Raw genomic sequence first — 72,089 nt, 5'->3', positions numbered from 1 at the left:
GTATCTTAAAGGTTTCAAAGGGGCCACTTATTGTGATGAAGGCATAGTGGAGAATTGAGCATTTCAAGTTGATTTGGAATATCAAAATAGGTAGAGTTGTAGCGTCTATAACAAAGTTCACATCAATACATTTGTGACATGTGTGTCTAGGACACATGAGCAAGTGTTGTATAAAGGTACTTTCATATCATCACTTAATTCCTTCTTTTAAAAGTGTTGATTTTAATATATGCGAGCATTGTATATATGGTAAATAATTACAGCTGTCTTTTAAATATATAAAATATATAAGGGTGTTATGCATTATGTGCATTCGGATGTATGGGGGTCGTCTCTTTTTGTTTCTGGATTGGGGTCGTTAAAAGTTTAAATTTACTTTATGAAGTATAAATCTAATTTTTTTCACCACCTTCAAGTGTAGAAGGTGATAGTAAAAAAGTAGACTTGACGAAAGTTGAAATTATTAAGGACAGACAATGGTGGAGAATTCACTACGAATGAATTTAATTAATTTTGTAAAGATGAGTGAATCGTATGGCATAACAAAGTTAGGCACACACCAGAGAAAAATGGTATGATAGAACAAATGAATCAGACTCTCTTGGAGAGAGACTGAAGTATGTTGAGCAACGTTGGGTTAGGCAAAGAGGTATGGACTGAGGCCGTTAATACAACTTGTTACCTAGTGAATCGGTCTTCATCTATACTAATTAACTGTAAAATTCTAAAAAAAGTGTAAAGTGGTCATAATGTAGATTATTCAAGACTACGAGTATTTAGTTATGATGCTTACTATCATGTATCATTAATAGAGAGAGAGAGAGATAAGTTAGACCAAATGGCGAAAAAGTTCAACTTTGTTGGTTATAGTGATGGTGTAATGTGATATAGGTTGTATAATTGGGTCACACTGAATATCACAATTAGCTGTGACATCAGATTTGATGAGGATTTCTTATTCCGCAATGATGAATATAAAGAAACGAAAAAATCAGTAGCAATTGACGTTGAAATTTTAAAAAAATGAGACATAAAAAGAAGTTGGACTACAAAAAGAGGTAGAGCAGGTGGAGTAGCCACATGTGAGGAGAAATCTACTAAGATATCACATATTACCGATGAGATATAGAGATTACTTAAACATTGCACTCGCTCTCATTACGGATTAAGGAAATCCGTTTACATTTCAGGAAGTACTAGATGACTCAGATACTAAGAAGTGGATGACGACGATACAAGATGAGATGGACTCTTTGTATAAGAATGAGACGTGGGAGCTAATAAAACTTTCAATTGGACGTCAAGCAATCATATGCTAGTGGATTTATAGGAAGAAGCATGACAAGTACAAGGTAAGATTGGTAGTGAAAGAGGTATGCGAAAAAAGAAGGTGCCAACTTCAGTGAGATCTTCGTGCCGATTGTCAAGCATGTATTTATTATATTTATGTTGGCATTGGTTGCCCAATACAATTTAGAACTTAAACAAATGAATGTTAAAACTACCTTTTTACATAAAAATTGGAAGAACGAATTTACATAAAGTAACATGAGAGGTTCGAAATATAGGAGTCAGAGAATATATAAGGTTTACAAATTGAGGAGGTTGTTGTACATCCTGAAACAGTCGTTTAGAAAATGATATAAGAATTTTAATACTCTCATGGTGAGTGAATGGTTTGCTAGAAGTGAATATGATCATTGTGTCTATTTTAATGCACTAAGTGATGGAGAATTCATAATAGTGGTATTATATGTTGATAACATATGTATTGCTAGTCATAGCATGTAACGTCCTGGATTTTTACTGTTTTGGATTTCCAATAAAAAAAATTCTTAAATTTTTTTATATAATTAACTTATATTATCACTTACTGACCATTAACACTCAATGTTAGTTCATACACGGGTGTTACCAGTAAAGAACCGCACAAATCCGATTAATCAACCGTAAGAAGCCAACGAGTCCTACCGATCACTTAAACACCGAGTTTAGCTATATGATTTGTTTACATGGGGCTCAAATCTAGCTGACCTATCATTGACTAATCAAGACAACCAAAACTAAATGAAGACCCACCTAAAGTCAAGATAACTAAGGGTCGAATCTTAATTAACAAACCAAACTAAGCCAGTATCCTTTTAGCCTAAGAACTGATAGTTTAGAGTTATTATAATCGAATTGTCATTTTCACTGGTTGCGAATAGGCCACACTATGAACTTAGCTAATCCAAACCCTAATAATTATGCACAAGAAATCTTGATACCTAATTTATTCCAGAAATGTCCCGATTTTCAGAACAAGCTTTATGCCCCTCGTTAGTGGGCCACTAGTTCTGAAACTATATAATAATGTCTGTTTCGTTAGGCTTGACGTAAATCGCGGGTGGAGAATCAAGATAGTACCCAAAACTACGCAACTTCGGCCAGAGGGCGAGTGCTTGAAATGCGCAAATACCCTAGGCTAAAACCTGAAACTTAAGTAAAATAAGTTCATTTGTAGCTTTTAGACAGTCAATTCATGGCTAAAGTCGAGGTACTAACTAAAAATATTTCTCCAAACATATCCGCATAGGTGCGGCCCCGATCTCCTATCGATGACCGTTGAACAAACTTCTAATCATATATGTTGATCGGTGCATCAAAATGGCAGGCCGATCATATCCATACATAGATCATCATTAGGGTTAACTATCCTACGGTGTATATCAATATATACACCCAATAGTGGGCCCTAAAGGTTAGAAAAACCCTCCCATAGGGCTAGTATAGTAAAAATCCAACCCTTGGGGCCCTTTACATCAAATCTGGCACTATATAAAGGCTTCATTTGGGTACCTCATCTCTTCATACGAATTTGCATTTTTCTAAAGGAGAGAAAGAGAAAGAAAAAGAAAAAGAAAAAGAGTGAGAGTAGGAGTTAGAGGTTTTAGTGCTTTCTTTCATCGGTCTCCTCCAACTAAGGCCCTAGCCTCAATCATTTTCCTCCACTGAATCCACCCTACTTGCAATTGGGAGGTTAAAAAAAAAATCTTACTTCCTAACCTAGGTTTTCTAAAATGAATTGCATGAATCTTATACAATTCTTGGTGTTTATATATGAATTTGTGATTTTTCCCAAATTCCTAACCCTAGGAGCTTAAAATCGAATATTCCTTCTTAAGGTGTGGACTATTATTTCTAAGTTTCCATTTATCGACCCTTGAGGGTCTCATTTAATGATGTCTTGTGTTGAGCGGATTGTAATAGCTAACATGTTCATATTTCATGTTTGATTATATTATATGTTATTGGTTGGATATGGATGCTCACATGTTCGATTAAATGTATAAGTGGTAGAATGTCTTAATTTGTTAATGTTTACATGCTTGATTTATTGCCTAAGTGATTGTATTACTTTATATATGCCCACATGTTTGATTTAATGCTTTAGTGAATGTAATACCTTATGGATGCTCATGTGTTCGATGAAATGCCTAAGTGGTTGCATAATGAAATTTATGCTATAATTGTTGATATAAAGTTTAGTCCATAGAAACACTTAAGATTACTAAGATGTTGGGTTAGTCAGTAAATCACCCAAATCAAGGGGTGACTCAAGTTAAGGTGGCCACCCTAGGCTTGTTCTATCGACCCGGGTTAAACACATATGACCGACAGTAGTTGGACTATACAAGCTACTTGCACCCAATGCCGGTTGTGCCGTGGTTCTTCTATGTTAATCAAATTAGTCTACTAGCCAATTGATCATGTATCTTCACAATGTATGCACAACTAAATGGAATCTAGGATACCCCGTTCCCAATGAATGTGTCCATTCATAACCGTTAGTGCGATACGATCCCCCTTAGACTCATGAGCCGGATATGGTGATATGGGACACCGTGTCTGAGCTGTCGGCCTACACTGGGGTGACGAGCCTCCCCGTAGTGATTAGTGAGCAACTAAGACTCATGAGCTGGGCACGGTGGTATGGGACACCGTGTTCAACCTGTCGGCATATGCTGGGGTGACGAGTCTTCCCATAGTGACCAATGAACACTGATGGAGGTGATAGACCATTATTCGAACGACACCTGTCAAATTACCCGGTCGATGGTTGCGTGCTAGAGTACCATTCGAATGATACGGTTGTGAATGGAATTGGGTGACGAGCTCTTTCCTTGTGATAATTTAGTTTTATGTGATAAGCCTACACCTCTGTAACACCCCAGCCACTGTTCATCCGAGCTGTGGTCCGAACATAGGTTGGGGTGAGCTGTCTGATCCACACCCCCGTAAAAAATAGTGCTTCAGTCGATTGGGGCAGTGTGTTGTAGGTTGTTACAACCTTAGAACTGAGTGATCATATTCGGTTTGAGTGACGACTCATACCGGGTTGATCCTGATACATTTAAGTATCGTACCGTACCCTTGAAATTGTCAATGTGAGATAAATGGGTGACACCTAAATTTGGATCAAGGGACACTGGTAAGGAGTCACTACGTGCAGCAACGAGCCACGTGATCCGGATAAGGACTCGTGATATAACATCGATATCCTAATTTCGCTAATATGCTGGATGAATTGAACTTAATAATTACTTAGCTAATATGATCATTCATCGCATCACATTAGTTTAGAATGTGTTGAAACATGCGTTGAAGTCGTATGTTGAGGAAGTGTTATCATTTGCGAGCCAGGTGGTTGGAGTCACGTGTGAGGGAGTGTTGTTTGGAAAGAGCATGCATCATGTCATATCTTCATATGCACATTCAATAAGAATATTTAGGAATTGTTTAATTTCTTCTTTATTATTAACTGCACTGATTGTGTCGATAATATGTGTAACTTAGAACTAATAGCACTCCCACCTAGGACGGTGTTTTAAGACACGAACCAGGAGTATCATTGATATAGGTACTAGTGAGACCTCAGACTGGTAGGCTTATATCGGGTTGTTCCAATGCCATTATGTTTTGGAGAATTGGGCGCAAACTAAAAGCTTTATACTTTAATCATCTTAGGTATATATATTGTGGCTTGTATAATCCCATTTTAGGCGATCATACTACTGGAATTGTATTTTTGACTCTTATCCCGATATTTCTGAATCTTTCGTTATCTCTAACTCACTTTGGATCCGCTATGTAAATTACGTTACTTTGATTATCCGTGTGCGGAATAAATGTGAATCTAAATGAGGTCACATGTGCATTCTCATTTGGTTAACACCCGGGAACTCGGAATCGGGATCTTTGTACTCGGGTGCCGATTTTTAGGGCATTACAAAGCATGTCTGAGATTAATATATTGAAGAGTCAGTTATTAGGAACATTCGAAATAAAAGACCCGGTGCTATAAAGAGGATTTTCAGCATTAATATACACAGAGATAGGGGGAGGAGCATGTTAAAGTTATTTTGGGCAGAATACATTAAGGAGTTAGTCAAGTTTGAGATAAACAAGGCTAAACCAGTTAGCACACTTCATGTGCTCACTTTTAGTTTTCTTCAGAGCAATGTCTCATTATAGATGAAAAAAAGCAGTTTATGTCTCGTATGTCTAATTTGAGCACAATTAACAGTTTGATGTGTCTCTATGAGATTAGATATTTCACATGGAGTCGGTGTTGTGAGCAGAGATATGTCATACCCCAATAAGAAACATTGGAAGGCAATGAAATGGCTACTTCGATATCTATAAGGTATAACGAACTGTCTTAAAATTTAAAAAATTATAGAAAAAATTGGTAGGCTACGCATGAAATGTAGACAACAGAATGTCAACTTCCGGTTACTCATTTATACTAGCAGGTAGAGTGATCAGTTAAATATCGAAGCTTTAATTTGTGGTTGCTCTTTTTACAACTGAATATAAGTATATAGTAGTGACGAAGGCTTTCAAGGAAGGTGTTTGGTTGCGTTTAATGATGAATGAGTTGAGACTTTAAAAGGAGGCTGTGCTGGTTAATTGTGATAGCGAAACTGCAATCATCTTAGAAAAGAACTTGATTTACCATTTTAGAACTGAAAACATTAATGTTTGTCATCATTTTATTCGAAGGTGCTTGAGGAAGAAATTACTTTTGAGAAGATCCACATGAGCGTGAACCCGATGGATATGCTTACAAAGGTGGTTCCTATAGAGAGTTTTAAATTTTGTTCAACTTCTCTAGGTCCGACAAAGTTTTGATGAAGACGGAGTGTATACGAGAAACAACGATAATGGTAAAGCTATGATGGAAACGATTAGAGATGACACTTGGAGTTATGGTTCATGTTGGTTAAAGCCATAGTGGAGATTGTTGTTTAGATGTCTTCAATGAATTGTACAAAAACAAGGGAGTTCGATCAATTGAAAAGCCTGCTCAATCGATTGAGTGAACCTCAAATTATATACAAAATGGTCTCTGAATAGTTTTGGACAAGTTCAGGCAATTGACCTGAGAGGTTGGAGTGATCGATTATTTTCGAATAATACTTGTAAACTGATGTAGAGTGGGTCGCAGACAGTTTCATGGATAAGATGGATTAGAAAAGGCCCGGTCGACGACAGAAGTGATCCGAACCATCAGACCTTAGATCGGGCGTATCTCGCAATCCGGAATGAGTTATCTGACGTAAAATATATGATTTTGGGGTAGAAGGGGTAGAACGAGCTACTTTAGCCAACCAACCCTGCTATGCCGGGTTGCGTAGCCAGAATTGCGAAAAACCCCTTGATCGACGGTCGTTTCCTTGTTTTAATTTCATTTTTACTATAAATAATAAGTTTTAGTTTGATTATAACTCTTCATCCGTCGGGCTTTAAGAGTTGCACCCAACATGAAAAGAGCTTAAAATAATTAGGAGAACGGTTTGGTGAAGCCAAATAGGACACTTACTATTTTTGGCTGAAAACCTTGCACACGACCGGCTATAAATAGTAAGTTTACTATTTATAGTAAGTTGCGGATTCTAGGAGTTTGAGTTATAGTTTGATTTTGATTTCTTTCCCATTGCTTGGTACCTTTATTTAAAGGGTTGTGAACTCGTTTTTAATTATTCATCAATCAATTTTGAATTTATTAGAATTTATTTCTATTTTCTGCTTTCTTTCCTCGTGGATTCGAGAAGTCTCTGTGAGGAGTCCAGAGAAGTTCCGTGGATTCGGAATAGTTATCCTCTTGAGGAAGACAGTGCTCGACCTCACGTCCTCCCCTGCGTCATAAACTCTATGGACCATTTTAAGTATTCGAGCGTTTGATCGGGTGGTTGTTGAACGATTGATGCTTAGATTAACAATGCATGCAATTATGCATAATTGCACGAAATGTTTTCAATTTTGGTTGTTATACTATAAATATGAGTGTAATACAGGATTATAATATGATTAAGAGAGCTTAAATGTTTCTAAGACGGTTTTAAAGGGAGGCAAAGGTTTTCTGAAGGGTTTTATTTTGTAAGTAATTCTATCTTTTGCAATTCATTTTTCATAATGGATTTTGATGTCTCTTTTTGCCGTGGTTTTTTCCCGCAAGGATTTTCTATATAAAAATCATATGTTCCTGTGTATGTTTTGTTTCATTTATCTTTCGCGTGTTTGATTTGAATTCGGAATTTACTTCTGTAGTCCCTCAACAAAAGGGAAGGTCTTTTTAAGTCAACATTATATAAATGAATACGTGGCATAGTGGGCGAGATCAGTTCATTTATAAGGTAGGACATATAGTGGATGGTTTGTGGCTTCAAAATAAATTAATCAGGCGGTCATAGCACATTAGCTAGGAGATATTTATCTATTGAATTTGGACCATTGATTGTTGTTCTTCTACATAGGATTGGGCACTCAGTTTGATGTTTCTAGCTATTAACCCTCAATAGTAAGGTATAGTGCATGAACAACTTCATTTGCATCCTACCATTTAATCTTATGGGTAGAGCTAGACACCTAATCGAACCAAATCAAGCTTACCACAACTTGGCTCGGCTCGACCAACAAACTACCTGAGCTCGAATTCGGCTTGGCTTGGTCCTAGTGCGACACGGTTTGGTCATAGATATAGCAAGCTCAAGCCAAGTTTGAGCCTAGTTCGAGTTTAAGCTTTCGAGCCTGCTTTGAGATCAATTCACTAATCAATTCATAATTTCATAAATATACTAATCAATTTACTAAGATGATCGGACAATGGAAGACCAGATGGATACTGTGTTTTGCTCGGAAAAGGTGATCAAATAGTGGCATACCCGATAATGGCGGCTGAGTCTGTGTAGAGGAGGACAGTCAAGTAGGGGGCCAGAGGCGTGTTGGGATATGGAGTTTGAAAAACTATTTAAATAAAATAAATTTAAATTGAGAAAAAGAGAAAACTTATTGGTTTATATAAGTCGAGGCGTGATGTGAGTCACTCGGCTTGAAATCATATTTACTCTCCTTAGACAGCGTCCCAAGTGCAACAGGTTTCCAGAGTAATTGACCTTCAGGATACAACAACTATAACCCAGTCCCAGCAGTGCACTCATTGTACACGGGCTCGAACCACTTGTAGTCTTAACCCGAACTAGAAAATACTTGAACACATTTTTAAGAGGAAATCTAATTTTTTTTAATCTATCTTAAAACTATAAAGTAGAAGTCTATTTATAGACTTTGAAAAGACACCCTTAAAGGTGTAGAGACACCCTTTTAAAAAGGGTTGTGACTATTGGGTTTAAACTCAATTGGTGCGACCCTTAGACTTAAAAAGACACAACTTTTCAAAACAAAATATGAAAGGATGTAACCTTTCAAACTTAAGTGAAAAGACACATCCATAGGGCACCTATGGTCACAGCCATAGCCTATCCCAATGGATATTCTGAAACACCAAATTATTTTAAAATAATTTAAAATACAACAAAGCGAACATGCAAGATGGGTAGGAGGCCAAAGACGGGAGAATAAGAGAGAGAGAGAGAGAGAGAGAGAGAGAGAGAGAGAGAGATGAGTGCAGGGCCAGAGGTGATAGGCGAGGCGGACAGGTGAGTAGGCTAGATGGTGGGAGAGGGAGAAGGAGAGGGACAGGGAGAGAGTCAATCGGAGATAAGGCAGATGGGTGAGGTAACTTGTCTGGTGACACCCAGATCCATAGCTCAACTGGCAGACTGAATGGAGATACCTCGTTTCAACACTTGAGGTCTTGGTATCTATCCCTGGTGGGGGTGGCTAACATGGAGTGTGTGTACTGACATGGGGTATACTAAGAAGCTAACCCAAAAAAAAAAAAAAAAGGTAATTCGTCTGGTCAAGGGGAGCTGGTCGTTGAGGGTCAGTGAGTGGGAATAGGGAAAAAATTCATATCAAAATATACAAAATTTTAAAGTTAGGTTGAATGAAAAATGCACTCCTGTGCATTAAAGCTTTTATATATATATATATATATATATATATATATATATATATATATATATAGTTATTATATTATATTATATTATACTGAGCCGAATCAAATTCAAACCGAGTTGAATGGATCCGAACTCCGAACCAAGCCGAATCCAACCAGGGTCCGCTAAAACTCAGCTCAAAAAGATATCGAGCTTAAAATAATGGCTTAGTTCATTTTGAACCCAACGTTCAATCCAACCCGGGTACATCGAGCTGAGCCGGGTCCAACAAATCCAAAGATCTAGCTTGACTCCCGTCCAGCCCTTGCTGCGGGCCTCGTAATGGATGGGCCAAGCAACGGACAACAATCGCAAAGAACGAAAGAGTAGCACTTTGCAAAGTTCTGCAAGGCCACACGCCTGTACAAGCGATACCATCTATACACCACCACACGCCCCACCGTGTCAAACAGGTGCAATATCCATACCGTCCACCATCTGCATTCAAACTTAGAGATATTCCACACTCAACGTCAGTTTGGCCCACCAATCAATAGGGCCACAGAATTAGAAACATTTGGACAGCTTAGAAAACTTTAGTCCAGTTCTCCAGCCCTACATTTGTTTCTTAAACTTTGGCCCACCTGATTAATGTTCCTACCTGATTCTTGGATCAGCGCATCCACAAAGCAGGAACGTCCTGATGGATGGATAGAAAATTGTAGTTTATGCCACGCTGGCACATACAATGGCTTGTGCATGAACTTCCTTGTACAGTCGTGTGGGCGGAGCAAAGCTCGGCCTACGTAACGATCAGGTAAGGACTGACTGCGCAAGGAAAATGAAAGGTTATTTTTTTCCACTATCAAATTAGGGGACGCGACTTGCCTTTGCTCCCTGACCACAGGAAGTTCCTGTGGTCCGAAGATATGTGGGGTCCACGGAGATGCCCGTGATAAATCGACTCAGTCCATCAGTTTCAGAAGACCAAAATAGGACTGGAATCCCAAAATCAGGTAGATCTAAAAGTCAGGTGGGACATACCACAAGAAACGGCGGGATGGAATGCTTATCATTGGAAACTTCTTGGGGCCACAAATTTTTTGCATCAAGATGATATTTGTACCTGCAGTTTATCTGAGTGGTAGAAATCCCACAAACGGTTTGGATGGCATATAAACATCATGGTTGGCTCCAGGATGGTTTCAACGGTAGCGTGTCCTTTCTAACTGTTTCATGTGGTGTGGTCCACATAAGTTTTGAATCTGCCTGATTTTTGGCTTCCTCTTCTATTGTGGTCTTCAAAAACTGATGGACGGAGTGGATTTATCACGGGTATCTCCCCAGGTACCACATAGCCTCAGGCCACAGAAGTCGTGTTCCAAATTAGGTGTTCCGTGGATCTCTGATTGGCGTGGTGGCGTGGACCGGACGGTGAAAATAATCGGACTAACTCGTGTTTTATGTGGGTCCCATCGTTTTCACGGATGGGACGACCCGCCAATACAGCAGGTCTGAGGGGAATTCGCGTGAAGGGAGATCCAAGACGTGATTTGTAGCATGCTTGACAGTTTGTCACACGTATCTGATCCGGGCCATTCACCAAGCCAAAGCTAGCATCGAGATGCCCTGGCCCAAAACTTGAGGTCCACTCATCAGGCGAGCCACACGGGTAGCAGAGAAATGAATGTTCGGATAAATGTTTACCACCCAAATGCCATGGTCCCCACCTAATGAGCGCCTTTGATCTTACGTACGTGTAACAAACTGGCACGTGTGCTGCGACTCTCCTCAGCAATCTCTCTTCATGCAAATCGCGTCAGGATATCGTGGCAGAATGGGGCCTTTATTTCGGAGGAAACACAGACTACTTCAGTACTTTGCAGGAGTACTTTAATAGATACATTGCAAGTTCTCATTGGTGGAAACAGTGGGACCTACTTTTAATTTGGGCCCACACGACAGTACGACTTGCAGAGCATGGTTACTCACTTTACACTCCGGTAAATTACCTTCCTCGCGTATATAGTCCACCTTTCCATGATCATAAGTTGCCGGTACCATGCATGCGGCACATTTGTACAGTATGGTCTTTCAGTTTGTTCAAGTGAGATTGTGACCGTCGATTTGATCAGATCCACTTTTGATGGCCAATTCACTGAAAATCTGTGATATGGAAAATCCTAACCTTTCAATATGTGTCTGGAAAATCAATGGATGAGAAAGAAAATACAGCAACGATCCACCACAAGAAGACCAAGAAATTGACGGATAACACATTCTTCGATATTTTAGGTACATGGACTACCACGGTAGGCCTGTTGGACCGTCGAACCATGGGCCTTATATGTACGAATTGAGAACTAAAGCCAGAGTATAAACTCTGGGCAGAGCATTTTTTTTGTACCATGAGGTAGGATCCCCCACAGGAGGCTTGACCGGTGTTGATGCAAAAATCTGGTGCACCCTCCTTGTACCTATACCTGCACGGGATGAAGACAATGGAGACCCCGACCAGAGCCGGGACCCTCTAATGCCAAAGTCAGGGCTAGAATCATATTAAAGGGTTTTAGAGAATTTTTTTTTTACGTACCTTTCACCCTTGGAGTCTCTCCTATTTATAGGAGAGGAAGGATCCCAACGTGCCAGGATTTTTTCTCGATATTTTAATGATTCAATGCCGATCCAATTTAGGATTCTAGCCAATCCTGAGATCCTCGGCATCAAATCTTCTTCCTGAATTTTCGGAAAGGTGTTTCACTTTACACTGTTTCTCCCTTTCTTAGCAGATTTTGCTGATTGAATCGGGCCTGACCGACTCTATTGATAAGCGAGTCTTAGCTGGCTATAAAAAGTTAAGCTACTTACCCTCTGTCGGATGAAACGAGACCGATCCATAATCAGTGCGCCTTCCTAACCCGATAGCCGACTCTGTAACTGACCCAAGCATAGGTAGGTTTTATGGCCGGTCGTGTGGCTTCTGATAATTGGGCCTTAGGCGGCTTATTTGGATGCTGCTGCCTCGTTTGTCGAGCCAACTTCGTGCATCTCAAAGATTCTTTGTCTTGCGGTTCGGGACTTTGTAAGCCTCGATTTGGATTGGTTCCTTGTAATCCGAGCTAAGTCTCTCCTTTAGGCTTTGGGTATGCATGCCTTGGTCAGGCTTGTTGCCTCAGGAGCCCAGCCAGTGTCAGTAGAGTTGGTCCATTCCATAGCCGAGTCTCTAGACTTGTACTATTTTTCCCCAATGGTAAGCCCCTTACTCCTCGCATCAACTTTGTTGTCGTGAAGGAGTAAAGAGTTGTTGAGTCGGCTTGAGTTAGGACCGACTTTATGATGGAACATTTATTGTTTGCCTGGCGGCTAGCATATATGTCGAGGCGTCCTATATCGTCCAAAACATGCGTCGGTTTGTCAATCGAGGCTACACGAGCGGAAAGCCGCAAACACGTCCTTTTGTCTTATGAGAGCCAAACACGTGGCGAAAAAAGTACTCGCGTCGCCCAAAACGTGCCACGTGTCGGACGGGGGATTCGAAGCAGGCGTCGACTCGACTCCTCCTTAAATGCACTTGTTACGTGGCAAGGCTATAAAAGGGAGAGCGGGACGCTGGGCTCCCATTTTCGTGCATATATTTTCCACTGTTTTCCGCCATTTTCGCCCTTCTGTTTTCGACTCCTACTCCCACTTTCCGTCTTTTCTTCAGCCACTCCTGCTGCCTCCAGTGAGTTTTTAACTCTCTCCTTCCCTTTTACTTTCAATTGTAGTGATAATGCAAGGACCCTTAAGCCCCCGGGAGGAAGCTTCCGGTGAAGAAGGTGAAGCGAGACATTTTTGGAATGTTTCAGAATCACATTTGCTGTTGGTGGAGATGGTTATAGATGCCAACGTTGCTTTCCAGCACTCCGAAAGGATGGCAGGATCTTCATCGGAGCGCCCAGTGCTAACAGGTTCATCTCACAGAGGGGCATCATTAGTGACTGCCCCTGGTAGGCCCAATCCTCTTGAGGAGGAAGCAGAGGAAGAAGAGGGTGAGACAACCGAAGGAGTTAGTGAGTCGGTCGCTGCCCGGAGAGTGGTAAGTGCTGCTGAATCAACAGCCGAGGGCGAGGAGGCTAAGGATGAACAGAAGGGTCCCGTTCCCTCGGTTCTGATCGAGGCAGAATTGGACAAGATCAGGGCCACGTACAATGTTCCGAACTCGATCATTCTCCACCTCCCTCTCCCAAGTGAACTACTCAACCGTCCTCCTGTCGGGATGGTCGCGATTTTTCAGGTCACTTTGCGGTGCGGCTTGCTTCTTCCTCTTCAGGGGATAGCTCAGGATCTGCTTTCCCAACTTCAAATAGCGCCTGGGAAGATAGTTCTAAATGGGTGGAGGGACTTGTTCGGATGTGCAATTTATGGGCTGAGATGGAGCAGCCCTCACTGACCGTCGATGAGTTTCTCTATCTGTACCAAGTACGGCTGAACCCGCAGCAGCCCGGCTGGTATTTTTTGTATGCTTGCTGGAATAAGGGCAGATCTTTGATAACCGACCCTCCTACTTCCAATAAGCATTAGAGAGATAGGTGGTTCTGGGCGTGTGGTCGTTCGAAGACTGCCGAGCCTGAGCCCATCGACTCTCGCATTCCTCGAATTTTCTCCCAAGCAGGTGACTCGGCGTGCGTGCTTTTCTCCACCTCCCCATAATTTGAAGTCTTTGAGTTTGTCTATGTATGTTTCGCAGATATTCCAGGGTGAAGGCCCAGTCTTGGAGTCAGCGCTCTAGCTCAAATCAAATATCTGAAGGCACTGAGTCCGGAACAAAGGTCTTGGAAGATGCTTCTCCAACCGGAGCGTCTTTTTGAATCAGGTTTGGACTCGACCTTAACAGGTACTTTCTGGCCGTTTTTCTTTATTCCATTTTATTCTTGTTTGACTCATCTTGTGGTTGATTTATAGATGGCTGAGGCTTGTCCCTTCCTTCGTCCGCCTTTCAAAATGAAGGTCCCTCCAAGGTCAGAGCCTCGACCTTTGAAGAGGCCGAAGACGATTTCAAAGACTAAGGGGCAGACTGCCCCGATGATCCCGATCGTGATTGTTCCAGACTCGGGGGAAGTGGCAGGAACGACGGACTTGGTGACTTCCGAGTCCTGAGGGGCTACTGAGCCAGGACTTGTTGCCGAGCCAGTTCCGGAACAGAGGGAGGAGTAGAGAAGGGAAGAGCCCTCAGGAGGGGAGACAACTCAACAGGATACGTCGGTCTTCCAACGGGCCATTAAGGACATGCTTCCCTGGGCGATCTCCCAGGAGAGCGAAAAGGACTTCACTACCCTCTTCGAATCTCCTTCAAGGTCGACTCTCTCCCATATAGCGAAGACGCTTCTCGAGGTAAGAACTGAACTTTGTCCTTGCTTTGTTGATTTTCTCAGGCATGGCCGACCTTTTGTTCTCAGTTTTCCCCTTGTGTGGTTAGGGCTTGCTTGGATCTGGCCGACGCCCAAAAACAGGCTGAGGAGGCGTAAGCACAACTCGATGCTGCTACAACTCGGCTCAACATAATGACTGACGACTTAAGGTTTGCCAGGCAGGCCCTCGAGAGGGTCGCCGCTGAGAGTGCTCGTTTGGCCTCACAATTGAAAGAAGCCCAAGAGGAGAGCCGGCAGAATCGTCAAGCCTATGTCTCTTCTGAAGAGAAGTTGGTTCGGCTTAGGACCGAAACTAAGGCTGCCCTTGCCCATGCCAAGGTCCAGGCCGTAGAGGCCTATCTTGAATCCCGTGAGTATTTGAACGAGCGGGACCGCTTATATCAGGATGACTATGTCAAGTGCATGGACCTGATGAAGCTGTCCTTCCCTGAACTTGATCTCTCGGGATTCGATGAGAGTGGCTCTAGATCTGACGGTCCGGATGTCGGGGCAGCTAGGTCTTCCGGTACGGCGACGGCTGATCTTGAGATTACTTCCGAGGCTACTCCTGAGGCGGCGCCAGTGGTTGCTCTGAGTGGTGGGAGTAGCTGAATCCGAGCCACCTCTTGAGTTAGCTCCTAGTGAATCTTGAAGCTAATTTTGGATTGCAAAGCTTCAAGCACTTCAAGCACATCAAGCTTCCAGCCAGGCTCGAGAGCATCTGCAACCGAGGGGGGACGTCACTTATCTTGGTCGACTCTTTTCTACATTTTTCTTGTCACTTTGTCAATGTAATTCCAAAGTGGAAACTAATGTAATTCGATGTAAAACTCATACTGATGAATGAATATATTTGATTTTTACATTCATTTGACTCAATCTACATGCTTTCCATTCTTTGCTCATCTAATAACAAAATTTAATCAATCGCTCATCGGCCAACCTAGGGATAGTAGATTTTTAGATACTCGGTATTCCATGGATGGGGGAGTAATTACCCACTTAGATCTTCCAACCGATACGTTCCAAGTCGGATGGTGCTCGAGACAACATAGGGTCCTTCCCAATTGGGTCCCAGTGTGCCCGCACCAACTTCCTTTGTGTTCAGGAATGTTTTTCGGAGGACCATGTCCCCAACTTGGAATCGTCTAACCTTGACTCGAGCATTGTAAACCGAGATACCTGTTGTTGTCGAACTGTCATTCGTAGTCGAGCCCTTTCCCTTTGTTCTTCCAAGAGGTCGAGTTCGAGAGACAGCAGTTCTTCGTTGTCTCGTTCGTTAAACGAACTAACTCGAGCAGAAGGCATTCCAATCTCGACCGGAGTGATGCCTTCGGATCCATATGCGAGGGAGAATGGAGTCTCTCCCATAGCCATTCAAGTGGTAGGTCGATAAGTCCATAGTATTTTAGAAAGTTCTTCAGCCCATCCTCCCTTAGCTCGGTCAAGTTTGGTTCGGAGATGCTGTTTGATGATCTTGTTGACTGCCTCGACCTGTCCATTCGTCTGAGGATGATGGGGAGACGAGGAGACATTCTTTATTCCAAGATTGTCGCACATCCCTCGGTATTGCTTGTTGTCGAACTGCTTCCCATTGTCAGTAACAATGGTCTGAGATTTCCCGAATCGGCAGATGATATTTTTCCAGACAAAATCTGTGATCTTTTGTTCGGTTATCTTGGCCAATGGTTCAGCTTCGGCCCACTTAGTGAAGTAATCCACCGCGACAACGGCAAACTTGGTCTGGCCTTTCCCCAAAGGGAACGGTCCGATGATGTTTATCCCTCACTGCGCGAAGGGCCAAGGACCGACCATAGGGGTCAGTTCCTCGGGTGGCTATATAGGAATGACCGTGAATCATTGGCATTTGTTGCAACTTTGGACGAGTTTGCGATCATCGTGCTGAATGGTCGGCCAGTAATACCCTTGCCGTAAGACCTTGTGTGCAAGCGATCGTCCTCCCGAGTGATTTCTAAAAGTCCCTTCGTGAATCTCCCGCAATACATAGTTAGCCTCGTCGTGTCTTAGGCAGCATAGCAGATGAGCGAAAAATCCTTTCTTATATAGTACATCATTGAATATGGTATAACGGGAAGCTCAGATTTTCAACCGTCGGGCCTCGGCGCGATCCTTAGACAACTTTCCATTATTAAAATATTAGACAATCGGGTTAGGCCAAGTAGGTTCCAAATCGTTTGGGTGTACGGTCGAGCTAGGCAGGTCGTTAATGTTTGGCTTAGTGACGTACTCAATTGGAACGGACCTAGGTATATCGTCTTCATCGGCAGAGGCAAATTTTGCCAATAAGTCAGCTTTAGCGTTTTGTATTCGGGGGATTCGAATGACAGTACATCATTAAAAACCATCGATCAACTCTTTAGCTTTCTTCATATAGGCTTTCAACTACTCTTTACATGTTTGATACACGTTAGTAACCTGATTGACGACCAACTACGAGTCACTGAATACGTTGAGATGAGTAACACCCAGGCTGTCTGCTAGTCGTAGGCCGAGCAATAGGGCTTCGTATTCTGCTGTATTATTCGAGGCTTGAAATCCAAGTCTTAAGGCATATTGCATGTAAGTTTGATTAGGAGTTTCCAAGATGACTCCTGCCTCTCTTGCCTTAAAGTTGGATGAGCCATCTACGTAAAGCTGCCAGTGGGGTGGGTCGGGCAACGTCTTGGGAGCTACAATTATCGGCTGATTGGCTGGCTCATTTACAAGCTTGGTTGGAGGATCAGTTTGTGGGGTAACTTCAGCTATGAAGTCGGCCATAGCCTGGCCTTTAATTGCTACCCTCGGCCTGTATTGAATATCGAATTCACTGAGCTTAATTACCCTCTTCGTTAGGCGGCCGGAAGCTTTCGGTTTCTGGAGAATCTGACGCAGTTGGAGCTCAGTTACGACAATGATGGAATGCGCTTGAAAGTATGGTCATAGCTGTCGTGAAGACTCAACTAATACTAGGGACACTTTCTTCAGAGGTGGATATCGGGTTTCTGCTGGGAGCAGTACTTTGCTGACATAATATACCGATAATTGCTTCCCTTCACGCTCATGTATCAAGGTCGAGCTTACGTTGCATCGGAGATCACCAGATACAACAACAAAACTTCCCCAAGCTTGGGCTTTGATAGGAGAGGTAGAGATATGAGATATGACTTCAAATGTTGGAATGTTGTTTCACACTCTTCCGTCCAATCTACCATTTGTCGTCCCTTCAATTGTTTGAAGAATGGAAGGCATTTATCGGTAGCTCGGGAAATGAAGCGGTTGAGTGCGGTTACCCGTCCAGTCAGTCTCTGTATATCTTTAATCGTTTTCGGAGATTCCATGTCAGGCAACGCCTTGATCTTCTCCGGATTTACCTCAATTCCTCGATGGCTGACTAGGAATGCGAGAAATTTACCCGAGTTCACTCCAAATGCACATTTGCTCGGGTTTAACTTCATCTGATATTTGTAAAGGATAAGGAACATTTCTTCTAAGTCGGAAATATGATCAACCGCTCGTATACTTTTGACAAGCATATCATCGATGTATACTTCCATGGTTCGACCGATTTGCCGAGCAAACATTTTGTTCACTAACCGCTGGTATGTTGCTCCTGCATTTTTTAGGCCAAATGGCATCACACGATAATAGTAAAGACCTTTGTTAGTGACAAAGGTAGTCGTAGATTTATCTGATCGATGCATTACAATTTGATTGTACCCAAAATAAGCATCTATAAAACTAAGAAGTTCATTTCGTGCCATGCTGTCCACCAACTGATCGATCCTCAGAAGATGAAAGTTGTCCTTTGGGCAGGCTTTGTTTAAGTCGATATAATCGAAACAAACTCGCCACTTCCCATTAGCTTTTTTAACGAGTACGACATTAGCTACCTATTCCAGATAGTATATCTCCTTGATAAATTTAGCCTTGAGGAGCTTGTTAACCTCTTCTTCGATGATGGCGTACCTTTTAGGGCCGAGTGCTCGTCGCTTTTGTCAGATCGATCGATAGGTCGGGTCGATATTGAGGCGATGAGTCATTACCGAGGGATTGATCTCGGGGATGTCTTTATGACTCCATGCAAATACGTCGGTGTACCGTCGGAGTAGAGATACTAGCTTATCTTTTAGGGGCGACTGCAAAGATGAGTCAATCCGAATAGTTTTAGATTCTTCTGTCTTGACTAAAGGTATTGGAATGAGGTCCTCTACCGGTTGAGCTCGCTCGTGAGTCTCAACTCGAGGGTCCAGTGATTCGATCATGGTTACCTCAACTGGAGCTTTTACGGCCATTGCATAGCAATGCCTTGCATCCTATTGGTCATCTTTGACGACTCCTACTCTCGACTCGGTCAGGAATTTCATGGAGAGATGGTACGTTAATATAATAGCTCAGAGAAGGCACAGGGAGGGTCGGCCAAGGATGGCGTTATAGATTGATGACTGGCCAACCACAAGAAAGTCAGCCATAACCATTGATTAGTTGGAGGAATCCCCAGCAGTGAGTGGGAGTGAGACAACTCCTTCAGGAATGGTTTGTCCACTTGAGAATCCAATTAATGGGGTTCGAACTGGCCGTAATGCCGACCGTTCAATGCCCATTTTGTCGAATGCTTGAGGGAATAACCGAGGATGATCTTGTATCAATGAGAATACGGAATACTTTACAATTTTCTATAGTAAGGGTGACGACTAAGGCGTAATCATGCGGATGATGAATACCCCGAGCGTCTTCATCGGTAAACATTATGCAGTACTTCTCCTTTTTCCTTTCTTTTGAAGGCTGAGCTAAAATCAGGATCTCTAACTCAGGTCGACTGATGCTCCTTGCGTGATTTTTCTGAGTGTTGTTCTTGTCACCTCCGCCTCGGGGACCACCGACAACAGTTCAGATTTCTTTCGTAGGTCGGTTGTCACCTGAGCGTTCTTCAGTTGTCCCAGTTCTTTGGTCGACATGTTCTCCGAGATGGCCTTCTCGGATGAGCCTGTCAATTTCTTATTTCAAATGATAACAATCACTCGTATTGTGCCAATGATAATGATGATAATGGCAGTACTTGTCTTTGTTCCGACGGTTGGGGTTACCGCGGAGCTTGTCGGGCTAATTCATGAACCTTTCGTTCTTTATTTCCATCAGGACTTGCTCACGCAATTTATTGAGCGGAGTGTAAGTCGAGAACCTATTATCGGGCCACTTGCTTGTCTTGCGATCGTCCCGGGGGCGCTCATCTTTCCGCTTCTTACCACTGGCTGAGTCAGTATCCTTTTTGGCCGACTATTTCACCGAGTTTTTGGCATTTTGAGCGGCTTCTCGCAGGATTCGGGTTTCTTTGGCATTAGCATACTTCTTCGACATAACCATAAATTTGGCAAGGGTAGATGGAGGATTTTTATCGAGAGATAAAAAAATGGTTTGTCTCTTACTCCCTGCTTGATGGAATTGAGGATCGTTTCATCAGAATGTTTCCAAACCTGTAGTGCTTCAAGATTGAACCGCTTAATATAGTCTTTGAGGAGCTCTCCCTCCTTTTGGACTATGTTGTTCATATGTGTTGATGCCTTGAGTCTTTTCTTTCCTCCGATGAAATTGGCAATGAAGGTGTCGCTAAGCTCGGTGAAGGACCTAATAGGCCTTGGTTTCAGTTGTTTGAACCAAAGCCAAGCAACATCCGCCAGTGTAAGGGAGCGGTACATAACAACATCCAAAGCATAGTGTAGCTCCATGTAAGTCCGTAAGGACTCAATCTACTCAGTTGTGTCAGCCTTTTCAGTATATGGCGTGATTTGAGGAAGACAGAATCGTTCGGGCAATCACGCCTGCATTATCGAATGTATGAATGGAGATTCCTTTTCCTCAGATCCCGCCTGGCCGGCTAGGCGACTCTGCTTAAAATTCGAGAATTGCTTCCGCAAATCTTGAATCTCAGCTTTTCAAGGTTCTTAACTGTCGGCTATTCCAGCGACCGGAGGTTTGTCCCGCCTTCTATGATCTATTTTGCGTCGTAGATCTGAGGCTGGTAGCTGGACCGCTACTGAGACATGAGATGGAGCGGGTTGAGCTGGCGCCTCATGCTGAGTCGGCTGAGGAGCAACCGGTGGAACGGTTGATTGAGGGTTGATCGGTTGTCGGGTAACATGCTGCCGTGCATTTTCTTAATCAAGGGCTTAAGCCGGATGGGGTCGCAACTGTTCTAGCATTTGCTTCGTATAGTTCATATCATTCCGAATCTCTTGAACCTCACTTTCCAGTCTTTCGTTCCCTCAACTCCTCTGGGAGCGCCTGGACGAGCCAGAGGTCGCTTGGTGGGCTATAGAGCCCTGGCGATTCTCCTGTTGTTCTGGTCGTCTTTGGGCTCCATTAGTCGCTTGGGGTCCCGTAACTGGAACTTCATTAGGTTCCTCTTGAGTGGTTCTTCGTGTTCTTGCCATGGCAGTTTATTTAAAGCTTTTTAATAGAGCTGGGAAAACGACTTTTCGTATCACTTCCCACAGATGGTGTCAAATTGTTGATGCAAAAATCTGATGCGCCTTCCTTAGACCCTATACCTGCACAGGAAGAAGACAATGGAGACCCTGTCTAGAACCGGGGACCTTCCAATGCTAAAGTCAAGACTAGGATCGTATTGAAGGGTTTCAAAGAGTTTTTTGCATACCTTTCACCCTTGGAGTCTCTCCTATTTATAGGAGAGGGATGATCCCATCGTGCCAGAATTCTTTCCTGATATTTTGGCGATTCAATGCTAATCTAATTTAGGACTCTAGCCGATCTTAAGATCCTCGGGATCGGATCTTCTTCCTGAATTTTCGGGAAGGTATTTCACTTTATACCGTTTCTCCCTTTCTTAGCAGATTTTACCGATTGAATCGGGTCTGGCTGACTCTATTGATAAGCGAGTCTCGGCTGGCTATAGAAGGTTGAGTTACTTGCCCTCTGTCGAATGAGACGAGACCGATCATAATCAGTGCGCCTTCCTAATCCGATAGCCGAATCTGTAACCAACCCAAGGATAGGTCGATTTTATGGCTGGTCGTGTGGCTTCTGAGCATTGGGCTTTAGGCGGCCTATTTGGATGCTACTGCCTTGTTTGTTAAGCCAATTTCGTGCATTTCAAAGATTTTTTACCCTACTGATCGGGACTTTATAAGCCTTGGTCTGGATTGGATCCTTTTAATCTGGCCTAAGTCTCTCCTTTAGGCTTTGGATATGCGTGCCTTGGTCAGGCTTGTTGCCTCGAGAGCCCGGATAGTGTCGGTAGAGTTGGTCCATTCCATAGCCAAGTCTCTAAACCTGTACTATTTTTCCCCAACAACCGGCATACTCAGTTTTTATTTCTGACAGCTTGGGCCTTAGGTTTGGTAATCCAGACCGTTGGTGTGTTCCAACCCAAGGTGTACGTAACATGTACCAAAAATCTCTCAGATATGAAGATCAGGCCACTAATTTGGATTATTTTATTTTATTTTATTTATTTATTTATTTATTTTTAAGGTTGACTGCCCGCTGTATCTCTCCTAAACCGTCTGAGTCGTGGGTCACTAATCAAGGATCAATGGATCAGGGGCACTTAGGAGGTGTGGTCTATCACAGTATTACAAGGCTCTCGAGGCATGGCGTTTTAGTGTCTCAAGATGTTTACCTTACACGTGGCATATGTGTACGAGGATCTGGCATCCTGTGTTGTCCACCGCCTGTGAGGAAAAAATTACTTCGGATGTGCCATCTTAATCATCAAACTGTTGGAACTTCTTCTCATTGAATGGGGACCGTAGCTGACTTTTGTCTTTTAGTGTATACTATTTGTACGCCAACAATTAAAGGGTTGGGATGTCCTCCTAACATTGAGATTTGAGAAATTTGCGACTGTGGACCCCACCTTTTATCCAGCAGTTTTCATGAAGCAATACAAACTTAACTGTGGAACATAGACCTGCTCGTACGGACAGCGAATTTGAGGACGAAAATACCCCTCCTTTCACGGTAACGGATTGGGTACATGGTCGGTGGTCTGTGGACCCCACCATGATGTATGTTTTTCATCCCTGCCGTCCATATATTTTTCCACATCATTTTATGATATGAGACCAAAAATGAGGTATATCCAAATCTCAAGTGTACCACATTATAGGAAACAGTGTTGAATGAGCGTCGACCATTAAAAACTTTTTGGGGGCCCACCGTGATATTTGTAAGAAATCCTCCCCGTCTGTGTTCATTCACAGGGTCACAAAGACCTGGATGAAGCGGAAAAAGAAATTTCATAATGATCCAAAACTTTTTTAACCCCTAAAAGGATTTCCATGGATGAAGAGTAAAAACAAACTTTAGAATGATCTAAAACTTCTATAACCCCTAAAAGGGTTTCAATGGTAGACGTTCAATTCCCCAGTGTGGTCTACTTGATAGTTAGATCTATCTTATTTTTCATCTCAAGACTTAATATGAGCTCGCCAAATAGATGGACGGTTTGGATATAACACAGACCTCATGATGGGACCCACAAAAGAAATGTAATTTCTGAAAGCTGGGGTTCCCTACTGCTACGGATTATAACCGTAGCCATAACCATAGCCTCTGCTTTTTCGATATGTCCTTTGATATATATCAAAGGTATTTTGATATGTACTTCGATATGTATCAAAGGTCTTTCGAAATTATCAAAAAAGGTCCAAAACTGTCTAGCGAGTTTGCCTCAAAAATCCTGCAATTTTCGATACATCGCCGCGGTTCTGACGCCGCATCTCGCTCGCTGAGGCGATACCCATGCCAGGATAGGTGGGCCTGCGTTCAGTTCGAGGAAAACGCCGCGCGTTGCAATCCCGAGAATCCATCACATCAATCCCATCAATCAATCAATGTACAAATCAAGTACATTCCATCACAAGTCATCACTCACCCATACCTCTTTCTTCACCAAGTCAACAATACCCATGCCTAACCATCCCCTTTTACCAAAAGTCAAAGAAACCATACCTTCCATCCCATCTCCCTCACATCTCCTCTCTCTTTCTCATTTTCTCATTTCAAGCAAATCTCATGAGAGAACCCACGTTCAAGCTCCATGGGAGTGAGCTAGTGTGGCCCACCTTCCTACCACCCAATCCCACCACCCTAAGCCCATCTCAACCGTTGAAGTCCATCCTTTATAGCTCTAGCATGCTTTGGCGGATGAAGGAGGAGAAAATCATAGGTGGGTGCTTCTCTCTCCCTCTTCCTCTCTTTTTTTTTTTTTCATTTGTTTAGTGTGTGAATATGTGAATGTGTGGCCCATATAATGGGTTGTGTGATGTCCAAACCGTTCATCAAATGGACCTCGCCTTGATGTCTGTATTACCCACATCATCCAACCATTTGGGTGGCCCACCTGGACAGCATGTCTGTGGGTGAGGCCCACCTTAATGTATGTTTTGAACACTGTCCAGCTTCTAGGGAGACAGACGTTGTAACTGTGAAGTGTTCACTGACAGTGGATGTGGTGTATTAATGTCCATAAAAAAAAAAAAGAAAAAAGAAAAAGAAAAAAGGGGATTTTTGGGTGTGCCACTCATGCAGGCCCCATCTCGATATATGTTTCTAATCCAAGCCATCCATTATGTTCCCCAGCTCCTTTTAGGCGTTGGGCCGAAAAATGGAGCCAATTTCACTTTCTGGCGGGCCATAGCATGGAAAATGGTAGTTTTCACAGTTAAAATACACTATAAGGTTTTTCTACCCCAAAATATACCGAATACTGGGCTTGTTTGACTTGTCTTGAGCCGCAGCGACCAATGGTTGGGTCGGATTCCCCTGATGCGGGCCCCACATATGAAAAACCTCAGAAAAACCATATTTTCAATAAAATGAAATAAACAAAAGGTAAGGTGCAGCCTCTGCTGCTGGCAGGCCTCAGGACGCGCAGGCGCGGGCGTCCTGGCGTCCTACGCTAGACGTGAACAGGCAGGGTCGTGGGTCCCTGCTGTGGGCCCTACCATGATGTGTGTCGTATCATCAATACCGTGCATTTGGGTGGTCCCCTTAGGGAAGTGGGCCACCCCGAACATCAGCTTAATACATGGCTCAGGCGGCCCACATCATTGGAAATAGTGGGATTGAACGTCAGCCATTGAAACCCTGTTTGGGTATTACGGAAGTTTTGGATTAATATGGAATTTGTCTCTCCTCTTCATCCAGGCCCGTCCGATCTTATTAATGGGTTGGATTGCAAATAGACACTATAGTGGGCCCCACGTGAAACTCACCCTGAAATATGTATTTTGTAGCCACGGTGCTAGTGATACCACCGTGATGTATGTCCTGTACGTACCCACCGTCCAAAGGCAGGGACGGGGGACCTGCTGTGCCACGTGTGGCTACCCACACCGTCCTTCTGTGTGGAGCCCACCTTTGATGTAAATATTCTATATCCATATCCCGTCTGTACAGTGGTGGGACCAACCCCACGTGTGGGGCCATGCCCTGATGCATGAGTCATCCGGGTTGTCCTAGGCCTGGACGCTGTTTTAAGGGCCCTGATGTGCGTGGGACCCGCCTTGGGAAAGCAGACTGACTAGTGTACTTATCACAGCTATTTTCAGCTGTTGAAGTACGTCACCAATATCTGTAGACCCCACCGTGCAGCTGATTTGAATCCAGGTCGTTCATCTGATGGGCCAACGTGATGTATGGGTCTTATCCACACCGTCCAGCACCCTGGACGGTGGAACTCACCTCTGATGCACCTGTTGTATTTTAACCGTCCATCCACATGTGGCCCATCCTCACCATCTACTGTTTGGACGGTGGGAATCCCACATGGATTGTATATGTTTTATATCCCTGCTGTTCGTGCAGGAGACGTGGGGCTACCTTGATGTGGCTGGTGGGCCACGCGTATGTGGACCCCACTCATCCACGCTATCCTTTTCATCTGGACCATCCGTCCATCAACTACATAGCTAATGTACTGACGTCAACAACCCTGTTGGGTCCCTCATGATGTATGTGTTGTATCCGCGCCGTCCATCCATTTTGAAAGCTCATTTCATGGCGTGAGCTAAATAATGAGTTAGATCCATAGCTCATGTAGACCCTGCCCTTGATGCATGTGTTGCATCCAAACCGTCCAACCATTTGGCAAGCTTGTCTTCACAGGCTTGAGATTAAAAATAAGTCAGATCTAAAGTTCAAGTGGACCCCACCATTTAAGGTAGTGGACATTGACGTCCATCGTTCAAAATTTCTAAGGGCCATGAGAGTTTCCTATTAAGCTGATAATTGTTCCACTTCATCTATCATTACGTTAAATTTATGAACTTAATGGATAGGAAACATATGTTATGCTGGACCTTAGGAACTTAAATGGTGGAAAATCATTATCACTACTTTTATTGGGATGTGGCCCATTGATATACATAGGGCCCATTGGTGTGGCCCATTTGATGTACGTCTGACCATGTGAGAAGGCCCATCTTGATGTATTGTGGCCCGTTCAGTGGGGCCCACCTTAATGTATAGGAGGCCCATGTTATGAGGCCCACTTTGATGTATTTTGTGGCCCATTTGTTGGGCCCACTTTGATGTATTTTGCGGTCCATTCGAGGTGCCCAACCTGATGCATGCACTCCATATTCACATCGTCCAGCAGCTGCTGGACGGTGGGGCCTTCCTTACTATATGTTGTTATATGTGTTGAATAAGCATTCTGTCCATATGCAGTGTGGGCCAGCATGATGTATTTATTTATCCTCACCGCCCAATTTCTGGTCGTGGGATGTGGAACCCATGTGACATATGTATTTCGTTCCATGCAATCCACCTGTGTGAGGCCCACCTTGATGCATCCGTTGTACATATGGATCCCACGTGATATATATGTTTTTATATCCATACTGTCCAACTATTTGGATGGGATGCACCGTAATGTATTTTTATCCAGGGCAGGTACCCCATTATGACGTATATCAGGGCCCATGAGTTGAGGCCCATTGAGATGTATTCAAAGCCCATTGATATGGTCCATTGTAATGTATTTGGAACCCGTGAGCAGAGCCCACCTCATCTGTTCCACCCTAACCGTCCAGGTCATATAGGGCCAGACTTGATGTATGTTTTATTCACGCCGTCCGTGGGATGTGTGACTCACTAAATGTATGTATTCTATATCCACACTAACCATCTGGTGGGGCCCATCTGCCGCTTGTGCAGGGCCTATCTATTGTGCATTTGTGCGGCTCATTGATGCAAGGCCCGTTATGATATGTTCGAGGCCCACGGTTGAGGCCCATTAGGATGTGTTTATGGCCCATTTGGTAAGGCCCACAAAGATGTATTTTTGGCCCATGGGTCGAGGCCCATTGCGACGTATTTCTGGCCCGTATGTCGTGTCCCATCATGACACGTTTCCAGCCCAGTTATCGAGGCCCAACTTGATGTGTGTAAGGCCCATTAGTGCAGCTCATTGATGCGGCCTAATGATGCGACCACCGTGATATGCATATTAGGCTAATGGTGCGGCCCAATATATCGACCCACTGTGATGTGTAAGCCACGTGTTGCATGTGTAACGCTCACCTGTGATGACTATTTGAGGCCACCTGTTGGATATTTAGGCCCACCTTATGTTTGACTCTATGTGGACCACTGCTTGGGAGTAGTGTTGGTTGAATGTCCACATTTTTGGGTAATGATGGTTAAACGCCCGCATGGTGACCTTCCCTTAGGCCTTGTTAGGCCCATTCTCTTCGTACGTTAATCCAAATAAGTGGGCCCCCATTCGCCATAGACAGAGGGCTCCGTGCTATCAGATTGATATGACAACGGCCGAGAGTCGATCTTTACATTATTGATGATTAGTTGTCCATTTATGGACCCCGCCTTCTTTATACATGTTGATTATCGGTACCGATTATCGAGGCCGATTGTTGAGGCCCAATGCAATGTATATGCGGCCCGTATTTGAGGACCGTTGTGATGTGCATCCAGGCCTTGTTTAAGGTCTAATATGATGTATATGAGGCCTATGCGATGAGGTCGATTGTCGATACCGGTTGTTGATACTGATTATGAGTATGTGACAGCATAGCATCATGATACATGCCCATGCGCATCATCTGCATGTTTGTTATGAGATGTGGTTGATCATTGCATATGTCATTGAGCATGTTGTTATGAGACTCCCTGATAGGCGGAGGTTATCTCACATGAGCACGCGGTGTGCGCAGGATTGATGCATGACTGAATTGTATGACTCATGCATCTCGCATTATGATTACTATACGCCCTAGTGACATCAGGGTCGTAGCCTCCACAGGCATATCGTGGATGGCCAAATGGGACACCGGAAATGTTTGGTTATAGTATACGGGCGCCATAGATGTCCCTGGGTGAAAATCCCTAAACCTCCGTGGCCAGGAGACGCCCCAACGTCGAGACCGAGTGGATACATGAGCGCCCGAGTGCCGAATACCAGGAGGCCGCGTCTCCCACTGTGTCGTGGTCGGTTGGGAGGGGGTGTGGCCTTACCCGCCCGAGGGTAGGGGGCAATACTAGGCTGAGTTTGACCAGCTCGTAAATGGGTCCGCTATCGACGTGCCGGATAGGTATTGGCAGACTATTGGTCAGGCGGATAGTGAGGTTTCTTACGCTCACTTGGACTGTGTGGCTAGGAGAGCGACAGTGCCATTTGGAGTGTACTAAACCCCGGTGATGATCCCAGAGATGAACTGTACTGATATGTGGATTTAGTGAGTAGGAGTTGCATACTCATTCATGCATTCATTCATTCACTATCCACTCGGGTTGGTAGTGCGCAACTATTTGTTACGTGTGCCTTCGCAATGGCCAGGATTTCGGTTGGGGCGCGCGACTAACCTGAGATCAGGAGTTTACCACATTGAGTCTGACTATCCAAATTTAGGTATGGGACTGGTTTGGATAGAAGTCCCTTGTGATGGACCCCATAGCTTGCGACACTACGTACTATCATCCCGACCTCACACTCCGGCATGGTCATCTCATTCACACCGCATATGACATTTATATGGTCTAGATACGGCTGACGTTATTCATGAACTCTTCAGGAATTGTATATTGCATCGCATTCTTGGCATCTGACATTTGACTTTTTATGACTCCTTATTTGCATAGCTATTCTATATTGCTTACTCTGTTATCTTATGATTTATGATCTCGTCAGTATTTCTGCTTACTTTGATAATTCATGATCTTGTCAATCTTTCTGCTTATTCTGGTAATGAATGATTTATGGATTACCACTATTTTCGGCATTGTATTGAATACTTGACACTTATCTTGTGCACACACTTACACCACCCTCTAAGCTTTCTATAAGCTTATGCACGATAGATGCGTGCAGGAGATGTTAGGTTGCAGCATTGTTGAGCTTGGAGTGTGCAGCGGTCTTCTGGAGCTTGATTTTCGATTTATGTATTTCCTTATAGCATTGTACTCAACTGATTATATTAGTGGATATGTGATGTTGATATTGCTTTTGTGAATTGGGTAATCTTGTGGTTGTGCTTATTTCGAGTTAAATGTACAAAAAAATATTTCTCCTTGTAGGATCCCAAGATTGGAATCTGACGTATCGACGCTGGGAGCCAAGAATGGGGTACTACGGAGGCTGTCGGCACCGGATTCGGCAATCGGAAATTTTGTGAATCCGATTTCTGGGTTTGGGGCGTGACAGAAGTTGGTATCAGAGCATAACTTGGGAATACCTGAAGATAACATCACATGTCTACTAATAGGTACCATTCACTCTATGATTGTTGAGAACTTAGAATGATTAGATCCCGAGTTTGAATAACTTAGAGACTTTTGATATAGTTCCCTACCATCGAGATTATCAAGCTACATAGTATTCCCATTTCGATCGTATCTGATCTGGGATCCGTAGATCTGTGGGGTCACCATTCTATTGATGAGCTACCTTGGGAGTGCATGGTTGAAATTCGTGGGCGTTACCCCCCACATCTCTTAGGTGTTTGATTATTTTCATATGTTGTGTTTTGATTATATCTATAGTGATAGGGTTTCTCGCCCTTTGTGTGCTCTGTATTGGTTGTAGTGTATTTTAAATTTCGAGGATGAAATTTTTATTTGGTGGGGAGAGCTGTAAGACCCGTATCCTAGCCTGTACTATTCCGTAGGCTTCCGCAGTCATCCCGGTCGAATTCCGGCGACCTGCGATCGGTTATCGGCGTTTGCGCGCGACCCTGAGATGTGTCCTGTATGTCTGAGTCGGATCGACCCGAGACTTATACCAGTGCGACCGCGCCGTCGCCGCGGTTCTGACGCCGCATCTCGCTCGCTGAGGCGATACCTATGCCAGGATAGGTGGGCCTGCGTTCAGTTCGAGGAAAACGCCGCGCGTTGCAATCCCGAGAATCCATCACATCAATCCCATCAATCAATCAATGTACAAATCAAGTACATTCCATCACAAGTCATCACTCACCCATACCTCTTTCTTCACCAAGTCAACAATACCCATGCCTAACCATCCCCTTTTACCAAAAGTCAAAGAAACCATACCTTCCATCCCATCTCCCTCACATCTCCTCTCTCTTTCTCATTTTCTCATTTCAAGCAAATCTCATGAGAGAACCCACGTTCAAGCTCCATGGGAGTGAGCTAGTGTGGCCCACCTTCCTACCACCCAATCCCACCACCCTAAGCCCATCTCAACCGTTGAAGTCCATCCTTTATAGCTCTAGCATGCTTTGGCGGATGAAGGAGGAGAAAATCATAGGTGGGTGCTTCTCTCTCCCTCTTCCTCTCCTTTTTTTTTTTTCATTTGTTTAGTGTGTGAATATGTGAATGTGTGGCCCATATAATGGGTTGTGTGATGTCCAAACCGTTCATCAAATGGACCTCGCCTTGATGTCTGTATTACCCACATCATCCAACCATTTGGGTGGCCCACCTGGACAGCATGTCTGTGGGTGAGGCCCACCTTAATGTATGTTTTGAACACTGTCCAGCTTCTAGGGAGACAGACGTTGTAACTGTGAAGTGTTCACTGACAGTGGATGTGGTGTATTAATGTCCATAAAAAAAAAAAGAAAAAAAGAAAAAGAAAAAAAGGGATTTTTGGGTGTGCCACTCATGCAGGCCCCACCTTGATATATGCTTCTAATCCAAGCCGTCCATTCTGTTCCCCGCTCATTTTAGGCGTTGAGCCGAAAAATGGAGCCAATTTCACTTTCTGGCGGGCCATAGTATGGAAAACGGTGGTTTTCGCCGTTAAAATACACTCTAAGGTTTTTGTACCCCAAAATATATCGAATACTGGGCTTGTTTGGCTTGTCTTGAGCCGTAGCGACCAATGGTTGGGTCGGATTCCCCCACACATGAAAAACCTTAAAAAAACACATTTTCAATAAAATAAAATAAACAAAAATGCAAGGGGTAGCTCTACTGCTGGCAGACCTTAGGACGTGCACACACTTGTACCATTCAGTATACTCATACAGTCCTCCCGGTCGAATTCCGGCAACTTGCGATCTGTTATCGGCGTTGGCGCACGATCCTGAGACGTGTTCTGTATATAAGAGTCGGCTTGACCCGAGACTTGTACCAGTGTGACCGCACCGTCGCCGCGGTTCCGACACCGCATCTCGTGCAGTGAGGCGATGCCCAGGCCAGGAGATGTGGGCCCGCGTTCGGTTCGAGGAAAACGCCGCGCGTTGCAAAATCCAAGAGAATCTCTATAAAACGTCACATCAATCCATCAATCAATCAAGGTACAACCCATCACTCCATTCCATCCCCAAGTACAACTACCCTCCCCAAAAGTCAACAAGCACCTTACCTCTCATGTCACTCCACCATCCCTCTCTCCCATCACCTCATTTTCTCTCTCCCTCATTTTTTCTTCATTTTTCAAGCAACCATGAGATCCCAACGTCCATGGCTCTCCATGGGAGGAGTTTTGTGTGGCCCACTTCTATCTCCCATCTCCACCATCGAAGTTTGATCTCAACCGTCGAAATTGTCCCTTTGGAGCTTTATCATGCATTGACGGAAGAATAAGAGATCAAAGGTGAGTGTTCGTAACTCTAAATTATGATCTTGATGTAGGTCCCACCTATGATGGGACCCACTTTGATATATATGATGTGATCTAAGAGGGGCCCATAGTGGCGGGGTCCCTCATCTGCTCTCTCTCTCTCTCTCTCTCCCTCTCTCTCTCTTTTTGTGATGGAGTGTGGACCACCTAATCCAGACCATCCACGTGTTGGGCCCACCTGATCAGATGGACAGGCTGGATGAAAAAAAAAAATGTAAATATCAGTTGATCCAGTGCCGTGGTGGGCCACCATGTGGACACACCTTGATGTATTATCAACACCGTCCATCTGGTGAGACCCACCTCGTGCATATGATGTATCTGGGCTGGACGGCCAGCAACACCTTGCTGATGAATTAACGTCAATAGGTTCTGTGAATTTCCCATGAGGCATGTGTTTCATCCATGTGTCATCCATCAGGGTCTGGGCGTGGCATCATGTTGATGATGTGTTGAATATCCACACAGTCCACACCTGGACGTGGGACCCACCCTGATGGCGTGAAGTATAACCACGTCGTCCAGGCTATAAAGCAGATTCAAATTTCTAGTGGACAGTTGTCCATACGTGGGCCCACCATGATTTATATTTATATCCACAGTGTCCAGATATCTGGACGGTGGAAATCCCACCTATATAGTTGTTGGGTTGGATGTTAGCTCGGTACGTGGACCTCCACCATGAGGTATTGTTATATCCAAACCGTCCATCAATGACGGTGGGGTCCACGATGTATCCTACTCCACCTCATCGTCCATCTGGACAGTTGTGTGAGAGGCCACCATGATGTTTTGTTACTTCAGCCGTCCATCTGGACGATCCATGTGATGTCTGAGATGTATATATAATATAATATTAATATTATAATAAATATAATGGTGGAGCCCACCTTGTTATGCAACCATCCACACTGTCCAGTCTCCTGGACGGTGTGACCCACCCATTTTATATATACATAATATCATGTATTAATATAATATATATTATACATGTGGACCCCACGTGGGATCCACCATGATGAATGCCTTTATCCTCACCGACCATTATCAGGGACGGTGGGCAGCTGGTGACGTCAGCAGGTGAAATGAGTCCGGTGATCCAGACCGTCCATCTAAAAGGCGAGCAATCTAGGGCTCCTGTATTGGCGCCAGTCTTGTGGGTATTATCCACACCGTACATTTGCAAGGTCCCACATGATGCGTGTACTTCGTTCACGCCATCCATTTAGATGGGGCCCATCACAATATATGTACTTTTGATCCCCACCGTTCGTCTGATGGACGGTGGGCCTGTAGCTGCTGCACGTACAGCAGGGGATAAGGGTCACCGTGATGTATGTACAATCCACTTCATCCGTCCATTTGGATGGTGGCAGATGGGGCCACCACTGATGGATGTATTTCATGAAAACCGTCCATTCACTCTCATGGACCCCTCACTCTGCTGGATGTATTTGATCCAAACCGTCCATCCATTTGATGTGCTGGCTACCCCACCATTGATGCATGTGCTGCACCTAGACCACCCATCGATGGGCCCCACGACACCAGCAATTCTGTGGGGCCCGCTGGTGTATGTGTTACATCTAAACCGTTCATCCGTTTGGCGTCGGTGTCACGTCCCAAGGCTTGAGACTAAAAGTAAGACAGATCTAGTATCAAGTGGACCACGCTGCAGAAATAGTGGGATTGAATGTCTACCATTGGAACCATTTGGGTTACAGTAGTTTTGGACCAACATGATATTTGTTTATCCAGGTCATTGTGGCCTTATGAACAGACCGGATGGCAGGTAAACGCTATGGTGGGCCCTCTTGATTTTAATGGTGGAAATCATTATCACCGCTGTTATGTGTGGTATGGTCCATATGATCCCTTGATATAATTCTTTTTTTTTTTTTTGATAATACTCTAAAATGATCTCTATAGATAGATAATTGGTGCGGCTGTGGACGCGATCCACTTGTTGTATATGAGGCCCAATGGGGCGGCCCGGGGATGTGACCCATTGTGATATATTTGAGGCCCATAAGTAGGGCCCAACGTGACGCATATGTGGCCCATGAGTGAGGCCCATTGTGATGTATATTAGGCCTTTGTGTGAGGCCATGGGCTTACTTTATGTTTGGCTCTATGTAGGTCATTGATTGGGATCGATGTTGGTTGAATGTCCACATTGATGGGTAATGATAGTTGGATGTCCACATTGTGACCTTCCCTTAGGCCTTATTAGGCCCATTCTTACCGATTCCAATTATCGATTGAAGCCGATTACCGATTTTGATTTGTCGTGGCCGATTGCCGATTATCGATTCTGATTTGTCATGGCCGGTTGCCAATTATCAATCAAGGCCGATTACCGATTTTGATTTGTCGTGGCTGATTGCCGATTATCGATCGAGGCCGATTACCGATTCCGATTATCGTGACTGATTGCTGATTCTGATTGACATGACCGGTTTACCGATTCTGATTATCGATCGATTTCGATTGTTGTGACCGATTGCTGATTGACGTGACCGATTGCCGATTATCGATCGAGGCCGATTCCCGATTCTGATTATCGATCGATCCGATTGTCGTGACTGATTTGCCGACTCTGATTATCGATCGATCCCGATTGTCGTGACCGATTTGCCGATTCTGATTATCGATCGATCCCAATTGTCGTGACCGATTTGCCGACTCTGATTATCGATCGATCCCGATTGTCGTGACCGATTTGCCAATTCTGATTATCGATCGATCCGATTGTCGTGGCCGATTTACCGATTCTGATTAGCGATCGAGGCTGATTATCGTGACCGATTTATCGATTTTGATTATCGATCGATCCCGATTGTTGAGGCCGAGTATTGAAGCCGATTTCGATTGTCAAGGTTGATTGCATAGGCCGACTCCGATTGTTGAGGCCGATTCCGAGTGTCAATTCCGATTGTCGAGACCTATATGATGTATATGCGAACCGTAGTCGAGGCCTACTGTGATGTATTCATGGCCCATGGGCAAGGTCCATTGTGATGTATTCATGGCCTATGGGCAAGGCCATTGTGATATGTATTAGGCCCATGATGTATGACGCATTTGATGTATTCGTGACCCGTGTAGGGCTCACATTTCATGTATTTGAAGCGCATGAGCAGGGCCCATTTGTTGTGTATATGTGGCCCTTGAGTAAGGCCCATGGTGATATATATTAGGTCCTTGTGTGAGGCCATGAGTCTACTATATATTAGGCTTTATGTGAGTCATTCCTTGAGGGTAATGCTGGTTAAATGTCCACATTGTCGAGATCGATTGTCGATGCCAGTTCTTGGTACCGATTATGAGTATATGACAGCATAGCATCATGATACATGCCCATACGCATCATCTGCATGTTTGTTATGAGATGTGATTGACCATTGCATATGCTATATGGTAGGTTGTTCATGGGGCTTCCTGATAGGCGGAGTTGCCCCACATGAGAGCACGACATGTGTAGGATTGATGCATGATTGGACTGTGTGACTCATACATCTCGCATTTGTGTGACATGACCACCGTACGCCCTAGCGACATCAGGGCCATAGCCTCCATAGTTATTTTGTGGATGGCCAGATGGGACACCGGAAATCTGTTCTACATGGGGTGCTATAGATATCCCTGGGTGAAAGTCCCTAAACCCTCTTGGTTCCAGAGGTTGCTCCAACGTCTAGACCGAGTGGATGCATGAGCGCATGAGGGCCGTATACCGTTAGGCCGCGTCTCCCACTGTGTCGTGGTCGGTTGGAAGGGGGTACGGCCTTACCTGCCCGAGAGGAGGGGGCAATGCTAGGCTGAGTCTGACCAGCTCGAGGAATGGGTCCGCTATCGACGAGCCGGGCCCGATATTGGCAGGCGGATAGTGAGGTCTCTTCCACTCACCTTGTTGCGCGCGATGGGGCGGCAATCTGGTTTGGAGTGTAATAGACCCGGTGATTTTTCAGAGAGGAACCGTACTGATATGTGGACTTATTGAGTAGGAGTTGCATGTTCATACATTCATTTCATTCACTATCCACTCGGGCTGGTAGTGCGCAACTAATTGTTGTGTTCCTTCGCATGGCCAGGATTTCAGTTGGGCGCGCGACTAACCTGAGATCAGGAGTCTACTACATTGAGTCTGGCCATCCAAATTTAGGTATGGGACTGGTTTGGATAGAAGTCTCTTGTGATGGACCCCGTAGCCTGCGATACTACGTACTATCATCCTGACTTCACACTCCCGCTTGGTCATTTCATTCGCATCGCATTGCATCTTTAGCACATAGCAGTTGGTTTACTGTGCTTCTATATTGCATAACATAATTAAGGTTAACGATATTCGTGGACTCGGTATCTGATATTTGGCTTACTATGTCTCCCCATTGCATAGGTGATTTACATTACTTCCTCAGTATATGATATTGGTTTATTATATTCTTGCATCGCATAGCCTGGATAAGGCTGATGGTATTTATGGGCCTATCAGCATGTTTTCGCATTACTCTAATATCGTAGATTTATGATCTTGCCAGTATTTATGATGTTGTATGATTATGGGCTTCTTAGTATTTTCGCTTAATTACTCTGATATTTCTTACTTGACACTTACCTTATGCACACACTTACACCACCCACTAAGCTTTCTATAAGCTTATGCACGATAGATGCGTGCAGGTGATGTTAGGTTGCAGCAGCATTGAGCCTGGAGCGTGCAGCGGTCTTCTGGAGCTTTGATTTATTTTATATATGTATTTCCTTTTCAGTATTGTACTCAAATGATTATATTAGTGGATATGTGATTATGATGTTGCCTTTGTGATTTAGGTAATCTTGTGGTTATGCTCATTACGAGACAAATGTACATTGAAAAATCCTCCTTGTAGGATCCCAGGATCAGAATCTGGCGTATATACGCTGGGAGCCGAGAATGGGGTACTACGGAGGCTGTCAGCACCGGATTTGGTGATCGAGAATTTTACTGGCAGGCCTTAGGACGCGCAGGCGCGGGCGTCCTGGCGTCCTACGCTAGACGTGAACAGGCAGGGTCGTGGGTCCCTGCTGTGGGCCCTACCATGATGTGTGTCGTATCATCAATACCGTGCATTTGGGTGGTCCCCTTAGGGAAGTGGGCCACCCCGAACATCAGCTTAATACATGGCTCAGGCGGCCCACATCATTGGAAATAGTGGGATTGAACGTCAGCCATTGAAACCCTGTTTGGGTATTACGGAAGTTTTGGATTAATATGGAATTTGTCTCTCCTCTTCATCCAGGCCCGTCCGATCTTATTAATGGGTTGGATTGCAAATAGACACTATAGTGGGCCCCACGTGAAACTCACCCTGAAATATGTATTTTGTAGCCACGGTGCTAGTGATACCACCGTGATGTATGTCCTGTACGTACCCACCGTCCAAAAGCAGGGACGGGGGACCTGCTGTGCCACGTGTGGCTACCCACACCGTCCTTCTGTGTGGAGCCCACCTTTGATGTAAATATTCTATATCCATATCCCGTCTGTACAGTGGTGGGACCAACCCCACGTGTGGGGCCATGCCCTGATGCATGAGTCATCCGGGTTGTCCTAGGCCTGGACGCTGTTTTAAGGGCCCTGATGTGCGTGGGACCCGCCTTGGGAAAGCAGACTGACTAGTGTACTTATCACAGCTATTTTCAGCTGTTGAAGTACGTCACCAATATCTGTAGACCCCACCGTGCAGCTGATTTGAATCCAGGTCGTTCATCTGATGGGCCAAAGTGATGTATGGGTCTTATCCACACCGTCCAGCACCCTGGACGGTGGAACTCACCTCTGATGCACCTGTTGTATTTTAACCGTCCATCCACATGTGGCCCATCCTCACCATCTACTGTTTGGACGGTGGGAATCCCACATGGATTGTATATGTTTTATATCCCTGCTGTTCGTGCAGGAGACGTGGGGCTACCTTAATGTGGCTGGTGGGCCACGCGTATGTGGACCCCACTCATCCACGCTATCCTTTTCATCTGGACCATCCGTCCATCAACTACATAGCTAATGTACTGACGTCAACAACCCTGTTGGGTCCCTCATGATGTATGTGTTGTATCCGCGCCGTCCATCCATTTTGAAAGCTCATTTCATGGCGTGAGCTAAATAATGAGTTAGATCCATAGCTCATGTAGACCCTGCCCTTGATGCATGTGTTGCATCCAAACCGTCCAACCATTTGGCAAGCTTGTCTTCACAGGCTTGAGATTAAAAATAAGTCAGATCTAAAGTTCAAGTGGACCCCACCATTTAAGGTAGTGGACATTGACGTCCATCGTTCAAAATTTCTAAGGGCCATGAGAGTTTCCTATTAAGCTGATAATTGTTCCACTTCATCTATCATTACGTTAAATTTATGAACTTAATGGATAGGAAACATATGTTATGCTGGACCTTAGGAACTTAAATGGTGGAAAATCATTATCACTACTTTTATTGGGATGTGGCCCATTGATATACATAGGGCCCATTGGTGTGGCCCATTTGATGTACGTCTGACCATGTGAGAAGGCCCATCTTGATGTATTGTGGCTCGTTCAATGGGGCCCACCTTAATGTATAGGAGGCCCATGTTATGAGGCCCACTTTGATGTATTTTGTGGCCCATTTGTTGGGCCCACTTTGATGTATTTTGCGGTCCATTCGAGGTGCCCAACCTGATGCATGCACTCCATATTCACATCGTCCAGCAGCTGCTGGACGGTGGGGCCTTCCTTACTATATGTTGTTATATGTGTTGAATAAGCATTCTGTCCATATGCAGTGTGGGCCAGCATGATGTATTTATTTATCCTCACCGCCCAATTTCTGGTCGTGGGATGTGGAACCCATGTGACATATGTATTTCGTTCCATGCAATCCACCTGTGTGAGGCCCACCTTGATGCATCCGTTGTACATATGGATCCCACGTGATATATATGTTTTTATATCCATACTGTCCAACTATTTGGATGGGATGCACCGTAATGTATTTTTATCCAGGGCAGGTACCCCATTATGACGTATATCAGGGCCCATGAGTTGAGGCCCATTGAGATGTATTCAAAGCCCATTGATATGGTCCATTGTAATGTATTTGGAACCCGTGAGCAGAGCCCACCTCATCTGTTCCACCCTAACCGTCCAGGTCATATAGGGCCAGACTTGATGTATGTTTTATTCACGCCGTCCATGGGATGTGTGACTCACTAAATGTATGTATTCTATATCCACACTAACCATCTGGTGGGGCCCATCTGCTGCATGTGCAGGGCCTATCTATTGTACATTTGTGCGGCTCATTGATGCAAGGCCCGTTATGATATGTTCGAGGCCCACGGTTGAGGCCCATTAGGATGTGTTTATGGCCCATTTGGTAAGGCCCACAAAGATGTATTTTTGGCCCATGGGTCGAGGCCCATTGCGACGTATTTCTGGCCCGTATGTCGTGTCCCATCATGACACGTTTCCAGCCCAGTTATCGAGGCCCAACTTGATGTGTGTAAGGCCCATTAGTACGGCTCATTGATGCGGCCTAATGATGCAACCACCATGATGTGCATATTAGGCTAATGGTGCGGCCCAATATATCGACCCACTGTGATGTGTAAGCCCACGTGCTGCATGTGTAAGGCCCACCTGTGATGACTATTTGAGGCCATCTGTTGGATATTTGGGCCCACCTTATGTTTGACTCTATGTGGACCACTGCTTAGGAGTAGTGTTGGTTGAATGTCCACATTTTTGGGTAATGATGGTTAAACGCTCGCATGGTGACCTTCCCTTAGGCCTTGTTAGGCCCATTCTCTTCGTACGTTAACCCGAATAAGTGGGCCCCCATTCGCCATAGACAGATGGCTCCGTGCTATCAGATTGATATGACCACGGCCGAGAGCCGATCTTTACATTATTGTTGATTAGTTGTCCATTTATGGACCCCGCCTTCTTTATACATGTTGATTATTGGTACCGATTATCGAGGCCGATTGTTGAGGCCCAATGCAATGTATATGCGGCCCGTATTTGAGGACCGTTGTGATGTGCATCCAGGCCTTGTTTAAGGTCTAATATGATGTATATGAGGCCTATGCGATGAGGTCGATTGTCGATACCGGTTGTTGATACTGATTATGAGTATGTGACAGCATAGCATCATGATACATGCCCATACGCATCATCTGCATGTTTGTTATGAGATGTGGTTGATCATTGCATATGTCATTGAGCATGTTGTTATGAGACTCCCTGATAGGCGGAGGTTATCTCACATGAGCACGCGGTGTGCGCAGGATTGATGCATGACTGAATTGTATGACTCATGCATCTCGCATTATGATTACTATACGCCCTAGTGACATCAGGGTCGTAGCCTCCACAGGCATATCGTGGATGGCCAAATGGGACACTGGAAATGTTTGGTTCTAGCATACGGGCACTATAGATGTCCCTGGGTGAAAATCCCTAAACCTCCGTGGCCAGGAGACGCCCCAACGTCGAGACCGAGTGGATACATGAGCGCCCGAGTGCCGAATACCAGGAGGCCGCGTCTCCCACTGTGTCGTGGTCGGTTGGGAGGGGGTGTGGCCTTACCCGCCCGAGGGTAGGGGGCAATACTAGGCTGAGTTTGACCAGCTCGTAAATGGGTCCGCTATCGACGTGCCGGATAGGTATTGGCAGACTATTGGTCAGGCGGATAGTGAGGTTTCTTACGCTCACTTGGACTGTGCGGCTAGGAGAGCGACAGTGCCATTTGGAGTGTACTAAACCCCGATGATGATCCCAGAGATGAACTGTACTGATATGTGGATTTAGTGAGTAGGAGTTGCATACTCATTCATGCATTCATTCATTCACTATCCACTCGGGTTGGTGGTGCGCAACTATTTGTTACGTGTGCCTTCGCAATGGCCATGATTTCGGTTGGGGCGCGCGACTAACCTGAGATCAGGAGTTTACCACATTGAGTCTGACTATCCAAATTTAGGTATGGGACTGGTTTGGATAGAAGTCCCTTGTGATGGACCCCATAGCTTGCGACACTACGTACTATCATCCCGACCTCACACTCCGGCATGGTCATCTCATTCACACCGCATATGACATTTATATGGTCTAGATACGGCTGACGTTATTCATGAACTCTTCAGGAATTGTATATTGCATCGCATTCTTGGCATCTGACATTTGACTTTTTATGACTCCTTATTTGCATAGCTATTCTATATTGCTTACTCTGTTATCTTATGATTTATGATCTCGTCAGTATTTCTGCTTACTTTGATAATTCATGATCTTGTCAATCTTTCTGCTTATTCTGGTAATGAATGATTTATGGATTACCACTATTTTCGGCATTGTATTGAATACTTGACACTTATCTTGTGCACACACTTACACCACCCTCTAAGCTTTCTATAAGCTTATGCACGATAGATGCGTGCAGGAGATGTTAGGTTGCAGCATTGTTGAGCTTGGAGTGTGCGGTTTCCGGAGCTTGATTTTCGATTTATGTATTTCCTTATAGCATTGTACTCAACGATTATATTAGTGGATATGTGATGTTGATATTGCGGAATTGGGTAATCTTGTGGTTGTGCTTATTTCGAGTTAAATGTACAATAACACAGACCTCATGATGGGACCCACAAAAGAAATGTAATTTCTGAAAGCTGGGGTTCCCTACTGCTACGGATTATAACCGTAGCCATAACCATAGCCTCTGCTTTTTCGATATGTCCTTTGATATATATCAAAGGTATTTTGATATGTACTTCGATATGTATCAAAGGTCTTTCGATATTATCAAAAAAGGTCCAAAATTGTCTAGCGAGTTTGCCTCAAAAATCCTGCAATTTTCGATACATATCGAAGAGTATTCGATATGTATCGAAGGTGATTTTACCTATAGCTACGAATTATAACCGTAGCTATAACTGTAGTCCGTGCCCATCTATGCAAATTATTTATTTATTTATTTTTTTTTTTTTTTTTTACATGGAAAACTTTATTCTACCTACAATTTTCTATAATACATATTTATATATAAGCATATAAAATTTTTTTTCTCTCTTTTTTTCATTTCTTTCTTTATTCATTTAACAAGAATATCTTCTAAACCAAATTTAGTTACTTGACGTACCATATATGATTTTAGGGTAGGAGAAGCTACTTTAGCCAACTAACCTGGTTATTTTTCAAGATTCCATCAGGTCGATATTGAAAATCCATTTCATTCACTTCGCAGTCAATTTCAATCAGTTCGCGGTCAATTTCATTCATTTCATTTACTTTGTGATCAATTCCCTTCACTTCACGGTCAATCCCAGCGATTCCCCTTCACTTCATGGTCAATTCCATGCATTTCGCGGTCAATTCCCTTCACTTCACGGTCAATTCCGTGCATTTCATGGTCAATTCCCTTCATTTCACGGTCAAACAGAAATTGAGCAAGGTAGACATGAAATTGAGCAGGGCAAACTAGAAATTCAGCGGGACAAACATGAAATTGAGCAGGGTAAACATGAAATTGAGTGGGGCAAACTAGAAATTCAACGGGATAATCATGAAATTGAGCGGGGCAAACATGAAATTGAGCGGGGCAAACTAGAAATTCAGCGTGACAAACATGAAATTGAGAGGGGCAAACATGAAATTGAGCAGGGCCAACGAGAAATTGAGCGGGGCAAGCATGAAATTCCGCGGGGCAAACATGAAGGTTGAAGGTTATCAAAGAAATTTAAATTTTTGACAAAAAAATTTAGACAATTTTTGAAGTTTTCGACATATCGAAAACTTTAGTTAACATATCGACCCGATCAATCAAAGCGTTTCGACCGATTGACTCGATGGATAGATAGGTTACACAGTTTTGAGTGTTTTTATATAATTTGTTTCTATTTCTAGCTTTGATTATATATACTGGTGTAATCGATATTAGGATTATTGCTAGACATGCTTAAGGGTTTGAAAGGATTACACCCTGGACCATATCTCAAGTGGTAGACTAAGTGAAGATACCTCTTTTCAACATTGAGGTCTTGGTATCGATTCCCTAGTGGGGGTGGCTAATAGTGGAGTGTTCACTGACAGTGGATTGTACTAACAAGCTAACCCCACCCCCCCAATAAAAATGAGGGTTTGAAAGGATTTTTGAAGAAAGAAAAAGATAGAGTTTTTCTCATGGGTCTTCGAATCGGTAATGCAGTGTAAATGAGCATAGACTAAGGTTCTTTTAAATAAAGTTGATCTGTAATCGTCAAATATTGTTTGTAAACCCTATTTGATAATTGTATAGGATGCTCATGTTCAGTGCAAGTATGCGAGTACAAATATTAAGTTGGCATACGCATTTCAGTAAATTAAGATTTAATCGCTGATTCAAGTTCTACAATGGGTGGACTCTCTCCCATAGCCACTCCCCTATATAAAATGCATCTGGTCCCTAACACAGACCTCATGTTTGCCCCACTGAATTTATAGTTTGCCCTGCTAAATTTCATGTTTGCCCCGCTCAATTTCTTATTTGCCCCGGTAAATTTCATGTTTGGCCCGCTGAATTTCATGTTTGCCCCGCTCAATTTCAAGTTTGCCCTGCTGAATTTTATGTTTGCCCCGTTAAATTTCTAGTTTGCTTCGCTGAATTTCATGTTTGCCCCGCTGAATTTCTAGTTTGACCGCGAAGTGATTGAAATTGACCACAAAGTGAATGAAATGGATTTTCGACCATCGACCCGATGGAATCTTGAAAAATAACTAGGTTTGTTGGCTAAATTAGCTTCTCCTACCCCAAAATCATATGTGGTACATTAAGTAAATCATTCTAGTTTAGGCGATGTGCTTGTTGAATAAATGGACAAAGAAATGAATTAAAAGAGAGAGAAAAAAATTTATATGCAAATATATACATATTTATATAAATATGTATTAGAGAAAATTGTAGGTAGAATAAAGTTCTCCATGTAAAAAAATTAAAAAAAAAAAAAAATTGCATAGATTGGCACGGACTACAGTTATGGCTACGGTTATAATCCGTAGTTATAGGTAAAAAACCTTCGGCACATTTCGAATACTTTTCGATATGTATCGAAAATTGCAGGATTTTTGAGGCAAACTTGTTGGACTGTTCTGGACCTTTTTCGATCATATCGAAAGACCTTCGATAAATATCAAAGTACATATCAAAAGACCTTTGATACATATCAAAGCACATATCGAAAAAGCAAGGGCTACGGCTATGGCTACTGTTATAATTCATACCTATAGAAAACGCCAAAGCAATGGGAACTTGATTTTTTTTTTAAAAAAAATTATTATTATTATTATTGTTGTTGTTGTTGTTGTAATCCCCACCGCCTTTTGTGGGTCCCATCATGAGGTCTGTGTTTATCCAAACCGTCCATCTATTTGGTGAGCTCATATTAAGCTTGATATGAAAAATAAGACAAATCTAACTATCAAGTGGACCACACTGTAAAAGGCAGTGGGGAATTGAATGTCTACCATTGAAACCCTTAGGGTTAGAGAAGTTTTGGATCATTATGGAATATATTTTTTTCCTCTTCATCCAGGCCTTTGTGACCTTATGAATAAATTGGATGGAAAAAAAAAATTAATGGTGGGCCCTACAAAATTTTTAACGGTGAAAATTAGTTTTCCCGCTGCTCTTTGTGGTGTGGTGTAGATGATCTTTTGGATATGATTTTTCTTTTTCAGGATAATGCTCCGAAATGATCAGGTCTACGTTCCTAAGTTAAGTTTGTATTGCTTCGTAAAAAACGGATTGATAAAAGGTAGGGTCCACGGTCGCAAATTTCTCTTGCGATTTTTGGGCCATGTCCCATCCACTAGTGGAAACATCAAATGAACGGTTTGGATCTCGTCCATGTATGCCACGTACGAAATGAGTCAGTACCTCTCGAGGCACGGAATCCGTACGTCATGATATATCATGTGAAGAGAGTAAACTGACGTGCATTGGCTGCTGAACTGATAGGACCCTCCCGTGCGCTGCTTCAGTCTCCAACTGAAAACAGGCGAGTCTCGTTCGGCCAACGGGTGTCAGTAGATCACCTTGATGGGACCCTACGTAATTAAGACTCTACCTATACGGAGTACATCTAAGACACGTGTATGCTGCGATTGGAAGCTGAACAAGACTCAGGCACGTGAATTGAAAGAGGACCTGCTGCACACATGCACATTGAATATGCTCTTAATTTGTCCTTATTTTAGTGGTCCATTTGTCTCATATGCATGTGGCCCACTGCTAGCTTGGATCAACGGACAAAAATTAGTTCCGGCACGTCACCATCAAACCGAAATGCATTGAGCGTACCGGCTGATACAAGCCGACTCCAACATTATACTTGCAAGGGTTTTCCATTTTCGACTCGGATTGCGTAGTATAGCCTACTGTGTGCGGCTGGAAAACGTGTGGGCCCCAACATGACCTGTGTTTTATCAATGTCACCCATCTACTTTGACATTTCATTTTATGACATGGGCCTAAAAATCCAAATATCACCTCGACCGCCCTACAGGAAGCATGTGATTGAACGCCTATCATTTAAAACTTCTTGGAGCCCACTGTAATTTTTATGTGAACAGACATATATGAAGGGAAAACACAAATATAAGCACGATAACCCTGCGCAAGATTTGAAAGGAAGGCATTCAACTACCACTGTTTCATACGGTTGGTCCACCTTAAACTTCATTTTTGGAATCATGCCATAAAATGAAATGACAAATAGACTGACAGTGTCGATGAAACACATACATCGTAGTGGATAAAACATATACATCCTGGTGATCCCACATAGCTTTTCCAGCGGTGCTACACTATGCAGTGCGAGTCCTTTCAATTTCAAGAAGTGGGCCCATAGCTTGTTGATCTTAAACATTGTTTTGAACCATGGATCAACCCCTCTTAAAAAAGAACTAATCTATAGGACAATTTTAGTTTTCTGATTTTTGGACAATAAATGAATGGGTAAGAAGAGAAGAAACATCATCATCTAAGCCTTATCCAACTATAGTGGAATAAGAAAAGAAAAAATTATCTATATTTAGTGTGATCTCCAAATCTGAAATGATCCGTCTACACTGGGACAGATTAGAACAACGGTCTGGATTACTCTCGTTTTCATTTTGCTCAAATGAGCTGTACCACTTGATAACAATTAGAGTCCAAGGATTCGAGTTTGGTATGAATGGTTTAATGATTTAAAAGCTAAATTTCTGTCTTAATTTTCGACCATTTAATATTAGTCTCACTCTTCCTCTTCAACCGTACACATGCAATCTAGACCGTCCAAATGATTTTAGAGGTATGCTCCATCCACGGTGGGACCCACAATTTGTATGGTCAAAATAGCTCTACATCAATGGGCCATTGAGGAGGATAAGTCGCTACTATTTTCAAAGTGGTGCTAAAGATAATGTAGCAGTCGAGGTCATGATTTAGTGGTCAACCACATAAAATTATCATATTTTTGGGCTTTTTGAGGGCCCAGTTTGATGTGCATAGGGTATCCCCGAAATCGTGCATCATGTGTGCCGTTTGTGCTCCACTACGAAGAAAAGATGCACAAAAAATCATGCCCATAAAAACTTCGGGTGGGCTATACCATAGGACATAATATAAAAACTTGCCCAAAAAACCTCCTAATTCAAGTGGTTTGAGCCACCTGAGTTTTTGATCTGTCTGATATTTTGAGTCCTTTCATCTTGGTGGGGCACCACACCTTATGAGTGGGTTGAAAGCCAATGGATGACACGGTGGACCATCAAATGATCTAATAATTTTCTATGGAGGGCCACCTCCCTCGTTCTTCACCTTGCTGTAGTCAACCTGAGTTCAGTACTATCACCCTAGCTTAGATGAATCCAACTCCATTGACTGGTGTGAGGTTGAGAGAGGTGTTGTCTCTCCGTTTGTCGTGGTAGGCATGTCAAAATCAGTTGTACAATTCAATTCAGACTAAACAATTTGACCCCAAAGCTTCAACATAGGTAGATACATCAAGTGCGATCATATATGATCAAGACTTGAGAAGATCAATCACCTATTTAACCACATTTTGCCTCCGGGCTTCTCAACCATATCCCGTCTTTATATGACATGTATATCTTGATAAAGGCCAATTGTAATTCAACTGCCAAAATTATAAATTTGGAATGGATAAATCTTTGGTTTAGGAATGGCTTAAAGTCATTCATGATTTGAAACATTTTAAAACCGTATTAAGCAATCTCCTGGAACCTCATTTTGGTACATTCCTTGTTACTCAGGTAACAGCTTAGTGGGTGTTACCTTAACTTTGGGGGGCCCACCTTGACATATTGTTTGTATATCCACACTGTCCATCTATTTTTCTATCTCATTTTATGATGAGATCCAAAATCATAAAAAGATCTAAATCTCAAATGGACCATACCAATAGAAACAATGATGCATAACCATTAAAAATGTTTTGTGGGGCATAATAGTTTTGGATCAACTTGATCTTTCTATTTTACTTTCATCCAGGTCTTTTTGATGTAATCAAAGAAGTTGGATTGCAAATAAATATTGTGAATTCCTTACAATGGGCCTTTGGAATTTTTAATGGTGATCGGCTCAATCACCACTCTTTCATGTAGTGTGATCCACCTAATATTTGGATCTGCATAAGTTTTTGTACCCTGTCCTAAGATGGTCTATAGAAACGGATGGATGATGTGTATATACAACATATTATCAAGGTGGGCCATACGGTAGGCGTAACACCCACTAAGCTGTTACCCCGATAACACCTAATCTGCTCCCTAGGCCAAATCCCCCCTAACCCTCTGGTGATGCGCCAAGGCCAAATCATCCAAACCTTCTCTCTTTCTCCCTCTCGTTACGGGTGATTGGCGCACCCTAGGGAGAAATCCCCAATCTATATATATATATATATATATATATCTGCAACACATGTATTTCGATGTTCTTCATTAAATTTTTTTTTATATCTATATTGTATCGTAATCATATATGTTCGTGATTTCTACACAGTAATTTGGTTCAAATTTAGTTTAAATTGACATCCAAGTTCTTGGACTTCTCTCATTGACGGTGTGTAGCTGTAAAACACCATGGCGAGAAGGCAGTAGGGATTCATCCCCAACACTCACATTTCTAGGGTTTTGTTAGGGTTTTGGGATTTTTCACGTCAGACGAATCTGACATTAGTCATGTGGGCACTTCGTACAACGTCTAACTCTATCAAGTAACAATCTCTTCCCGCCATCCCATTTTCCATGATTTTGTCAGAATTGATTAAAGAAGTCTGATTTTTTGGTGGTTTGATATGAAAAAGAGTGGTAAAAATTCATTTATTTTATATTGGTTATTTTATTTTGTTTTTTGAATTTTTAGTTATATTTGTGAATAATCTGTATTAGGTTTCTCTCACTTAATTTTTTTGGATTTATTTATTTATTTTGATGGTTTTTAATTTTTTATTTTGGTTTATTTGAAATTTATGGGTTTTGTCTAGAAGAGTGAAAAATAATTCATTACTTTTGAATTTATTTTTGGATTTCTAGCATTGTTGAGGAATAATCTATATTGAGCATCTTTTATTTTTATTTTTTTATTTTTTATTATTTATTTATTTATTATTTTATTTTTTTGAATTTAGTGATTTTGATGTTTTTTCATGTATTTTTTGTTGTTGTATTTGTTTCTTTCTCTCTTTAAACAAAAAATAAAAATAAATAAATAAATAAATAAATAATCCTTGGATGATTTTTGTTGTCTTTTCATGCTATTTAGGCTATGTTTGGATGTTCATTTGATTCATATTGCAATGCTTAAGTCACACTATTGTTTAAAGTGCATAATCAAGCTAGCCCTAAATCACGATTGCATTAATTTTTGGGTATGAAATGAAGAGCTGTGCAAACTTGCAATAATACCAAGTGTAACCACTTTTATAGGGCCCATCTTCTGTCTATGTAGTGGACGTAGAATTTCATCCAATATTAGAATATTGTACATATGGTACATGTTGACAAGATCCGGACCGTTCGTCAGTTGGACCTTACCATGAAGGTTCTACGGAGCAAAAATCACCACTAGTCGGTGTTATTAACAACACATTCAGCGGCCTACAAAAGGGTAATAAAAGGCAAAGGAAACATCCACATGGAAAAGACAAAAGGCCCACGCTCTGAGGGTTAAGGTGACTACCCAGTGTAATTTTTGAGCTTTTGATGCTCCAAGGTAAGGGTCCACCTTATGACAGATACACAAGCTTTTCCAATCTTTATAATTGGAAAGATGGTGACTATTCACTTACACTTTGTTATGTGTCTTATGCTGTCACTAACTGTAATCAAAATTGCCGTACTTGTCTTTCTTTTCAAAAATTTAATAGCGGGTGGAACTCATCTTGTTTACACTTCAAATCATAAAACTTCTGTTTGACGATGTATGATGAGCAAAATTCATATCATTTTTTGGACGACTTCCTGTACAGTCACTTATCCACATTCTGTGTTTCTCTCATCTCAAATCTCGAAATCGATAGGATTTTCAAGGGCCATTTGTTACCATATATGACTAAGAGAAACAAGCTGGAATAAATATCTGACTTGCACAATTAGAATGTCATTCCGTGCCATCATTTTATGGGCTCGTCAGTGGATGGGATTGTCATGAAAAAGAAAATAAAAAATCACATTTCATATGGTTATAACCTTTCAAACTTACATTGATAGTCAAGATAAAAAGGCACATTCATTTTTTCTTTCCTGTCTGTTCCTGTGTTGTGGATCATACTGTTTGTGTCGCCCAACCTAAGTTATTTTTGGACCATGGGAAATCCATCATGGGGCCCACCATATGAATGACCCATATACCATCCATTTGTCTGATCCATGTGAATTGCACATACATATCGTGGAAACATGTTTCATTAACCGGTCCTCTAACTTCATGTTATTTTACTTGTAGAAATCATCCCGGTCATTTTCAATCCTTTGCTTTTCCTCTCTCTCTCTCTCTCTCTCTCTCTCTCTCTCTCTCTCTCCCCAGCTTTATTCAAAACTTCTGGAAAAAGTTTAAACTAGATCTGAGCCAAATTACTATGTGTAACTGTGAATTAGTGTAACTGTCATTGGATGCTGTCATTAGGGTAAGACACACTTGAACTGATAAATTAGTGTAACTATCAATGGATGCTGGATCTGTGGATACCCCAAGTTCCAACCCTATTTATTTGGATCCAGATTTTGGGCTGATTAATAATCAGGTTAGGTTCAGGTCCAAAAGGTGTTCTAGTATAGACCTGATTTTGGATCCAAACTTGTGCAGGTCTAAACTCTATTTGGAATTCTGATTCATGTCGAAATCCCACTGTGTGCGTGTGTGGGGTGTGTGTGCGTGTGGCGTGAGTGTGTGGGTGTGTGTGTGTGTGCGTGTGTAAAAAAAAAAAAAAAAAAAAAAAACTAGACCAGAGAGTACCGATTTGATTGGAATTCAGTATCTCATATATGGTACCTGTATTTGAGCCCAACAGGACCCAAATCCGATTCCCTTAGATTTGGATACGGGTATATATGCCAGTGATTTTTTTTCTTCTTCACCCAAAGTTTGAAAACTAGGAATTAATATGGAAATTAAACTTTTTAATTTATCATTTCAATATGACCAAGTTGAGCTGGATTGTTCCAAGTTGACTCCTAGTCTTGAGTTGACATGATTTATTTTTTATTTTTTATTTTAATCATTGTTTCATGTCATTCGTAAAAACTTCATTCATTGATAATTTTATTTTATTTTTTTTTCTGCTTACCAATGTTTCATGTAAATTCATGAATGTGTTGTCATCCATGTATGTACTTGAATTTGATCATATCTCTGTTTAATCTTATCCTGGTTTTTATGATTCAGTGACATTTTCTTACAACCATAAATTTAATCATAGATGTTTTATTTCTAAAGTTAGATGTGTTCCTCTATATTTTTGATAAAATATAGGTTACCATGAGCTTATGGTTCAACTTTCAACACCATCTGATTTATAATTTGAATGAATACATATCTGGGATGAATATGAATTTCCAAGTTCTTGGGCGTCTGTGTTAAATATTTCAGACATGATTTGAAACTCAGCCATGTGCTAGCCAATGGAAGCCTGAGTGAAGGTGTAAGTCAGGTGTACAGCCGATTATAGAATGCTTTACCATGCAATAATGAGAATTTATATTTCAGTAATAGTGACAGTAAAACCAACCCAAAGCTGGGACAAGGCTACAATGAGGATGATGAGCTGTGAAAGAACTTTTTTTTTACCTAAAGAAACTTCATTGATGGAGATCTGATGATAACATCTATTGCATCCTTTTGCTGAAGCACATACATCTAAACCTCAACAGTGAGATTACCATATTTACAAAATACAGCTGTGATAGAACTTAGCTCTTGAGAAAACGAAATCTCAAAAGAAATGGAAAAAACCAACAAAAATCTTTATATTACACAAGTCTTTTAAAAAACAAAAAAAAAAAAACAAACAATCAAACATCCCTTGTCACTAAAATCTAAGGGTGCGATTGTTTTAATTATCTAATTATCTACATCTTTCACATGCTATATATTACACATGTCCATTTTTAATTGGCTATTTCAGAAACGGTCAGAAAAAGGCACGAGAAGAGGGAGAGTCTCATGATGTACAGTGGTTTCAAGGGGCGTCTGGGATTGCTGAGGACCTGAACTGGTAAACCAGTAACTCGTGGGCGATCCGTACTGGTTTTGGTTGATTTTTTCAAATGGCTTGAATAAGATAATCTTTGTGAAGTATTTTAAGCCTAATATCTACACATTGTATATGACCCAAAATATTTATTTTTTGTATAAACGCATGCCTTATTTGCCATATGTGTCACAAGTGATATCATCATATTCAAGCACCTAACATGCACCTGGTCCAAACATAAAGCATCCGTAAAGGGGGTTAAGTGCCAATATTCCCAGGTGTATGTGAGCCATATGTGCCACTATAAATTTAAAGCACTTTTCATGTGCGTCAGATGCCATTATTCCTACGTGTATGTGAGCTGTACTTGCCACTATACATTTTAAGCATTCCTCATGTGCTAGCTACACGTGCCATTATTAATAGACACACGCTTATTCACATGTACTAAAGTGCATAAGCATGCCAAAAGTATGTATTTGTATATATGTATGAGCTTGGTGAGTGTTCATTGTTGATTCTCGCGGGCCTTGACTGGAGCCCATATCAGACCATTTTTGTAATTTAGCCTTCTCTAGTGTTTTCTCCCTCCCCCGTTTGTGATCTCATTGACAAGTAGATCGCAATATCTGATCTCTAGATGCTTGCATGTTGTCTATTAATGCGCTGATCGCTGCCACACTTTAATGAGATCTCGGCCTGTAGACACACTACCGAGAATGAAAACAAGTTATTCTTTGGCATTTGGCTATGCTTCGATAAAAGACATCTCAAGTAGACTGAGAAATCATGGTCTTCGAAGGACCATGTGAGTGGGACAAAATTAATCTTGGAATAGTCACAAAAACACCTAACGGACTAGATCAACATATTAAAAGCCTAACTTATTCGATCTTAATCAAACTACCCGGGACCCTTCGAATAGTCAAAAATATACATCACTTTGATAGAATCACTTCTAGTCAATGAAGAAGCCTAAAAAACCAACACTACTAGTAGGAAAAAGGTCCTTGATCAACGGTCCTTGGACCTGTTGTTAATGTCTTAAATTTGTCTGTAACAGACTCTATTGATGACCCACTCGATTATATCGAGCAATTGTCGATGCCATCTACAAATGCTCGATCCCATTAAGAAAATTCAAAAAATCATAGTTAATTGTTGGATAGTTTTAGAGTTGCTACTCGATGACATTGTAAGTTGCTTCGATTGATCCTCGATAGTTGTTAATGTTATGGAAGGTCTCATCAAAGGCACGCGCCGCAGAACTGTGTTAGTGCGCGATTTGTTTCTTATTACAGTTGTGGTAGTATATATATTGGGTATAATTGGGATTAGGGTAAGGTGAGGGTTCTCTAAGATATTCCTAATGGTTCAAGAGCATACATAAGCAAAGACCTACCTAAAGTTAAAACAACTAGCGGACGGATCTTAATTAACAAACCAAACTAACTCAATTACTCTTTTACCATACGAACCAACTGTTTAGGGTTATTAGGATCACATCGCTATTTTTGTTAATCACAAATAGGCCACACTATGAACTTAGTTAATTCAAACCCTAATCATCGTGAACAAGAAATCTTGCTACCCTATTTATATCAGAAATGTCTTAATTATCCGAATTATCTTTAGACCGCTCGTTATTTGGCTACTAAACCTGAGACTATAGAAAGATATTTGCCTTAGGGGACTTAACATCCAATGTGAGGCATCGAGCTGAGATTATGTCTTAAATCGCTCAATTTGGACTGGCAAGCCCAGTGCATAAGATGTATAAATATTTATGAAATTAATCAAGAACTTAAGGTAGTTGTCATTATTCAGACGTCTTTTCCAAAGCCGTGGCTTTCAGATAGTTAGTTTGTGACTAAATTTAGGACACCAATCTAAGTTAATACCTTGCACTTATCCCTATAGTCGTAACCTTGATCGACGATTAGTGACTGTCAAACTGACTTCTAATCATACTCATCGATCGGCACATCCAAATGGTAGGTTAATCATATTCATGTGTATATAATCACTAAGGTCATCTATCCAATGGTATAGATTAACTCGTACACCTCCAGATGGGTCCTAAAAGCTAAAAACAACCTTCCATAAGGTTATAATATTGAATACTTAGTCTCTGAGGCAATTCGCACCACTTCTGGCACTATATAAGGCACTCATTTGGGTATCCCCTCTCCCTATACGAATTTGCCTTAGCTAAAGCAGATAAGGAGGAAAAAGAGAAAGAAAAAGAGAAAGAGAAAGAGAAGAAGAGTGAGAGGAGTGGAAAAGTTTTGGTGATTGGGATGTAAAAAACGAACCCTACTTCCCAGCTAAATTTTTCTAGGATTAATTATATGAATCTCATATAGTTCTTGGTGTTTGTATAGCAATTGATAATTTTTCCTAAAAACTCTAACCCTAAGCGTGATTAGGTTGTGTGAAACCCTCCAACGTGTGGATCATTATTCTTAAGTTACTGATTATTGACTCTTGAGGGTCTCAATTAATAATTACTTATTGTGAAAGGCTCGATGTATGATAACATGTTTATATTTTGATTTTAATTGTAATTCATGATATTACTTGCTTATTGATGCTCACATGTTCGTTGAAATACCTGAATGAATAAATCAATAAATTTAAGGTTTATGAGAAATTTCATAATGATTATCTAATGAATTGTTAGTCATCAGTAATGTTTAAAACTACTTACGATGTTAGGTCAGTTAGCAAATCACCCGAACTAAGGGGTGACCCAAGTTAGGTCGGCCTCCCTAGGCTTGTTTAATCGACCCGAATTGAACACGGATGACTGACAGTAGATGGATTATGCGGGATGCTTGCACCCAATGTCAGTTGCTTTGGACGTTCTCTCATGTCAATTAAATTAGCCTAATAGTTGATTAATCATGTATGTTCACTATGTATGTTAACGAACAAATGAATCTAGGATACCTTGTTCCCATTGAATGGGTCTACTTATAATCATTAGCAGTACAATCCACAAGACTTTTGAGCCAAGCATGGTTGTATAGGACACAGTGTTCGTGTTGTCGGCCTACACTGAGGTGACGATTGAGCACCCTGTAGTTTCTATTAAGCAACATTATTAACAACTTGCCTATCGTATGTGTTTAATTGCGAGTGACAAACCTAAAATGTATCAAGGGACACATACAAGGAGTCGTTACGACCATTCCGGTTGAGACTAATAATAAAATGGAGGTACTCTAGCTTCTTTAATATGATGGATGAACGGGACTTAATAACTACTCTGCTAAACATACATATCAATCACATTGCATTAGTTTAGATTGTCGTGATTTGGCATTGGAGTCACGTGATGAGGGAATGTTCATTTTTGCGATATAGGCGTTGAAATCACTTGTGAGGGACTGTTGGATTGTAAGGGCATGCATCATTTCATAATTCTATATGTGCATTTAATAAGAGTATTTAGGAAGTGATTATTTACCTTCTTTTTTTATTATCTGCGCTGATTGAGTCGATAACATGTGTAACTTAGAATTAATGGAACCATTGAGTTAGCTATTTATTCCCACTTAAGACGGTGTTCTAAAACACTAACCAAATGCTATTGTTGATGCAGGTACCATCGAGAATGGCACATTAGACGAGACATAGTGGACCCTAGTGATGGCACTTCGTACTTCCAATTATCGAATGGGCAAGCTTAGGCAGAGTTCCTCGCTCATCTCCTTTTTATACATTTTTAGAATTGGTACTTTGGAGTCCCTAGCTGGGCGTGGTGTAAGACTCGTATCCTACATTGTACCGTTCCATAGACTCTCGTGATCCTCTCCATCTAATTCCGGTGACCCGCGACCTGTAGTCGACATTTGCATATGACCCTAAGTCGTATCCTGTAGATCTGAGTCGGCTTAGCCCGAGACTTGTATCATTGCGACCGCGCCGTTGCTACAGTTCCAATGCCACGTCTCGCACATCGATGTGAAACCTAGGTCAGGAGATGTGGGCCCGCGTTTATCTCGAAGAAACGCTGCACATTTGCAATCCCGGGAGAATCTTTACCAAATATTAAATTAATCAATCAATGTACAAGTCAAGTACATATCCTATCACACCCATCCCTCTCTCACCCAAAGTCAAAGCAACCCATGCTTAGTCCATTCCTTTCTTATTAAAAGTCAACAAGCCTCATTCCTCATCCATACACTCCATGTTATCCATCCTTACAACTCCCATCACTCTCATTTTCTCACTCCATTTAAGCAATTCTCAAGGAGAGGAGACGTCTATAAGAGGACCCAAGTGTGACTCACTTCCTATCCCAAGATCTCCCATCTCCACCCTTCAATCTTCATCTTCCACCATCAAAGGGAAAGCCTAGGAGCTATGGAGTCCATGGAGCCTAGAAGGAGCAAAATCAGTGGGTGTTCGTAGCTTTAGATCGTGATTTTGACTTAGGGCCCACTTGTGATAGTACCCACTTTGATATATATGTTGTGATCTAAGAGGGACCCATAGTGGCGAGGTCCCTCAACTACACCGACTCTCTCTCTCTCTCTGTAAGTGTTATGGTTTCTAGCTCCTATTATTGTCAAATTTTGTAATGCCAAAACCTCTTGGAATCTGTGTCTTGTGTAGTGCATCTACATATACAAGATAGTGCATCTCATGTACAATGACAAAAGTCTTTACTTCAAGAACTTCAAATGTAAGATTACATGTTCAAGTTCAAGTACAACACCAAGTATGATTTCAATCTTTCAAGCTTCAAAGTTCAAGTTTTCAAAGCTTCGTCTAAGTTAAGACAAAGTTCCTTTACTTTGAATCTCAAGCTCAAGCTTCAATGTTAGTCATATTCAAGTCTCAAAAGTCTCAAGCTCAAGATTCATCATATGATAAGATACCAAGCTTCGTGAACTTCAAAGAACAACTATCAGCTGAAGCAAATGAAGATTCAATGTTCATACATTACTTATAAGGTATGAATGACCCTAGATTGACCATAGGGTATGTCATTTTGAATAGATAATTTAAATTGAGTAACTTTATAAGTGTTTTGACTGTTTCTCGACTAGTCATGGACTAAGTTTGACTAGTCCTAGCACTAACTCGACAAGTCCAAGAATTCCTCGACCAGTCCTAAGTTTATTATTGATTTTCAAGAATTTTTTTTAAAACCTTGACCAGTCCTGGAGATTGCTCGACTGGTCGTGTGAACAGTGCTCGACCAGTCCTATAGGCTTGACTCAAAGTCCAGCAACTAAATTAGGTCCCACACGACCAGTCATTAATAGGACTCGACCAGTCGTGGAGGCCACTCGACCGGTCGAGCAGACCCTATGACCAGTCGTGGAACGACCTTATCTTATCGCATCCAAACTTTCAAAAGTTTGTTGGTCCTATGACCAGTCGTGTAGGACCAGTCGAGAGTGCGATTTCTGCAACTGTAAATAGAGCACGAATTTCAGAGTTTGATATTCAATTCAAGCTAATCAATACGCCACTCTGAGAGATAAGTTAGTGATATTCTTAAGCTATTTAGTGCTCATTTTATATTCTCTTTAATTAGCTTTTTGCATTTAATTTTGTATTCCGCATTCTAACTTTATTCGAAAGAGGGATTGAAGTATTCCCATTTCTTGGAATCGAAATCAAAGCAAGCTAGCCCAAGGTGTTTTAATTTAAAATCTATTTAGAACCTAGAACCATTTCATAAGAGAGTGTGAACATTGAACTTCTACTCCGAATTGGTTCTTCCGGGCTACATTAAAAGGGGAATATCCAGATAAGTATTTACAGTTTTGTAAATTCATTCTTTTAGTTTCATTGAGATTGTGCCAGAAAAATCTCTTTATTTTGGTTTGTCTGAAGTGATCTAGAAAACTCAGAGTGTGGAATTTTTGAATTGTGTAAGCCCACTTGAAAGACATAATTATGAGGGTTTTAAGTGAACCTTGAAAAACCTATTTTCATAGTGAACGCTAATATCCACTGTGTGAGGATATTAAGAGTAGAGTGGTTGTGTGGCTATTTTTCTAAACAGTTGGTGTACACACAAGCGAACCACTATAATTTCTAGTCTTGTGGTTGATTGATTATTTCTTTTTGTGGATGTTTGTAATTTCCCTTTTTGTATTTGTGGAGAATGTTGTAATATCTTAGTTATTTCCTTTGCTATTTATTTCTTTATTCCTCTGTATCAGTTTGAGTTTTTGATACACAAACCGTTTTAGGAATCAGGTTGTCCTACCATAAACCTTTGGTTTTTGGTGTAAGGTTGTCCTTAGAACAACATCTGTATCAACCTCTCAATACTTGTACTCTTGAGGTTGTTTTACATTTCTGCATTGTGGGATTGTTTAATAGCTCGGCCTTTTCAAGTGGTATCAAAGCCTAATAGCTCGTTTTAATTATTATTCTTTTGGATTAATTTCCTAAGGTAATCGATCTGAGCTTTGTAAGATGTTAAATTTTGATAGCCTTTCAGTTACTAAGCCTCCACCATTTGATGGCTCCAACTATGCCTATTGGAAAGGTAGAATGAAGATTTTCTTAAAATCCATGATGTGAGTGTGTAGCAAGCCATAGTGACTAATTGGACCCCTCCTACCACTAAAGTAATTGGTACTGACGGATCCAAAACTATGAAAGTCACACATTATTTTTCTTGGACCACTCTTCAGAAAAGTAAGAGTAGTGCCAATGCAAAGGCTCTAAATGCAATCACTTGCGCACTATCACCAGATGAATTCAAGAGAATTATATCCTGTGATACTATAAAGTAAGCCTGGGATATTTTAGAAATGACTCACGAGGGAACAACAATTGTCAAGAAATCTAAAGTCTAAATCCTCACAACTAAATTTGAGAAAATTCATATGAAAGAAAGTGAAACTTTCATGGACTTCTATACAAGATTGAATGACATTATGAACTCTATGTGGGGTCTCGGTGATAGAATCCTAGAAAGTAAATTCTGTGCAAAGATACGACGCTCACTCCCTGAACGGTTCAATTCAAAGGTGACTGTGATACAGGAACTTCGTGATACGGATAATATGAGAGTAGAAGAATTAGTTGGCTCATTACAGACTTATGAGTTAACTTTTAAAGCTCCTAAATGTAAATCTATCGCTCTTAAATCTTCTAAATGTATTTCTCAAGAAAATATTAGTAATTTTGATTTAGAAAATTCTGAAGATGATATGGCCCTTTTAGCTAAAAAGTTTTATAAGATTTTCAAAAGTGAAAAGAGGGTTGATTCGCAAAAACCTAATGAAAAGAAAAAATCTAAATCCAAAACCTTAAAATCTTTAAAAGACAATCAATGTTACAACTGTCATGAATATGAGCATCTAGCAAATAAGTGTCCTAAAAAGGACAAACCTAAAAAGAAACGTATGTTGGCTACTTGGGATGAATCTTCTGGCTCTGAAGCCTCTTTTGAATCAGAAGATTCTGAAATCGTGTTGGGTAATGAAGTCAAAGCCCTTATAACTGTAGCCAAGTTCACTTTTTCAGATAATGATGATTCAACTAGTGAAGAAAATCTGAATAGTAATCATGAAAATGAAGAAGATCTTCAAGATGCTTATAATGCCCTTTACAAGGAGAGTTGTAAAATTGTTGTTAAACTTAAACTTCAGAAAGAGAAGTTTTCAAAACTTAAAGAAAATTTTAATTCTCTTGTTTTAGAAAAATCTCACATTTCAGACTGTTTTGAAAAAACTAAGGGCAACTTAGATTTCAAAACCTCCTAAGTTGAAAACTTAAAATCTGAAAACAAAAAGTTAAAACTTGAAGTCTCTTTACTTTTGAGTTTAAAGGACACATGAAAGTATGCCCAAGGTGATCCTAAGTTAGAAAAACTATTATCCGGATCTAGAAAATATGGCGACCGATCTGAATTGGGCTACGACAAAAGTATTCCTCCCAAACACAAGAATTCTCCTCCTAAGTTTGTGAAAGGAGAGTATTCAAACCCAAAAGGAAAAAGTCCAAATCAAAATAATTCAAAAAATGCTAAAACTTTTCAATCTTTAAAACCTAAAAGCAACCATATCAACTATAAAAATCAGAATCGTAATCCGTTAGCTGAAAAAATTATTGATTTACTTTAGGAGCTGTTAAAATCTAACTTAGTGGGTCGGTCTTATAACGATTACAAACATAAGAAGACCAACTATACTCCTAAACCCAAGACTATATTAAAATGGGTTCCTAAGGTTACTTGCTTGGTTGCCCACACCGCTTTCAAAGCTTCAAGCCATTTAAAGTGGTACTTAAACAGTGGTTGCTCCAGACATATGACAGGCGACAAGGGTCTATTCACCAATCTTAAAGACATGACTGATGGTAGCAATTGCAGGATTGTTGGCCAAGGTACGGTCCAACTTCTTAACCTCTCTTTATTTGAGAATGTTTTATATGTAGAAGGGTTAAAACACAACTTATTAAGCATCTCTCAAATATGCGATAATAATCATAGCGTAAAATTTACTAACCTAGGGTGTGAAATTTTAAATAAAAATGGTTCTGTAATATTAACTGGTCGCAGAACTTCTGAAAACTGCTACATTGTAAGTGATTCAAGTTCATCTAATCTAACGTGCTACATGGTCCATACCGATGAGACCGAGTTATGGCATAAACGCCTCGGACATGTACACTGCCACAACTTGTATAGACTGAGAAAAAGAAAGTTAGTAAGAGGCTTACCCAAAATATAGAAAATAGATAAAATATGTGGCGAATGCCAGATTGGCAAAAAAACTAGGAGTACTCACAAAAAGGTAGACTCCAATGCCACATCTAAACCGCTCGAACTGCTTCATATGGATCTTATTGGACCAACTAGAACGGAGAGTCGAGGTGGCAAGAAGTACATTCTGGTAATCGTTGATGACTTTACCAGATATACATGGGTAGTCTTCTTAAGAGACAAATCATAAACTCTCAATGAAGTAAAAAGGGTACCTAGACGTATCCAAACTGAAAAAGAGTCTCAAGTTTGTAAAATCTGTAGCGATCATGGATCAGAATTTGAGAATGTTTTGAGAAGTTTTGCAGTGATCAGGGAATACACATGAATTCTCTGCGCCCAAAACATCACAACAAAATGGTATAGTAGAAAGAAAAAATAGAGTGCTTCAAGAAATGGTAAATGTAATGTTAAATAGTATGAAGCTCCCTAAAAATCTTTGGGTCGAAGCCGTAAATACTGTGTGTTATATAATTAACTGTGTTTATACTAGATAATCAAATAGTAAAACGGCTTATGAAATGTGGTTTGATAAGAAGCCTATTGTCAAATACTTTCGAGTTTTTGGCAGCTAGTGCTACATTTTATGTGACCAGAAAAATCTAGGTAAGTTTGACACCAAAAGTGATGAAGGGGTATTTTTAGGGTATGCTCTGAAAAGACGAGCGTATCGGGTCCTTAATAAGAGGACCAGTGTTATTCAAGAGTCTATTAATGTGGTTATTGACGATCACTTGAATACACCTGTCTCAAGTTCGAAAATGATGAAGTACTTCTAATTAATAAACAAGATTCTTCATTAAGTCAAAATAACTCTGAACTGAGAACTGTTAAAGACTATTCAACTAATCAAATTCTTAGAAACCCTCTCACTAGTGTGCGCACTCGTAAACAACTAGAAGATATGTGTAACTATGTGTTCTTTACATCTCAGATAGAACTGGCTAACATAAAAGAAGCTCTTACTGATGAAAACTGGATAGTTACAATGCAAGAAGAGCTCAATCAATTTGTTAGAAATGATGTTTGGTACTTAGTTCCAAGACCTAAAGATAAACACATTATTGAAATAAAATGGATTTTTAAAAATAAGTCTGATGAACTTGGTAATATCATTAGAAACAAGGCTAGGCTGGTTGTACAAGGGTACACTCAAATTGAAGGTATCGATTATGATGAGACCTTTGTCCCAGTAACTCTTCTTGAATCAATCAGACTATTTGTATCTATTGTATGCTTTAGAAAGTTGAAAATATACCAAATGGATATAAAGAGTGTTTTCTTGAATGGCGATTTGCATGAAGAAGTGTATGTTAAACAACCAATGGATTTTAAAGACCCTAAGAATGCTGATCATGTCTATCACCTAAAAAAGGTTCTCTATGGTTTAAAACAAGCTCCCAGGGCATGGTACGAAAAGTTGACTAAGTTTTTACTAAGTCATAATTTTCTAATCGGATGTGTTGATAAGACTTTATTTGTTAAGAAACATAATGATCACATTTTAATAGTGCAAATTTATGTTGATGATATAATTTATGGATCTACCTATGCTAACATGACTGTTGAGTTTGTAGATCTTATGAAATCTAAGTTCGAAATAAGCATGGTTGGAGAATTGAATTATTTTCTTGGGTTACAAGTTAAACAGCAACCTGAAGGTTTTTTTATTTCTCAAACCAAATATGCTCTGAACTTAGTTAAAAAGTTTGGATTTGAGAATGGGAAAAATTTTGATACTCCTATGAGTACTACTTTGAAACTCTCAAAGGACTCTACAAGTAAGAATGTTGATCCTAAACTATATCGCAGTATGATTAGAAGTTTGCTTTATTTAATGCAAGTAGACTTGATATTGCATTTAGCGTAGGAATTTGTGCTAGATATCAATCTGACCCTAAAGAGTCACATTTAACTGCTCTTAAGCGGATTATGCGATATGTCGCAAGTTCAGCAAATCTGGGTCTCTGGTATCCACATGATACTAGTGTTTAATTAGCTAGTTACACGGTTGCTGATTGGGCTGGTAATGTTGATTATAGGAAATCAAACAGTGGTGGTTGTTTCTATATTAGGAACTGTTTAGTTTCCTTGTTAAGTAAGAAATAAAGTTTTGTATCGCTTTCAACTGCTGAAGCTGAATAAATTGCGGTAGGTAATGCATGTACTCAGCTTGTATGGATGAAAAGGATGCTAAGTGTTACGGAATTGCACAGGATTCTATAACTTTATATTGTAATAATTCTAGTGCAATTAATATATCTAAAAATCCAATCCAGCATTCATGAACCAAGCACATTGCCATTAGATATCACTACATTCGTGAATTAGTGGGAAAAAAAAAAGACAATTTCTTTGGAATACATACCGACCGAGACTCAACTTGTAGACATATTCACAAAACCGCTCGACAAAAGCAAGTTTTCTAAATTGAAATTTGATCTTGGTATGTGTAATTTGAATTAAAAATTCATGTATTTCTGTATCATATTGTATATATTTGTTAGTTTAAATGTTTAAATTTTAAAATTTTATGAATATTGCATATTTTAGGCTATGCACGACCAGTTGAGTGCATACTCGACCAGTCATGGCACAACCGGTCGAGCATGTACTCGAGTAGCCATGTAGCGCGAGTTGGTGCTTTATTTGGGAAAAAAATCTCTTTTTTCTCCATTTTAGGTTTCTTCTCCAACGGGTCTTAGGTCGACCGGTCGAACCCATCTCCTATTTCTTTAAGGTTAGTACTTTGTTTTCGTTTTCCTTATAGATTCAAGTTCTTGACACTCTCTTTTTATCATTGGTGTGATTTATTTCTTGATTCATAGTAGTTTTTAAGGTTTTCTTCTCAAAAATCTCATCTAGTGAAAACCCACACTTCCTCTTTTGCAATCTCCATTTTTCTTGTATTCCATGTTGCAAATGGAAGGTAGAACTAGAAAGAAAAGTTTTCATAGTCCTTTAACTTTTAGGTTGACTCCTATTACAATGCGCCACCTTCGGTCACCCGAAGATGATCCCTTTTATGTGCAGGATATTAGGTTGTGTAATGTTATAGTTGAATGACCTGTTCATGTTGATCATCTAGCTCCGTTTGATATCCTTCATCTCCTCCAATCTGTAGGATGGGATAACGTTTTACATTGGGGTGGGCCAGCATACCGGTCCATTGCGCAAGCTATGTATGCATGTATGTCTAATTTTTCTATTGAAAATCTGACCTTCATTATTGCAACTATAGAAGGTCCTGTTGAAATAGACCGACATCTTATTTCTGGTCTAATGGACATACCTGTCAATGATGAAGGTATTCCCATTAGCATTCTAGTGGCAAAACCATCTGAATTTGAGATGCGTATGGTTACTAGAGCTTTGTGCAATATAGATGCAGAATGGAGTACTAATGGAAATGCGCATGCCTCAAAGTATTTGTTATCTAGATACAGAGTCATTCATAGGATATTCATTTCTAATGTTTATTCTCATTCTGGTAATAAAATCGAACTCACTACATTCATGGTTCGGATTCTTCATTCCATCATCTATAGTATCTCTGTATGTCTTCCTTCTTTGATTTGTCATTGCATCATTCAATTCTGTCTTCATCCAGGACACAATGACATTCCCTTTGCATATCTTATGACTGTGTTGGCTACCCATATTTTAGTGACTATGCCTGTTGGAGAAGCTCTGATTCAACACTTAATCTTCAACAGTTCCAATATAAATAAAATGAATCTGAGGTTGGCCACAAGCCAAGTTAATGTGGGTGTTGATGGAGCTGATGCCGCAAATGAAGAAGAAGGTGATTTACGACCCGATGACATCAATATGGATGATATTTTGGATGAGATCGAATCTGATTCAATAGATGATCCTGATTATTAGCCATCTGACTTTGATGCACGGTTGCTCTCACTAGAGGAGAAGGTAGAAAATATGAATATGTCCTATGATTTACAGTTCATATATGCGCAGATATCTTAGGCGTCTTAAGAAGGGACTTCATCAACTTGATCCTACCATACATGCTCCTTCTTCGGGTTCTGATTAGTATTTTCTCATGTGGTTTGTAATAACTTTTATGATACTTGGGCTATGGGGTTGAACTTGATTGAACTTGGTTGAACATGGTTGATCATGCTTGAACAATACTTGTTTTAATATCTTGATCATTTATTCCTCATTACTCTTCTTATTCTTTCTTATTTATCTACTTCCTATTCCTTTTGTTGGTTCCTTCCTTTGTCATATTGTGACAAAAAGGGGGAGAATTTTATCATGCTTGTGATACGTGGCACGTGGATTGTGGATAGGTAATACATTTTTTTATGTCAGGGAGAGTAAGGGGGAGTTTTGTTGGGGGAGTAGATGAGAATTGTTGTGACCCATTGATAACTAGAGCATGATTCTTTATTATGCATTTATTGTGCGTATAATGCTTATGTTATGAAGTGTGTTTTGTCACAAATTTGACAAAGAGGGAGATTGTAAGTGCTATGGTTTCTAGATTCTATTATTGTCAAATTTTGTAGTGCCAAAACCTCTTCAAATCTGTATCTTGTGTAGCACATCTACATATACAAGACAGTGCATCTCATGTACAAGGACAAAGGTCTTTACTTCAAGAACTTTAAATACAAGACTACATGTTCAAGTTCAAGTATAACACCAAGTGTAATTTCAATCTTTCGAGCTTCAAAGTTCAAGTTTTCAAAGCTTCGTCCAAGTTAAGACAAAGTTCCTATACTTTGAATCCCAAGCTTAAGCTTCAATGTTAGTCATATTCAAGCCTCAAAAGTCTCAAGCTCAAGATTCATCATATGACAAGATACCAAGCTTCATGAACTTCAAAGAACAACTATCAGCTAAAGCAAATGAAGATTCAATGTTCATACATTACTTACAAGGTATGAATGACCCTAGATTGACCATAGGGTAGGTCATTTTGAATAGATAATTTAAATTGAGTCGCTTTATAAGTGCCTTGACTGTTTCTCGACTAGTCTTGGACTAAGTTCGACTAGTCCTTGCACTGGTTCAACTAGTCCAAGAATTCCTTAACCAGTCCTAAGTTTGTTACTGATTTTTGAGAATTTTTGTTAAAGCCTCGACCCATCCTGGAGACTGCTCAACCGGTCGTGTGAACAGTGCTTGACTTGTGCTTGACCAGTCCTACAGGCTCAACTCAAAGTCCAGTAACTAAATTGGGTCCCACATGACCAGTCTTGGATAGAACTCGACCATTCGTTGTTCACTACCCAAGTATAGGGTTGTGATGTAGTAATAAACTCGGTGAGACCGAGGTCAAATCCCAAGGGACTGGAACCTATACGTAATTTGAAATTAAGTAAAACTAGAACTACACTAAGATGAAATCTAAATCGAATGAAATTTAGGCAATAATGGTGAAATAATTATCTAAAACTTAGAGAAATCAGAGGTAGGAAACTAGGGATTCAAAGGATCCACTTGTAGAGATCAAGGAGATCTTATGCCTGCATCAAAAACTCAACTGGACTTAAAGTCCATCTTCATCCAGTTGAAGGGTGTAACCATGAAAATCGAATTAAACTTACTTTAATATAGTTTTCAAGAGATGAAAGGTACATGAATTAGAATGGATTCTATCACCAAACCATGCCCAGGAAACAAAGTAAACAATAGAATTAAACTAATTACCAACCAATCATACGATATATGAGGGTTATGAAGGGTACCGTCATCCAACCATGCCCAGGAGACGATGGTGAACAACAGGGCTTCCTGACGTCATTATCATAAAAAGGAAAGGAACATGCTTAAAGCTATCGCAGACCCATCGTAATTTTAGTCACAACAGACCATTAAAAACTAAAAATATTCCCTTAATTAAACTAAAATCAACATCAGTTCAGTCTAAATAAAAGGCACAAGCAAAAAGTTCTCCCATCACGCTACAAGCTTCACCTCTTAGCCCTAGCTAAGGGGTTTAGCCTGACCTAAACATGATTAGGCTAATCTCTAAAAAAACATAAAACAAAAGCAAAGGAAGGAAAAAACTCTATTAAGAAAGTTGTTCCACGTTCCCAGCAACTGATTAAATGCCCTACTGTCTCTCACATCCTTTCTTTTTATAAAATACAGAGGTCGGTGGCTGCGTATAAAAGCATGCAATCAGTGTTGTTTACGCACAATGTCTGAAGTCGGTGCGGAAGATTTACACACTCCCTGCATAACTAAAGCGTAAATCGACTTACGCTTAATCGGGTTTTTTTATAGTGCACAACCACATGTCGGAATTAGCTCCATGGCTGGGGTTGGCCAGGGACTGTATATCATATGGACGGTCTAGATCGACCGTCTGATGACGTCTGTACACGTATGATGGCCCATAGCGGCCGGATGTCTCAGACAACTGCAAAACAGGGTTCAAGACCTTGGTGCAAGGAGACATGTCTAGACCCTGACCACATTCGTTAGCAACAAGCATTAGAGTTCGAGACCTTGGTGCAAGGAGACATGTTTGTGGCATAGTATGCAGCTTGTTTTGCAGCGTTGTCCAGATTCACGCCATATTTGGTTGATAATGAGGAGCGGAAGGCTCGCCGTTTCGAAAACGGCTTACATTATGATCTCTAAGGCCGTGTTGTTGGGCACGAGCTCCTGACTTTTGAGGGGGTAGTACGGAGGGCCCAGATTTATAAGGCCAAGTGGGTCAATTCGCAGATGGATCATGACTTAAGAAGAGACCAGAAGAGGCAGGCCCCTCCGGTAACTCCCCGCAGCAGCAGCGTTGACGGCCGTAGAGGCACAGGAATCTCCCATCCATCCGAGCATCAGCAGTACCCCTAGCACCACCTCTGAGGCAGTTCGTCGGTTCTATCATGAGTGTGGCGAGACGAGACACCATGGCGGGAGTGTCCCCGCCTTCAGTACCAGTAGTAGCGACAGCAACTCCTACCATCGGAACCCCAGCATCAGTCGCGACAGCGATGACCACAGAGAAGACATGCACATCCCCAGCAGGCCCAGGGCAAACTTTATGCAGCCCAGCAGGACCCTCAGTCGTCAGAAGGAGTTGTCGACGATTCGATCAACCGGGCCTTAGGACCGTCTTATTAGACTAATCATTGATGAAATTCTAAGGTTGAAAGGTATCCCAATTTAGATCGTTTCTGATCCAGGATCTGAGGTTCAATAGGGGTCACCATAGTGATAATGGGGCATCTTGGGAGTGAGAAGTAGAGATTCGTGAGTATTATCCCCATCTCCTTGTTGTTGACTGTATTCGTGGGTTGTGTTTCTGATTTTACATAGTGAAATGATTTTCCTCTTTTATGAGTTATGTTTAGTTGCGATGATAGTATAAATTTCGAGGATAAAATTTTTATTAGGAGGGGAGATTTGTAAGACCCGTATTGTAGACCGTACCATTTCGTAGACTTCGCGATCCTCTCAGTCAAATTTCGATAACCCACAACCTGTAACCGGCGATTGCGCGCGATCTTAAGCCAAGTCCTACATATCGGAGTCGACTCGACTCGAAACTTATAGCCCTGCGACCGCGCCGCCACCGCAATTCCAACGCCGTGACTCGTGCACCGATCGATACCCAAGTCAGGAGTTGTGGGCCCGCGTATTCTTCGAAGAGACACCGCGCGTTGTGAATTCCGAGAGAATCTCTACAACCCGTCACATTAATCAATCAAGGTACAAGTCAAGTACCTATCCTATCAACACCCATCCTTCTCTTACACAAGCCTTTCCCTAAGTCAACTCTCTCTCTCTCTCCACCCATCCCTCTTTCATCCAAAATTCAATCAAGCTCATACCATCCATATCCTTTTCTTACAACACCCATTCCACCCACCCATTTTCATCCCATCACTCTCTCTCTCTCTCTCCATCTCATTCCATCCCAAGCTTCTATGAGAGGAAATCTCTAAGGAGAGAAGAATGCAAGAGAGGGCCCATTTTCCTAACCCCTCATCTCACCATCCAACCCTTCAAAATTCATCTCACTCCCTTAAAGAAGGAGCTTAGGAGCCAAGGAGTCCAAAGAGCTAAAGAAGGAGGCCATAGGTGGGTGATCTACAGTTGAATTTCATTTAGGGCCCACTTGTAATGGGATCCATGTTGATATATGTGTTGTAAGCTAGAGGGACCCATAATGGCGGGGTCCCTCCAACTCACCGATCTATCTCTCTTTATCTTTTTCGATGAATGATAGCCCACCTTGATGGATGATCCATGCTGCCCATTTTATGGGCCACACCACTGTCCACTAAGGGCCCGCCTTGTTGCCCGCTTTCGAATGGACCCAGACAGAAGGTAAAATACTAATAATGGCTTGATTGGGAGTGGGGCGGCACACCCATCCGTAGACCACACCATGGTGTATGTGTGGCGTCTAGTGGTCTGGACAAAGGGAGAATATTTGACAAATATCAGCTTTGTCTCCAGCTGGTGGGTCCCACACGTGGAACCCACTTGCGTGGAAATGGATTGGTTAGTGTACCGCACACAGCTATTTATAACTGACTGTGTTGACATTAGCTGGGTCTTTAGGCCTCCCTCATGAGGTATTGCTATATCCAAACCATACCATCTGTCCATGTGGCAATGTGGGAGCCACCCACACGTGCTGCATGTAAGACCCATAACCTAATATGTACGGTTCCGTCGACTCCCGCAATCCTTCTCGATGAATTCCGGTGACTTGTGACTTATAATCGATATTTGCGAATGACCCTAAGTCGTATCTCGTAGATCTGAGTCAGCCTAATCTGAGACTTGTACCATTGTGACCGCACCGTCGCCGCAGTTCCGACGCTGCATCTCATGCACCGATCCGATACCCTAGCCAAGAGATGTGGGCCGGCGTTCAGTTCGAGGAAAACACCGCTCGTTTGCAATCCCAAGAGAATCTCTACAACCTATCCCATCAATCAATCCATCAAAATACATACCCATACTTTCTTTCTCCCCAAGTCAAGCAACCACCAAGTTAACTCTCTATCACCCTCTCTCTTACCCACCCATACATGTCAAGTACCACATCACCTCACATCCATCACTCCATCACCCATCACCTCCCTTACAACCCTCTCTCTCTCCCTCATTTCTCAACACAAATTCTAAGCTAGCAAGAGAAGTGCACATCAATGCATTCGAAGAGAGAAAAGTGATTTTGGTGGCCCACCTTCCCATCCCAAAAACCTTCATCCTAGTCATTCATTTCTCATCTTCCACCATCAAAGTGAGACATAAGGAGATCAGCTTTCCAACGGACCAAGAAGATTGAACGGTGGGTGTTTATTAGACTAGATTTTTCATGTTTTGATGATGGACCAAGTGAGGCCTACCAATTGATGGTATAAATCTCACTTTGGACCCTAGGTGTGGCCGATGACCCACCTTGATCCTCATGATCATTCCATGATGGGGCCACCCTCCATGGACCCCATCATGATGTTTGTTTTCCTTGCATAAAAGAGGTCATCTAGACCGTCCATTTTGGGTGGAGAAGGAACCTCCACCGTTGATCTTTGATTTGGTGGGCCCACATATATTGGGACCCACTTGGTGTATGATTGAAGGCAAGGGAGGGATCATAGTGGTGGAGCCCTCCATCACACGTGGCCCATCTCTCTCTCTCTCTCTCTCTCTCTCTCTCTCTCTCTCTCTCCCTCTTCTTTGTAATGATGTAGTTGTATGGCCCACTTGGATGGACTCCACTTTGATGTATGTATTACCCATGCCATCCAACCCTTCCTTTTGGTGGCCTACGTCCATAGGTGGGGCCCACCTCAAATGTATGTATCATGCCCAAACCGTCCTCTAGGGACGCTGGACGTGAACTGGGAAAACACAAATATTAGCTTCATTCGTAAGCTTTTGGATGGGCCACTTGTGTAGGCCCCACATTGAGGTATGGATTCAATCCAAGCCGTCCATCCTTTTCCCCACCTCGTTTTAGGTGTTGAGCCAAAAAATGAAGCTGATCCGACTAACTAATAGGCCATACCTTAGCAAACAGTGATGTTCACCATTTAAATTTACTTAAATTTTTCTACACGCTGAAACATGCCCAATATTGGGCTTATGGATTTGTTATGGACTGTAAAAACTAGTGGGCGGGGTGGATTCTTTCGATGCAGGCCCCACGCGTGAAAAACCACACAAAACATATTTTTCAAAAAAAAAAGCCAGTAGCAGGCGCTGCTGCTGCTAGCATGCAACAGTGTCCTGCTGCGTTTAACGGATAGTCGGGCAGGGGAACACGAGTCCCAGCTGTGGGCCCCACCGTGATATATGGCCACATCCACACCGTGCATTTGTTGGGTCCCCTTTGGGACAGTGGGCCCCCCCAAAAATCAGACATAGAGGAAGCTCAGGCGGCCCACGTCATAAGCAACAGTGTGATTGAACCTCTGCCTTTAAAACCCTATTGGGTATCACAGAAGTTTTGGATCACTTAAAATTTGTTTTTCCTGTTCATCTGGGTCTGTATGACCTCGTCAACAGATTGGATGTAAAACAAACGTTATGGTGGGCCCCACATGGGACCCACAGATGTATGTATTGTATCCACACTTCCATTAGTGTGGCCACCACACATGGTGTATATGTTTTATTCACACTATCCACTATCCAGCAATTGATGATGGAGCCCTCTGATGTAAGTATTTTACCTACTCTGTCCAGTCCAGGGAACGTGAACCCCACCTCGATGCATGTGCTTCCTTATGTGTCATCCATCTCAAGGGCCCACCATGATGCATGTGTTGTATCCAACCATCCAACCATTTTGAGATATCATTTTATGGTATGGGAGGAAGGATGAGTCAGATCTCAAGTTCAAGTGGACCCACCATTGAAAATAGTGGGGACAGTGACATTCACCGTTCAAAACTTCTTAAGGGCCCATGGGTTGAGGCTCATTGTGATGTATTTGGAGCCCATGGGTTAAGGCACATTGTGATGTATTGGGGCCCATAGATTGAGGCCCATTGTGATGTATTAATGCCCGTGGGTTGAGGCCCATTGTGATGTATTAAGGCACATGGGTTGAGGCCCATTGTGATGTATTTTTGACCCATTTGGCAAGGCCTATTGTGATGTGTTTCTGGCTCATATGTTATGACCCATTGTGATATATTTTTAGCCCATGTGATGAGGCCCATCTTGATGTATTTGTGGCCCGCATGGCTAGGCCCGATGTGGTGTACATGTGGTTCAATGCGAGGAATGTGCACCCGATGTAATGTGTGATTTCACTATAATGCAGGTAATGATGTTTATGGCGGGCCATGCCTTGAGAGCAATGTTGGTTTAACATCTACATTATAAGAATAATGTTGGTTAAATGTCCGCATTATGACTCTCCCTAGGGCCCATTGATAGGCCCATACTTGTTGTGTGTAGGCCTCTAAGCCTATCTTCGTTGTGAGAGTAGTTCATCACCTTATAACATGCTTAGTGTAACTCTATGATTCATGCCCATACGCATCATATGTATGCTTGATATGAGGAGTGACCGATCATAGCATATGCCATTGAGTAGATTATTTATGGGACTCAGTGATAGGAGTTACCCACATGAGGGCATAATACACGCAGGATTGCTGCATGACTGGATAGTGTGACTCATGCATCTTGCATACGTGTGACTTAATCATTGTACGCCCTAACAACATCAAGGTCGTGGCCTCCACAGGCACATCGTGGATGGCTAAATAAGACACCGAAAATACTTGGTTCTAGCACTATGGGCACTTAGGATGTCCTTGGGTGAAAATTTCAGAATCTCCAAGGCCAGGAGGT

Source organism: Magnolia sinica, chromosome 13, assembly GCF_029962835.1.
Source record: "Magnolia sinica isolate HGM2019 chromosome 13, MsV1, whole genome shotgun sequence".
Classification (NCBI taxonomy): Eukaryota; Viridiplantae; Streptophyta; class Magnoliopsida; order Magnoliales; family Magnoliaceae; genus Magnolia; species Magnolia sinica.
Note: the sequence above shows the minus strand (reverse complement) of the source record.